Source organism: Triticum urartu, chromosome 3A (genome assembly GCF_056163025.1).
Source record: "Triticum urartu cultivar PI428250 chromosome 3A, HENAU_Tu73, whole genome shotgun sequence".
In the NCBI taxonomy this organism is placed as follows: Eukaryota; Viridiplantae; Streptophyta; class Magnoliopsida; order Poales; family Poaceae; genus Triticum; species Triticum urartu.
The window spans coordinates 668,333,954-668,406,042 of NC_141875.1; the positions used below are offsets into that span (position 1 = coordinate 668,333,954).

Here is a 72,089-nt window from a genome sequence, read left to right on the forward strand (position 1 = left end):
CGTCGCCATTGCTCCCGTACCGGAAGCCATCCGGGACGATCTGGTGCGATGGGTTGAAGACAATGTGGATGCGCTGGTCAGGGCCTTCGCTTCTGACGAAGATTGGGTAGTGGTCGTGGCAGATGAACGTGGAGGCGACGCCAACGATGGCGACAACGACGCCAGCGGTGCATCAGAAGATGATATGGGAGACGCGGCGAGCGACATATCTGGCTGATTCCTCGTTCCCTGTCGTTTACCCTGTAAAAACTTGGGCGTGGCCCCGGAAGATTGTAAGAGCATTTTGAGAGGGGGATCCCCTCATGTAAACAATCGTAGCTTTTATCCTTCCGTGCCAAATTGAGTACGTGTCTTCAAGAGCTTATGCATGTCGGGGCAAGGTTGTTGTTGCGGTTTACCTTAGCTTGGACGAGCCCAAAACCGGCCCGAGAGATTGCGGGTTTGTGAGGAGCTCCTGAGGAGTTCGTCGACACGCCCGAGGGGGCCGTGTGATAAGCAAGCGCCAGCCATGGCTTGGCGCGTGCGTGGCTCGTGTGCTTCATGCCCAGCCCGGCTCGCGAGGGGGAGCGACTGGTGCGAACTCCGAAATAAGGCAAGAACGAGACTGCGAGAAATAGATCGAATGAGAAAAGGCACCCCCCCGCGCGCATCAAATAAAATTCAACTTCAACTTAAATCCAAATCCAGAAGGCAGGGTTACAGAAAAGAGATCCAAAACAAATGGACGCATCCGGCTCCTAGTCTAGTCTTCAACGTCTTCTCACCAGCGCGGAGCTAAGTGCTGCCACTGGGCGTGGGAGGGAGCCCCCGAGGCCCGAGGGCGGCTCTCCTGAGGCTCTGGGGCGTGTAAAGCCCCACTCATTATTATGTGAGAGTGTCACGGGCGGCGATCTTCACAGGCGTGAGCCTTACTTCCTATCGCCTGACGAGGGCCCCGCCTTGCACCACCCCCTACCATCGCTGGGACGACCGGAAACCAGGATGGCCCAACGAGGGCAGAGGGGACGCCAGCGGCGCCCTCAGCGACCACGGGTCCTCTGCCGGGGGAAAGGTCGCCGTCACCACCCTGGCAGAGGGCCTACCTCCGGGCGTTGCCTTGCTCCGTGCGACACGGGGAGGGGCCTTGCTCCTGGCCCAGTCCATGCAGCCCCCAGCGGGTCTCTCCTGTCGGGGCGGGCATTGCCTTGCCGGAACCATCGTTTTGCGCCGTGACCTGGTTTATTTGTGACTCATGGTTAGCGTAAGCTTTCCCCTGAGGGATTAATGGTACCATGTATCTGTCGTCGACGGCGCGGCCGGCGGGGCTCTCTGGCGGCTCCTGGAAGGCTTCAGCTCCTAACGCCTCCTCCTCCCATCCTGGCCCGAGGAATGAGCCGTGGTCGTCCTCCGGTGTGCACTCCTGATCCATCATGCGGGGCATGTAGGCCTCCGAGGCCGCTGCCCCGAAGACCTCGCCGAAGTGCCCCACGCTCCATGTCGCTCGGCCCATCACGCTGTCCTGAAGATGGCGGGGCGGGGCTCCGATGAGGCCGTGTGGGAGGACGCACGTGCCCGCGCCCGTCCGAGGTGGCTCGGATGAGAGGGGGCGCCCTCCGCCGTGGACTGTGCTATTGTCGAGGAAGCCCCCGGGCGCACTTGGGGGTATGCGGGTGCAGCGAGGCCCGTTGTGGGATCCTGCCGCTGCCTGGGGCGTGAGCTGGTAGTAGAAGGGCGGTGCTCTCGTAGCCGCCATGTCCTGGAGCTCGGCGACGCGTTCTAGCAGTGCATCCCGGCCGCTCTCCATCAGCCGGCACCGTAGCAACTCCCGAGCCACTGTGAGCACGGCCCACATGTTCGCCTGCTCCCTCTTGGTGTGCGGTGCCGTTGCTGCGGCATGGCTTGTGGCCCTTGCAGCAGCTCGCGTCTGTCAGGGGGTAAGAGCAGAGGGTGAGTGGCCACGCCGCCCACGCCCCGTGGTGCTTGGGGCGCGCGTCGCTTGAGACGCGGGGCTGAGGTCTTCCTGGGCGGGCAGCGCCGCCCGGGTGGGCCAGGCTGCCCATCGGTCCTCGTCAGCCCTCGGGTCACCGGACATCGGAACCGTGGAGCATCGGCGGGTCGCCTGGTGGGGAAGAAGCTCCGGCGCACCCCTACCTGGCGCGCCAAATGTCGGATCACCGGTTCCGGCAAAACCCTTAAGGTTCGAACTCTAGGGTGCGCGCGAAGACCTTCCCCCTATTGATTCGCGTCCCAACTTAGGATAGATCTCACAAACTAACTCGACGAACTCGCAACACAAAGGACACAATATTTATACTGGTTCGGGCCACCGTTGTGGTGTAATACCCTACTCCAGTGTTGTGGTGGTGGCTTGCCTCTTGGGCTGAGGATGAACAGCACAAGGGGAAGAACAACCTCCTCAGGTTGAGGTGTTCTTGTGCATGGCGCACTTGTGCGGCTGAGGATGACCTTCGATCCCCTGGTCCTCTCCCCAAATATTGAGCGGGAAGGGAGCCAACAACGGCCAATTTGAAAGGGGACAGCTTGTACAAGCTATCCTGACAAAAGGTGGTCTTTGCCTGCCAAAGGTTCTGGCGGTGACGCCATCCTGGGCTCCATGGTGAGCTCCGTCTTGCCGTCCTTCTGGTCTTGGTCTCCTTGCACCAATATGGAAACCTTTGCTCGATGCCTCGGTACTCCGTGCCTGCGCTTGCCCCCTTAGCACCAAAGGGGAAACAAGGACGCTGCGCGCGCTGGTGCCTGCCTGGTCTCGATCGTCATGGCTTACGTCACGAGAACCTCACGAGGTTTGCCCGACCTTGAACTCTCCACCCCTCATGAGCCGGCCTGATGAGGCTGCTTGATAACCCACAAGTATAGGGGATTGCAACAGTTTTCAAGAGTAGAGTATTCAACCCAAATTTATTGATTCGACACAAGGGGAGCCAAAGAATATTCTCAAGTATTAGCAGCTGAGTTGTCAATTCAACCACACCTAGAAACTTAGTATCTGCAGCAAAGTGTTTAGTAGCAAAGTAATATGATAGTAGTGGTAACGATAGCAAAAGTAACGGTAGCAAAAGTGATATTTTTGGTATTTTGTAGTGATGATAACAATAGCAACGGAAAAGTAAATAAGCGAAGAACAATATATGGAAAGCTTGTAGGTAATGGGTCGGTGATAGAGAATTATGCCGGATGCGGTTCATCATGTAACAGTCATAACCTAGGGTGACACAGAACTAGCTCCAATTCATCAATGTAATATAGGCATGTATTCCGAATATAGTCATACGTGCTTATGGAAAAAAACTTGCATGGCATCTTTTGTCCTACCCTCCCGTGGCAGCGGGGTCCTAGTGGAAACTAAGGGATATTAAGGCCTCCTTTTAATAGAGTATAGGACCAAAGCATTAACACATAGTGAATACATGAACTCCTCAAACTACGATCATCACCGGGAGTGGTCCCGATTATTGTCAGGGTTGCCGGATTATAACACATTGTAGGTGACTATAGACTTGCAAGATAGGATCAAGAACTCACATATATTCATGAAAACATAATAGGTTCAGATCTGAAATCATGGCACTCGGGCCCTAGTGACAAGCATTAAGCATAGCAAAGTCATAGCAACATCAATCTGAGAACATAGTGGATACTAGGGATCAAACCCTAACAAAACTAACTCAATTACATGATAAATCTCATCCAACCCATCACCGTCCAGCAAGCCTACGATGGAATTACTCACGCACGGTGGTGAGCATCATGAAATTGGTGATGGGGGATGGTTGATGATGACGATGGCGACGGATCCCCCTCTCCGGAGCCCCGAACGGACTCCAGATCAGCCCTCTCGAGAGAGTTTAGGGCTTGGCGGCGGCTCCGTATCGTAAAACACGATGAATCCTTCTCCTCTATTTTTTTCTCCCCGAACACGAATATATGGAGTTGGAGTTGAGGTCGGTGGAGCTCCAGGGGGACCACGAGGCAGGGGGCGCGCCCAGGGGGGTAGGCGCGCCCCCACCCTCGTGGCTAGGGTGTCGGCCCCTGGCCTTGATTCTTTGCCAGTATTTTTTATTATTTTCAAAAGTAAACTCCGTGGAGTTTCAGGTCATTCCGAGAACTTTTGTTTCTGCACACAAATAACACCATGGCAATTCTGCTAAAAACAGCGTCAGTCCGGGTTAGTTCCATTCAAATCATGCAAGTTAGAGTCCAAAACAAGGGGAAAAGTGTTTGGAAAATTAGATACGACGGAGACGTATCAACTCCCCCAAGCTTAAACCTTTTCTTGTCCTCAAGCAATTCAGTTGACAAACTGAAAGTGATAAAGAAAAACTTTTACAAACTCTATTTGCTCTTGTTGTTGTAAATATGTAAAGCCAGCATTCAAATTTTCAGCAAAGATTACGAACTAACCATATTCACAATAACTCTTAGGTCTCATGTTTACTCATATCAATGGCATAATCAACTAGCGAGCAATAATAATAAATCTCGGATGACAACACTTTCTCAAAACAATCATAATATGATATAACAAGATGGTATCTCGCTAGCCCTTTCTGAGCCCGCAAAACATAAATGCAGAGCACCTTTAAAGATCAAGGATTGACTAGAGATTGTAATTCATGGTAAAAGAGATCCAATCAAGTCATACTCAATGTAAACTAATAGTAATGAATGCAAATGACAGCGGTGCTCTCCAACTGGTGCTTTCTAATAAGAGGATGATGACTCAACATAAAAGTAAATAGATAGGCCCTTCGCAGAGGGAAGCCGGGATTTGTAGAGGTGCCAGAGCTCGATTTTGAAATAGAGGTGAATAATATTTTGAGTGGTATACTTTCATTGTCAACATAACAACCAAGAGATGGCGATATCTTCCATGCTACACACATTATAGGCGGTTCCCAAATAGAATGGTAAAGTTTATACTCCCCCTCCACCAACAAGCATCAATCCATGGCTTGCTTGAAACAACGAGTGCCTCCAACTAACAACAGTCCCGGGGGAGTTTTGTTTGCAATTATTTTGATTTAATTTGCATAAAGCATGGGACTGGGCATCCCGATGACCAGCCATTTTCTCGTGAGTGAGGAGCGGAGTCCACTCCTCTTGAGAATAACCCGCCTAACATGAAAGATACGGACATCCCTAGTTGATACATGAGCTATTCAAGCATACAAAAAAAAATGTTTATTTGAAGGTTTAGAGTTTGGCACATACAAATTTACTTGGAATGGCAGGTAGATACCGTATATAGGTAGGTATGGTGGACTCATATGGAAGAACTTTGGGGTTTATGGGATTGGATGCACAAGCAATATTCCCGCTTAGTACAGGTGAAGGCTAGAAAAAGACTGGGGAGCGACCAGCTAGAGAGCGACAACAGTCATGATGCATTAAAATTAATCCACACCGAATGCAAGCATGAGTAGGATATAATGCACCATGAACATAAATATAGTAGAGGCTATGTTGATTTTGTTTAAACTACATGCGTGAACATGTGCCAAGTCAAGCCTCTCAAATCGTTAGAGGATACCAACCTATCATACCACATCACAACCATTTTAATAGCATGTTGGCACGCAAGGTAAACCATTATAAGCTCCTAGCTAATTAAGCATGGCATAAGAAACTATAATTCTAATTGTCATTGCAAACATGTTTATTCATAATAGGCTAAATCGGGAACGATGAACTAATCATGTTTACAAAAACAAGAGAGGTCGAGTTCATACCAGCTTCTCCCATCTCAATCAGTCCATATATCATCATAATTGCCTTTCACTTGCACGACCGAATGATGTGAATAATAATAACAGTGCACGTGCATTGGACTAAGCTGGAATCTGCAAGCATACAATAAACAGGAGAAGACAAGGCAATATGGACTCTTTTGTCAGATCAACAACAATGCATATAAGAGCCACTTTAACAATTTAATTATGGTCTTCTCCTATCGACCCCAGAGAAAAGAAAAGAAATAAAACTATTTACACGGGAAAGCTCCCAACAAGCAAGAGATGAATAGGAAATCTTTTTGGTTTTCTTTTTAATTACTACTACAAGCATAGAAATTGAAACTAGCTAAAAGCTACAACTAATTTTTTGGTTTTCCTTAAGGTTTATCAAACACACAAGAAGAAAGCATAAAAAGGAAATAAACTAGCATGGATATTACAATGAAAAAGTACGAGCACCGACAACTAGCAATGAGTGTGTGAACATGAATGTAATGTTGGTGAGAAATACATACTCCCCCAAGCTCAGTCATTGCATCGTGGGCTACAGCTTGGAGGCGAGCTATCTCAGCCCTCCTCTTATACTCTTTCGCCTCCTCTCTGGTTATAAAATATCTCCCTTTTGCCTGAAAGTCAAAGAAAGTAGAAGCAGGGAGAGCGACGTGATAGGTGCGTCGTCTGTCAAAGATTAGTCCGTACTAGAGGAACTGATCGTTCCTCTCAACAAAATGATGATGAACCATAGCCTCATAATCCAAATAAGCAGGACGCAACTCAATATCATCCTCACGTATGGTTATACCAAGAAAATTAGCTATACGGGTTGCATAAATTCCATCGAAGAAATCTCCATTAAATCTATTATGATGCAAGCTACGTGCAACAATGGCTCCCAAATTATAAGATTTATCTGCGAACACAGCACTCCTAAGAATACTGAGGTCAGGGACACACATATGACATGCTTCATCTTTACCATTTATGCACCTATCTATGAAAAGAGCAAAATAATGTATAGCAGGAAAATGAATGCTCTCTATGGTAGCTTGTGCTATATCTCTAGATTCCCCCACAGTTATACTAGCAAGAAAATCTCTAAATTCAGATTTGCGAGGTTCACTAGCACTACCCCATTGTGGAAGTTTGCAAGCAGTGGTAAAGTCCTCTAAGTCCATAGTATAAGAATTTTCATAAAGATCAAACAGGACAGTTTGAGTATTGTGTGAAGATGAAAATTCAAAGCTCCTCACAAAGTGTCGGGTGGTAGGTGCGACATATGCCAACGGGTGGCTTATCATTGTGGGAGCCAGTAAGACATCGCCGGTGCCTGGAAACGGGATGAGGCGAAGACATGCACGCCGGCGGATCTTACCCAGCTTCGGGGCTCTCCGTGGAGATAACACCCCTACTGCTGCTCTGCGGGGTCTCCGCATGATCACTAGAAGGACAAGTAACTACACAATGCTCCTTAAGCTGTTTGGTGGGAGGAGGAAGAAGGGCGCGGTCGGCTTGCTCTTCCTCCTTGTGTGGTATCTAGAACTAGCTGTGGGTCGAACCCTTTGCATGGGCGCCCCCAGGGGTTTATATAGGCCTACCCCCCGGGGTACAATGGTAATCCGACTGGGCGCGGGGCCCAGCCGTCTGTGACTGTACTTGTCGGCTTCTGCGCCGGCCGCTGGGGCCCGCCGACTGGTGGGTCCCACCGGCTGCCGGCCCCTTGGTCGACAGGCAGGCCCCACTGTCCAGGACCTGGTCGGCGGCTCGTTACTGTTGCTCTATCTTGGTGACGTGGGCTTCGTCGTGGTAGGCGTGGCTACAGTACCGCCGCCCGGCGGGCGATTGCTGTAGCCTCACCGCGTCTTGTCTCCTTAATGGGGTGTCTCCTTCGAGAAAGGCGGCAAGCCGGCTGCGGGGAGCCGGCTCTGTCTTGGGCCGACTGGGCGAGGCATGGCCGCCTTCGGGTGTCTCTCTGCCCGAAGGGGCCCACCGCCCGTGGGCCGTACTGGCCGCCCATCGTGGATGGCGTCAGGGTCAACATGGAAACAGTGTTGAGCTGGACGGGTCATGGTCACCCGTACGGCGCACTGTGCCGATCGTGCTCCGGGATTTGGGGGTGGCAGGCTTCACTGTAGCCACGCCCCGTCACATCGCCGCTAGGTGGATGCAAAATTTGAGGGTACCGTCTCGACCGCTTTATGGGAGCCGGCTTCTTGGAGTCGGCCATCTCACGGCCGACTTCTTGAAGCCGACCCTCCCGTGGCTTCCTTCGCGAGGGCCAAAGTCAGGCCGCCTTCCGAAAGCCGGCCTGGGTGACAGCCAGCAAGGGGAAGGCGGCCCCACGTCTTGGATTCTTGAGAGCCGGACGGGCTCGTAATTTTTTCAGAAGGGCCAGGGGAAGCCGGCTAGGCTACCCATGGCTATTTACTCCGACAGTAGTCCCAGAAGCTGATCGAGCTTCGAGGCGGACAGAGGGACGAGAAGCTTGGTCAGCTTCCTACCCTGTGGAGCCGGCTTTGCTGGTGTATGCCGATTTCGGGGAGCCCTGTGTCTTGCAGGTGGGAAAGTGGTTGACCCGCGTGCTGACCGCGGGCCCTTCCGCGGGCCACGTGGCAGCGAGACCCTGCCAGTGCACGCGCGCGACGGGACGCCGCCGCAGGCCCGGGCCCGCCACTCCTAGGCCTCGGCCCGAGCGCTGATCTTCTGCGGCCCAGGTGGACCGCTCGCCTTCCCGTGGCGATTTTGTTTCGCCGTTAGTGCGCAATAAACGCGGGACATGGGGGAGTGGGCACGATCGATCCCCATGTTTCCCCACGCCGCGCCTCCTCGGCTCCGCCACGCGAGCCTATAAGTAGGGGGGAGGCGGAGAGACAGAGGTTCGCACGCTCTCTCTCACTCCGCCCCTCCTCGTCCTCCTTTCTTCCTCTCGTTGTCGCCGCAGCTTCACGTCTCAGCGCCGCCGCGCCGCCACATCGTCTTGCTCCCATGGCGCTGTCGAGCTCGTGGGACGGCTCCAACGTCCATGAGGACCATGTTCAGTTCCTCCGCCAGACTCGGCGTCTGCCCGGCGCCAACCTCGTGCGGGTCCGCCTGGCGCCGGAGACGGAGATCTCGCCGGCACCGGAGGAGGGCGAGCGGGTCGTCTTCCGCTCGCACTTCCTGCGCGGCTTCGGCCTTCCGGCGAGCGGGTTCCTGCGCTCCTTCCTCGAGTTCTACAATCTCCAGCCACATCACCTCACGCCCAACGCGGTGATGCTGCTGTCGGCCTTCGTCTCTCTCTGCGAAGGTTTCTTGGGGGTGCTCCCACGCTGGAGCTCTGGGGGGAATTCTTCCAGAGCAAACTCGGCACCGTCGTCGCGGGCGTGCCCGCCCCCTGCGGGGCCTACATCACCATGAGGAGGTCGGGCGAGAACAACCCGTTCCCGTCCATCCCCCTGATCCAGTCGGTGAAGCTCTGGCAGAAGTCGTACTTCTACGTGAAGAACGCCGCCCAGCAAGGAGACCACTTCAACTTGCCGGCTTACGTAGCCGGCCCGCCGGCTGGGAGGCAACCCTCATGGAGTTTCCGGTCCAGGTCACTGTCTCAGGCCGGGAACGCAGCCGTCTCTCGGCTTCGGGTGATGATCCAGTCGGAAGGCCTGACCAGGGACGACTTGGTGGCCGCCTTCGTGGAGCGCCGGCTACTTCCTCTCCAAAGCCGGCCCCACATGATGTGTCAGATGAGCGGCCGCTTCGACCCAAGTCGGTTGAGCACCAGGGAGATGCCTCATGCGGAGGTGTCGTACATGGTGAATTATATCTCTAATTGCAAGCTTGTCGAGGACTGGCGATATGGCAAGGCGCCGTATTCTCGCGCCAACCCTCCGCCCGTGGTAAGCTTTCCTCTCTTTCTTCTTTTTGTTGGTAGCCGGCTTCATGATGGCCGGCTTCTGATCAGTCGGTTCTTCTTAGCAGAACACCCTTCTTCCGCCGACGACCGGGGCGGCAGGGATAGAACACCAGTACGTCCCCGATCGCACGGTGGACGACATCGACGACCCGGATTTGGGAGCGGCCACCATGGAAGACGCCGTCGTGGGGGACAACGCCGAGCTTGGAGGCACAGGGCTTACTGCCGGCTTCGAGGACTGGCTGGATGATGCCGAAGTCGAAGTCGCCCCGCGTCGCCAGCCGGCGCCCGACCATCAAGGTGCGGGCTCATCCACCGCTCCGGCTGGCAGCGGCGGTGCACAGAAGCGCCGGGCCGCGTCAATCCTCTTCGGCAGCCGGCCGAAGAAGTCCAAAGCCTCCACCGTGGCGACCAAACAAGATGAGGCGGCCGCGAAAGCGGCCCGCTTCCGCAAGGCGGTGAAGCAGCCTCAGGCGGTCTCAGCGTAAGTCGCCGATTGTTTGGACACATGCTTTTCATTGTTCTCTTCTGTTGAACATTCTTCCTAACCTTTCCCCGCTCGCTGGACAGGGTGCCGCTTTCCCTTGAGCGGGGTCCGGGCGGCTCCGTAGTTGGGCCGACTGGAGGGTCTTCAGGCTCCCGCCGCGTGGACCCCCGCGCCGACCTCCGGGAGGCCACGGAGCGGAACGCCCATGAGGCGCGGGAGGAGCGGGAAGCAGCGGAACAAGCGGCCGTCCAGGCGGCGAAGGAGCAGGCCGACGTGGCAGCCAAGGCCCAAGCGGAGGCGGCGACCGTGGAGACGGAGGCGGAGGGTTCGCGTGACCAGCCTCCGCTGCTCGCCGTTCCCCTCCGAGCCGTCGCCCCTGACACCCCATTGCCCCTGGCGGAGGAAATCGTCCAAGACCCGCCGCTGATGGGGAGGAGGGAGAACCTCGTGGTCTTCGCGGAGAGAGCGCCGCCGGCAGCGCCAACCGGAGCGGGCGAAGGCGGCCAATCGTCAACGGCGCCAGAAGAGCCGGTCGGGGGTGAGCCGGAGGTCGGAGCCGGCCTCGAGGTGCAGCCGGCAATGCGTCGGCGCGCAGGGGGAGGCGCTGCTGCGCCGGAGTCGCGCCGAGTTGCGGGCGCTGGCCAATCGGCGGAGGCCCTGGAGGCGGCCAGCACCGCCACGTCCGAGTGGACTCCCAGCGGGGGGACTGGCGAGCTGAACGTGGCGGCCCAAGAGGTCCGGAGCCGGCTTCAAGCTTAGGCCGCCTTGCTGCATCAGTACACCCAGGAGTTCCTTTCGACGCGGGCCACCATCCGGGTGAGTCTTTCATCCTTGGCTGCTTTGGTCTCTTGATTTCTTCCGTGGGGGCGCGTCAGCGCACCCACTGGGTGTAGTCCCCGAGATTTGGGCCCACTGCTGAGCAGTCGGGTCGATCTTCCTTGACGACTACCTTATTCTTGCTTCCTGTCTGATCTTCCAGGAATATCATAACTCCCGTGATGCCACCTTCAACTCCCAGGCTCAGGAGTTGGGTTGGAAGACCGACGACCTGGCCAACAGCCGAAGTAAGTGCTTGATCTTGTTTGTCTCCTGTGGGGGCGCGTCAGCGCACCCACTGGGTGTAGTCCCTGAGATTCGGGCCGACTGCTGAGCAGTCGGGTCGGATCTTCCATGACGACTTTTTCCTTATTGGTTTTTTCTTTTGTCTTTCGTGCTTTCAGGGGCCAACGCCGACTTGAGGAGGGAGCTCGGCGAAGCGCAGGCCGCCCTTCGCACCAAGGATGCTGAGTACGCTGCCTTGGTCCAGGAGCGTGACCACCTGGCCAAGAAGCTAGCTGACCAGGAGGAGAGCCACAAGGCGGCCCTGAAGAAAGCGCAGGATAGCGAAGCCTCCCTAAAGGCAGAGTTTGAGACCGAGGCGGCGGGCTGGGCTGAGACCCGGCAAGCGCTGGATGAAGGCTTCGGCCGCATCGAGGACTTGATCGACGGTAAGCCGCCTTCCTCGCTCCTCTCCTACCCCCGGCCGCCTGGTTTTTTCTCTGACTTGTGCTGCTTCCTGTTTTCTATGCAGACTACTTTCCCGGCTACTCCGCCTTCGCCGCCCAAACCATCGAGGCCCATCGCGAGGCGCGCCGTCAGGCGGGGGTTAACATCGCGCCGGACGCGAATCGGATGCTTGAGGAGCAGCTCTTGGCGGTCCAAGCGCGGCTGCAGCCGGCTCACCGGATGCTTCGCCGGCTCCAACGTGCCGGAGCGCAGGTGTTGGCCGCCCTCTGGCCCGGCGAGACGATCCCCCGCACCCCGAGCCGGACTGCCGACTGGCTGGAGGTTGCAGTCGGTCGCTTTGAAGCTTGGAAGGCGTCGGCGGCCCGGCTTGGAGCCGGGCGGGCGTTGGAGTTCGTCCGAGCCTGGTACCCAGGGCTGAACCTGGACCAGCTGCGCACTTGGCGACTAGAGGCCGACGCGGAGCTGGAGGAGGTGCGGCCGGCTATCACCCAGCGTGCTTTGACGATCGCCGAGTGCACCGACATCAGTGTTTTTGCGCCTGAAATCAAGGATGATGGCGTTGCCCAGCCGGAGGAGTGGTTTGGGCTGAACCCGGCGGTGGGCGAGGACTCAGCAGAGGAGATCGCCTCCAGCAACGAAGGCGAAGACGACGAAGAAGAGGACGGTGAAGACGTCGAGCCGGCCAGTGGAACAACCGGCCGGCCTCAGGCTGACCGTGCCTCCAGCAACGAGGCGCGCGGAAGCGCGCCCTCTGTGGGAGGCGGTGATCAAGCCGAGGTTCGCCAGCCGGCCACTCCTTCAGTTGGCACAACCGTCTCCACCGACCAGCCCGGCTCGTCGGTCGCTCCGCCGGCTTAACCTGCCGTCCTTGTTTTTCCTTGTTGCCTTTTGAACAATCTTTATTAAGCTTTTGCAGTTCCACCCACTGGGGGTGTATCCAAACTATGCTGAATGCTGGCCTCTTGGAGGTCTTTTATGTAAATATTATTATGTGCATGTTTGGTTTCCATTCGCGTATGCTTTTTATCCTTAGGCTTTTTCCTTTGCCGCCTTCCCTCTTTGGGGAGGCAAGTACTCGAGCTTTCTTGGATTGAAGTGAGGTGAATGGAAACTGTCCGGCCGGCTACTCTGGTAGTCGGTCGGTGGTAGGCGGCAAACCGGCTTTTGTTATATTAGTCCGTTGGTCCCTAGCCATTTTTCGTGTGGGCATCCTTTCCTGCTTTTGAATCTTGCCAGCCGGACAGCCGGTTCTTCGAACTGCGACTTTGGCAAGAGCTAAGCTTGGGTGTCGGCACACTACTGGTCTGACCGCGGGTAGGACTTCTAATATAACTCCAGTCGGCCAGTCCCCGGGCTGACTAGTCGAACCCGGTGCCGGACGGAACAAGTAAATGAAATGACAAGGTCATAAGCATGATACTTTTCATTCATAGAAAAAAGATGGCAGTCCCCGAGCCCTCCTCGGGGGGCCTATTGTCTCGTACTTAGTACAAAAGTTAGCATGATACATATTGCATTTCAACTGTAAAATCTTCGAAGGAGGTTGGCGTTCCATGGTCGTTCCGACTCCTTGCCGGAGTCGTCTCTCTTGCGAGCCTTGGGCTTCTGTGCGTCGATTAGGTAGTAGGAATCATTGCCTAAAGCTCTGCTGATGACGAAGGGGCCCTCCCAAGGGGCCGATAGCTTGTGCTGGCCGGCTGTTCGCTGGATCAGCCGGAGCACAAGGTCGCCCTCTTGGAAGGATCTTGGTCTAACCTTCCGACTATGGTAGCGGCGCAAACCCTGCTGGTAGATGGCAGACCGGCTGAGGGCTAACAGCCGGCCTTCTTCCAGCAGGTCGACGCCGTCTTCTCGTGCTTCCTTGGCCTCTGCCTCCGTATACATGGTTACCCGGGGCGAGTCGAACTCGATGTCGGTTAGGATGATCGCCTCGGCACCGTACACGAGGAAGAAAGGAGTGAAGCCGGTTGACTTGTTTGGGGTAGTGCGCAGACTCCAGAGGACAGCCGGCATCTCATCGAGCCAACAGTCGACTGAACGCTCCAGTGGTACAACCAGTCGGGGCTTGATGCCGGAGAGGATGAGGCCGTTGGCTCGCTCGACCTGGCCGTTTGACTGCGGGTGGGCGACGGACGCTAAGTCCAGCCGGATACCTTGCGTTGCGCAGAAACGTGCCAAGGCTCCTTTGGCAAAATTCGTGCCATTGTCGGTGATGATGCTGTGTGGCACGCCGTACCGAGTTGTTATATCTGCGATGAATGTCACGGCAGTCGGCCCATTCAGCTTCTTGATCGGCTTTGCCTCAATCCACTTGGTGAATTTGTCCACGGTGATGAGCAAATGCGTCATGCCGCCGCGCGCCGTCTTGAATGGGCCCACCATGTCCAGTCCCCAAACGGCGAAGGGCCAGGTGAGGGGAATGGTCTTGAGTGCCGAAGCCGGCATGTGTTGCTTGGAGCTGAAGAGTTGGCACCCTTTGCAATATTTAACTAATTCTTTGGCGTCGTCCAAAGCAGTCGGCCAGAAGAAACCATGGCGGAAAGCTTTGGCGACGAGTGATCTTGAAGCCGCATGGTGGCCGCATTCTCCTTGGTGGATGTCTCTGAGGATTGCAATGCCCTTCTCTTGCTCGACGCACCGTTGGAGGACTCCAGTGACACTGCGCTTGACGAGCTCTCTGTTGACGATTGTGTATGCTCCGGCTCGACGTTGGACTTGTCTTGCCTCTGTTTCGTCAGCCGGCAGATCTTGGTTTACTAGGAAGTTGAGGATGGACTGAGCCCATGACGGAGCCGCGACTTCTCCTATTGCCAATGTGGCTACTGCCACCAGGGTGGGCGGGCTGGGTGGTGAAATGCTGGAGTCAGCCGCCGGCTGTTGTGTTGGTGCAGTCCCCGGGCCGACTACTGCAGTCCCCGAGCCAGGTGTGGCAGTCCCCAAGCCGGCTACCGAAGTCCCCGGGCCGACTACTGAAGTCCCTGGGTCGCCTGCTTGGTTCTTCGAGCGGGACCCGGGCGCGTCGGGGTCAGGCAGTACGAAGATGGAATCGGACTCTGGAGACGGCTTGATGGACGGCTTGAGGAGGCGTTGTAGAGCGACGCCGGTTGGTATTGCTTGCCGAGTGGAGCCTATTCGAGCCAGGGCATCGGCTGGCTCATTGTCGGCTCGCGGTACGTGGAGGAACTCGCATCTTTCAAAGTATCCACTGAGTTGCTGAACCAGGAAGCGGTAGCTTGCCATATTTGCGTCCTTGGCGTCCCAGTCGCCGAATGATTGCTGAACCACCAAATCCGAGTCGCCATAACATAGGATCCGGCAGATGCCGAGTTCCTTGGCAAGCCGGAGCCCGTGTATGAGCGCCTCGTACTCGGCTACATTGTTGGAGGCGGCAAAGTGAATCTGCAGCGTGTATCTGAACTTGTCGCCTTTGGGAGAGGTAAGGATGACGCTGGCTCCCAAGCCGGTGCGCATCTTGGACCCGTCGAAGTGCATGCGCCAATGGGTGGAGTCGGGAGCCGGCGGCAGGTACTGGGTCTCGGCCCAGTCGACGAGGAAGTCGGCCAGTGCTTGGGACTTGATGGCGGTGCGGGGCTGGTAGAAGATCGTGTAAGGGGCCAGCTCGATGGCCCATTTTGCCACCCGGCCGGATGCATCCCGGCTGCCTATGATCTCGGCCAGCGGGGCGGTGCATACGACCGTGACGGGATGCTCTTGAAAGTAGGGCTTCAGCTTCTTGGCGGTGAAGTACACGCCGTAACACATCTTCTGGTAGTGCGGGTAGTTCTGCTTTGAGGCGGACAGCACCTCGCTCAAATAATACACCGGCCTCTGGACCGGCTGGGCTCGGCCCTCTTCTGGGCGTTGGACTACGATGACGGTGCTGACCACCCGGCTGGTTGCGGGAATGTAAAGGAGCATGGGCTCCTTCTCAGTTGGCGCCGCTAGGACAAGCGGCGTGGCTAGCATCTTCTTTAGCTCGTGAAAAGCTTGGTCGGCCTGGTCGTTCCACTCGAAGTGAGTGCTCTTCTTCATGAGGCGGTAAAGGGGGAGAGCTTTCTCTCCGAGCCGGCTGATGAAGCGGTTCAAGGAGGCCAAGCATCCGGTGAACTTCTGGATGTCTCGAAGCTTGGTGGGGATCGCCATTCTCTCGATGGCCTTGATCTTCACCGGGTTGCATTCGATGCCGCGTTCAGAGACCAGGAAGCCTAGGAGCTGGCCGACTGGCACTCCGAACACGCATTTCTCGGGGTTGAGCTTGATTTGAAACCGGCGTAGATTCTCAAATGTTTCTTTGAGGTCTTCCAGCAAGGTGCCGCGCTTCTCCGTCTTCACCACAATGTCGTCTACGTAGACGTGAGCGTTTCTGCCGAGTTGCTTGAGGAGGCACTTCTGCATGCAACGCTGAAAAGTGGCACCGGCATTTCTCAAGCCGAATGTCATAGTCAGGTAGCAGAAGGCCCCAAATGGTGTGATGAAGGCGGTCTTCAGGCGGTCAGCCGGATCTAGCTTTATCTGGTGATATCCTGAGTAAGCATCCAAGAAACTCAACAGCTCGCATCCGGCCGTGGAGTCTATCACTTGGTCAATCCTCGGCAGGGCAAAGGGATCTTTAGGGCAGGCCTTGTTGAGGCTTGTGTAGTCTATACACATGCGCCACTTGTTGTTCTTCTTTAGCACGACGACCGGGTTGGCAAGCCACTCTGGAAAGAAGACTTCCATAATGAAGCCGGCTGCCAGAAGCCGGGCTATCTCCTCCCCTACAATCCTTCTCTTTTCCTCTGATAGTCGGTGGAGGGGCTGCTTGACTGGTTTTGCGTCTTCTCGGATATGTAGTTTGTGCTCGGCGAACTCCTTCGGAACACCCGGCATGTCCTTGGGGGACCATGCAAAGATGTCCCGATTCTCACGGAGGAAATTGGCGAGCTCGCCTTCCTATTTGCTGTTCAAGCTTGCCCCAATGACGGCAAACCTCTCGGGGTGCTCGGGGTTAAGGGGTATCTTCTTGGTTTCTTTGGCCGGCTGGAAGGATCCTTGGGCATTATACTCCTTGGGGTCGGGGGACAGGTTCGGCTGCTTGCCGGCCATGGCCACGACCCGGTCCAACATCTTCTTCTCTTTGGCAATCACAAGGGACTCGGCCAGCCGGCTGATGGCGGCGGCGCACTCGGAGGACTTCTTGTAAGCGCCGGCTACGGTGATGACGCCCTTGGAACTCGGTATCTTCATCTTGAGGTATGCACAGTGGGGAACTGCCATGAACCTGGCCAAGGCGGGTCGGCCAAGCAACGCATGGTAGGGGCTCTCTAGGTCCACCACTTCAAACCAGATTGCTTCCCGGCGGAAATGCTCCTTGTCCCCAAAGAGCACATCAATCTTGATCTTGCCGATGGGGGCGCAGGAGAAGCCGGGTACGATGCCATGGAACACTGTCCGAGTAGGCATGAGTTGCTTCATTTTGACATTTAGCTTCTCTAGGGTGTCACGGTACAGGATGTTGATGCTGCTCCCGCCGTCTATCAGCACGCGGGAGAAACGGGCGGCGCATCTGTCCGTCGCGAGGGTGGCTTCCAGGACCAACGCATAAGAGCCGAGAGACGGCATCACCTCTGGGTGGTCGGCCCGGCTCCAGCTGATGGGTTTTTCTGACCAATGCATGTGTCCGGCTGGGTCGGCAGCGACCACGCTGACTTCCTGGTGCTCTCGGCGTTTGCCGCGCCGGTCTTCGAGCTGGCTTGTAAAGACGATGTAGGTCACATGCTCGTCGGGGAATTCGTCGTGCACGGCTCCTACTGCAGGCCGAGCGGCCGGAGGCGGCGGAGCCGGAGGCGGCGGGCTGGCAGGCGGAGGCGGCGCGAGCCCTTCACCTTTAGAGATTCAGGTGAGCCAATGGCACTTCCGGGTTGTGTGGTTGGACGGCTTCGCGCCACTGTGGAATTTGCACAGGGCGTCGAGAGTTTGCTCGTAGGAGAAAGCCGGCTGCCAAGCCGGCCGGCCGCCCTTGGGCTTCTTGGGCGCGGGCCGCCCTTCAGGCGGCGCGTCTTCGACCCTGGCCACTTGCCGACTGGCGGGAGGCGGCGCAGGGCCCTTGCGCTTGTGGTCGTTCGGGTGTGGGCGTCGACCGGAATCCCCTGCCGGCGTCTTGGGCACCGGGTTGAGTACTTTCCCGGACGCGTCTACCCGGAGCTCGGTCTTCATCGAAGAGTCGATGGTGGCGTATTTGTCCGCTATGTCCAGAAGCTCGTCGAGGGTAGTCGGCTCGTCGCAGAGGAGCTTGTGCTTGAGGAGGGTGCCTTCTCGGCACCCGGCAGTGAAGTATTCGATGGCTTGCACCTCGTGCACCCCCTCGCAAGAATTGCGGAGCTCGGCCCAACGCGTGAGGTAGTCGCGAGTGGACTCGGCTGGGCCCTGCACGCACAAGGAGAGCTGCCTGGGCTTGGGAGCCCGCTTGTAGGTGCTGGTGAAGTTGCAGATGAAAGCTTCGGTGAAACCTAGCCAGCTGTTGATGCTGAAAGGCTTGAGGCTGTTGAGCCAAGTCCGCGCCGTGCCTTGCAGCATGAGGGGCACGTACTTCACGGCAACGCGCCGGTTGCCGTTGGCTATGCTGACCGCTGTGGAGTAGTCGATCAACCAATCCTCCGGCTTCACGGAGCCGTTGTACTTGGGCGTGTCTCTTGGGAGCGAGAACCCTTTGGGGAAAGGCTCGTCGCGGATGCGGGGGCCGAAACAAGGCGGGCCGACATCGTCTTCTTCTTCCAGCGCCAGGGATCGCGCCAGGCAGTCGATCCGATGGCGGGCGTCGTTCTCGCCGACTCCTTCGCGGCGCCCTAGTCGGCCGCTGAGAGTCGGGTGCGCCATAGGCGGCGGAGTGGGATATCTCTCTCCACGGGGTTGAGGCAGAGGCGGGTTGCCCCGCCATTCCACGGCTCGGGGATGGCCTTCCGCGTCTCGCTCGATGGAGATTCGGGTCCGGCTTCGGCTGGCCACCGGCTCTTTCTCGCGCCGCGCGCGGGTGTTGCTCGTAGTCGATGTCCGGGACGTCGCGCCGTGATCTCGGCGCCGGGGAGGGCTTCCCGCGCGGGCGTCGGCTTCGTGCCGCCGCGCGACCGCGTCAATCAGCTGCTGGATGCGCCGGGTCATGTGGGGGAGTTCTTCGGCCTCCAAGCCGTCCAACTCGCCCACGGCCGCCTAGGCAGCACGCAAGTTCTCGAGTGGAGTGGCATAGACCGGGCGGTCGACTCCCAGCGTGTCGGCGATGACAGCGCCGCGTTGCTTGACAACGTCGGCCTGGCTTGGCCCGCCCAGGGCCGGCGTGCCGAAGGCGGCGCGGTCAGCTTCGCGCTGGTAGGCCTTAGTGAGGCGTCTCACGGAAGCCAGCCTCCGGCCCTCTCCGAGGAGGGCGAGGCGGCGTGCCTCCAGTGCTTCGTCGTCGGCATCAGCCGGGAGGGGGATGGACAAGTCGTGGGCCGCCGCGTGCGGGGCGTCGTGGGCGCTCTCGTCAGCCGTGCCACCGTGGCCGATGACCATCACCTTGGTGGTTACAGTATCGCAGCCATCGGTCCGAGGAAGCGGGTCATTGTAGATCACGACGTTGGTGGGGAAGGTGTCGAATGAGGCCGTGTCGGAGTCGACGGGCATCGGGTCAGTGGAGCCGACCGACTCCAAATCCACAGCAGGCTCGCTGGAGACACGGAGCTGGCCGAGGAGGTTGGCGAGGTGGTCGGTGCCCGCATCGGAGGCGAGCTCGTCGGAGATGAGGGTTTCGTCGAGGAGATCGGCGAGGCTGCTCGCCGCGCAGATGCTGGTGACGCCTTGCAGCGCGTCGTGGCAAGCGCCATCGGGCGTGCCGGGCTGGCTACGGTCGCTGGGGAGGAAGAGGGTTCCCGTCCAGAACAGGTCTCCGGACGACGGTGCACCTGGCCCCACGGTGGGCGCCAAATGTCGGGTGGTAGGTGCGACATATGCCAACGGGTGGCTTATCATTGTGGGAGCCAATAAGACATCGCCGGTGCCTGGAAACGGGATGAGGCGAAGACATGCACGCCGGCGGATCTTACCCAGCTTCGGGGCTCTCCGTGGAGATAACACCCCTACTGCTGCTCTGCGGGGTCTCCGCATGATCACTAGAAAGACAAGTAACTACACAATGCTCCTTGAGCTGTTTGGTGGGAGGAGGAAGAAGGGCGTGGTCGGCTTGCTCTTCCTCCTTGTGTGGTATCTAGAACTAGCTGGGGGTCGAACCCTTTGCATGGGCGCCCCAGGGGGTTTATATAGGCCTACCCCCCGGGGGTACAATGGTAATCCGACTGGGCGCGGGGCCCAGCCATCTGTGACTGTGCTCGCCGGCTTCTGCGCCGGCCGCTGGGGCCCGCCGACTGGTGGGTCCTGCCGGCTGCCGGCCCCTTGGTCGACAGGCAGGCCCCACTGTCCAGGACCTGGTCGGCGGCTGGTTACTGTTGCTCTATCTTGGTGATGTGGGCTTCGTCGTGGTAGGCGTGGCTACAGTACCGCCGCCCGGCGGGCGATTGCTGTAGCCTCACCGCGTCTTGTCTCCTTAATGGGGTGTCTCCTTCGAGAAAGGCGGCAAGCCGGCTGTGGGGAGCCGGCTCTGTCTTGGGCCGACTGGGGGAGGCATGGCCGCCTTCGGGTGTCTCTCTGCCCGAAGGGGCCCACTTCCCGTGGGCCGTACTGGCCGCCCATCGTGGATGGCGTCAGGGTCAACATGGCAACAGTGTTGCGCCGAATGGGTCATGGTCACCCGTACAGCGCACTGTGCCGATCGTGCTCCGGGATTTGGGGGTGGCAGGCTTCACTGTAGCCACGCCCCGTCACATCGCCGCTAGGTGGATGCAAACTTTGAGGGTACGGTCTCGACCGCTTTATGGGAGCCAGCTTCTTGGAGTCAGCCTTCTCACGGCCGGCTTCTCGAAGCCGGCCCTCCCGTGGCTTCCTTCGCGAGGACCAAAGTCGGGCCGCCTTCCGAAAGCCGGCCTGGGTGACAGCCAGCAAGGGGAAGGCGGCCCCACGTCTTGGATTCTTGAGAGCCGGACGGGCTCGTAATTTTTTCAGAAGGGCCAGGGGAAGCCGGCTAGGCTACCCATGGCTATTTACTCCGACACAAAGGAACTAGTGAGATAGTGGTACTGGCGGCACTTTTCTGCCTCGAAGCTCACAAGATCAGCGTTACGCAAATATCCGTTAAATTCTTCCTTAATTCCTGCTCGATCCATGAAGTCCTCTAAAAGCCATTCACAAGGCCGCACTGGGGCGTCCCTTGGTGGCTCATCATCAGCATCACGCATTGCAATCCTGGGTCCTTGTTTCCTTGAAGAACCACCTTGGTAAATTTTCCTAAACATACTTCTTCCTCTGAAAAATTTCTGAAATTTTTAGTAACTTCAAATAAAAGTAAACCAAACTCAACAAAATTGATAGCAACTACTCCTACAAGTGCCTAAAGCCTATATCATGCATTAGAACTACTTGGAACCATATAAATTTGACATGCAAGCTCAAGAACACGGTCACCTAGGCAGCACAAATTTGCAATGAATAAAGCACTAGAACAAAAACTAATTGGACCAATGGAGGAGTCACATACCAAGGAACAATCCCCCAAAGCAGTTTTGTGAGAGGTGCTTTGAGCAAGGAGATCGAAAATGGCAGCAAAATGAGCTAGAACTCGTGCTTGAGCTGGATGGTGATTTTTTTGGGAGGAAGAAGAAGTGTGTGGGTGCAGGAATAAGTGGAGTGGAGCCACCATGGGCCCACGAGGCAGGGGGCGCGCCCAGGGGGTGGGCGCACCGTGGACCCTCGTGGCCAGGTGCTTGCTCCCCTTGCTGTGTTCTCAGTGCCAGATATTCTCAAATATTCCAGAAAAAATCATATTTAAATTTCAGGGAATTTGGAGAACTTTCATTTTCAGGGTATTTTTATATTGCACGGAAAATTCAGAAAACAGACAGAAATTACTATTTTTGCTTTATTTCATATGAATAACAGAAAGTAAAAAGAGGGTACAGAGAGTTGTGCTTTCTAACTTCATCCATCTCATGCTCATCAAAAGGAATCCACTAACAAGGTTGATCAGGTCTTGTTAACGAACTCATTCCGAATAACATGGAACCGGAGAATTTTTGAATAACACTAGGTTACCTCAACAGGGATATGCACCTCCCCAACAATAAGAATATCATATTTCTTCTTGACAGTAGGAAGAGGAAATGCACAACCTCCAAAAATAATCGATGGAATTTTTCCAATAGAGTTTATACTATGAACTTGAGGTTGTTTCCTCGGAAAGTGTACCGTATGCTCATTACCATTAACATGAAAAGTTACATTGTCTTTGGTGCAATCAATAACAGCCCCTGCAGTATTCAAAAAGGGTCTTCCAAGAATAATAGACATACTATCGTCCTCGAGAATAGCAAGAATAACAAAGTCCGTTAAAATAGTAACATTTGCAACCACAACAGGCACATCCTCACAAATACCGACAGGTATAACAGTTGATTTATCAGCCATTTGCAAAGATATTTCATTAGGTGTTAACTTATTCAAATCAAGTCTACGATATAAAGAGAGAGGCCTAACACTAACACCGGCTCCAAGATCACATAAAGGAGTTTTAACATAGTTTCTTTTAATGGAGCATGGTATATTTGGTACTCTGGGATCTCCTAGTTTCTTAGGTATTCCACCTTTAAAAGTATAATTAGCAAGCATGGTGAAAATTTTAGCTTCCGGTATCTTTCTTTTATTAGTAACAATACCTTTCATGTACTTAGCATAAGGATTCATTTTAATCATATCAGTCAAACGCATACGCAAAAATATAGGTCTAATCATTTCAGCAAAGCGCTCAAAATCCTCATCATCTTTTTTCTTGGATGGCTTAGGAGGAAAAGGCATGGGTTTTCGAACCCAAGGCTCTCTTTCCATACCGTGTTTCCTAGCAACAAAGTCTCTTTTATCATAACGTTGATTCTTTGATTGTGGGTTATCAAGATCAACAACAGGTTCAGCTTCTGTATCATTATCATTGCTAGGTTGAGCATCAACATGAACATTATCATTAACATTATCACTAGTTTCATGTTCATTACCAGATTGAGATATCATTGGGATTCTCAGGTGTGTCAATAACAGATTCACTAGAAGCATGCAAAGTCCTATAATTTTTCTTTTTCTTCCTTTTAGAAGGACTAGGTGCATCTATATTATTTCTCTGAGAATCTTGCTCAATTCTCTTAGGGTGGCCTTCAGGATACAAAGGTTCCTGAGTCATTTTACCAGTTCTAGTAGCCACTCTAACAGCATAGTCATTACTCTTACTATTAAATTCATTGAGCAAATCATTTTGAGCTTTAAGTACTTGTTCTACTTGAGTGGTAACCATAGAAGCATGTTTACTAATGAGTTTAAGTTCACCTTTAAATCTAGACATATAATCACCCAAGTGTTCAATCATATAAGCATTTTGTTTGAATTGTCTACCAAAATAAGCACTGAAGTCTTCTTGCTTAACCATAAAGTTATCAAACTCATACAAACATTGGCTAGCAAACTTAGTAGGAGGGATTTCAGCTTTATCATATCTATAGAGAGAATTTACCTTTACTACCTATGTCAGGTTATCAAGACCATGTGTTTGTTCAATAGGTGATGGATTAAAACCATATATTTCTTCAACAGGCGGTAAATTAAGACCATGTATTTCTTCAACAGGAGGTAAATTCTTAACATCTTCAGCTTTAATACCTTTTTCCTTCATAGATTTCTTTGCCTCTTGCATATCTTCAGGACTGAGAAATAGAACACCCCTTTTCTTCGGAGTTGGTTTAGGAATAGGCTCAGGAGTTGGCTCAAGAAGTGTCCAATTATTTTCATTTGTCAACATATTATTCACTAGAATTTCAGCTTCATCCGGTGTTCTTTCCCTGAAAACAGAACCAGCACAACTATCCAGGTAATCTCTGGAAGCATCGGTTAGTCCATTATAAAAGATATCAAGTATTTAATTTTTCTTAAGAGGGTGATCAGGCAAAGCATTAAGTAATTGGATAAGTCTCCCCCAAGCTTGTGGGAGACTCTCTTCTTCAATTTGCACAAAATTATATATATCCCTTAAGGCAGCTAGTTTCTTATGAGCAGGGAAATATTTAGCAGAGAAGTAATAAATCATATCCTGGGGACTATGCACACAACCAGCATCAAGAGAATTAAACCATATCTTAGCGTCACCCTTTAATGAGAACGGAAATATTTTAAGGATATAAAAGTAGCGAGTTCTCTCATCATTAGTGAATAGGGTGGCTATATCATTTAATTTAGTAAGATGTGCCACAACAGTTTCAGATTCATAGCCATAAAAAGGATCAGATTCAACCAAAGTAATTATATCAGGATCAATAGAGAATTAATAATCCTTATCAGTAACAAAGATAGGTGAAGTAGCATAAGCAGGATCATATTTCATTCTAGCATTCAGAGTTTTTTGTTTAAGCTTAGCTAATAATTTCTTAAGGTCACTTCTATCGTTGCATGCAAGAAAGTCTCTTTTAGTTTCTTCATCCATAACATAGCCCTCAAGCACAACAGGCAATTCATATTTATTAGGAGAGCCTTCATCATTACTTTCATCCATATTATTAGTTTCAATAATTTCATTCTCTCTAGCCCTAGCAAGTTGTTCATCAAGAAATTCACCAAGTGGCACAGTAGTATCGAGCATAGAAGTAGTTTCATCATAAGTATCATGCATAGCAGAAGTGGCATCATCAATAACATGCAACATATCAGAACGAATAGCAGAAGCAGGTTTAAGTGTCGCAAGCTTACTCATAACAGAAGGTGAATCAAGTGCAGAGCTAGATGGCAGTTCCTTACCTCCCCTCATAGTTGAGGGATAGATCTTGGTTTTTGGATCTCTCAAGTTCTTCATAATGATAAGCAGATATAAATCCCAAGTGACTCAAAGAATAGAGCTATGCTCCCCGGCAACGGCGCCAGAAAATAGTGTTGATAACCCACAAGTATGGGGGATCGCAACAGTTTTCGAGGGTAGAGTATTCAACCCAAATTTATTGATTCGACACAAGGGGAGCCAAAGAATATTCTCAAGTATTGGCAGCTAAGGAAACTGAATATCTGCAGCAAAGTGTTTAGTAGCAAAGTAATATGATAGTAGTGGTAATGATAGCAAAAGTAACGGTAGCAAAAGTAATATTTTTGGTATTTTGTAGTGATGATAACAATAGCAAGGGAAAAGTAAATAAGAGAAGAACAATATATGGAAAGCTCGTAGGCAATGGATCGGTGATAGAGAATTATGCCGGATGCGGTTCATCATGTAACAGTCATAACCTAGGGTGACACAGAACTAGCTCCAATTCATCAATGTAATGTAGGCATGTATTCCGAATATAGTCATACGTGCTTATGGAAAAGAACTTGCATGACATCTTTTGTCCTACCCTCCCGTGGCAGCAGGGTCCTTGTGGAAACAAAGGATATTAAGGCCTCCTTTTAATAGAGTACCGGACCAAAGCATTAACACATAGTGAATACATGAACTCCTCAAACTACGGTCATCACCGGGAGTGGTCCCAATTATTGTCACTTCGGGGTTGCCGGATCATAACACATAGTAGGTGACTATAGACTTGCAAGATAGGATCAAGAACTCACATATATTCATGAAAACATAATAGGTTCAGATCTGAAATCATGGCACCCGGGCCCTAGTGACAAGCATTAAGCATAGCAAAGTCATAGCAACATCAATCTCAGAACATAGTGGATACCAGGGATCAAACCCTAACAAAACTAACTCGATTACATGATAAATCTCATCCGACCCATCACCGTCCAGCAAGCCTACGTTGGAATTACTCACGCACGGCGGTGAGCATCATGAAATTGGTGATGGAGGATGGTTGATGATGACGATGGCGACGGATTCCCCCCTCCGGAGCCCCGAACGGACTCCAGATCAGCCCTCCCGAGAGAGTTTAGGGCTTGCGGCGGCTCCATATCATAAAACGCGATGAATCCTTATCCTCTATTTTTTCTCCCCGAACACGAATATATGGAGTTGGAGTTGAGGTCGGTGGAGCTCCAAGGGGCCCACGAGGCAGGGGGCGTGCCCCCACCCTCGTGTCTAGGGTGTGGGCCCCTGGCCTTGATCCTTTGCCAGTATTTTTTTATTATTTCCAGAAATAATCTCCGTGGAGTTTCAGGTCATTCCGAGAACTTTTGTTTCAGCACATAAATAACACCATGGCAATTCTGCTGAAAACAGCGTCAGTCCGAGTTAGTTCCATTCAAATCATGCAAGTTAGAGTCCAAAAGAAGGGCAAAAGTGTTTGGAAAAGTATATACGACGGAGACGTATCACTGCTCACATAAATAACACCATGGCAATTCTGCTGAAAACAGCGTCAGTCCGAGTTAGTTCCATTCAAATCATGCAAGTTAGAGTCCAAAAGAAGGGCAAAAGTGTTTGGAAAAGTATATACGACGGAGACGTATCACTGCTCCTGAGGAGGTCTTGTGTCGTCCGCCTCGCGAGGCTTGGCCCCTCGCAACGGTCTTGATTCCTTGTTGATGAAGATGGGCCGTACAGGCTTGCCAGTAAAGCCACGCTGTGGGCCGCAGGCAGGCAAGTCTGGGGACCCCCGTTCCCAGAACGCCAATAGAAACAATGCGGAATAGTTTCGCAACTCACGCCACCTGGAACACCACAGCGTAATGGTGTGTCCGAATGTCGTAACCGCACTTTATTAGATATGGTGCGATCTATGATGTGTCTTACTGATTTATCACTATCGTTTTCGGGTTATGCTTTAGAGATGGCTGCATTCACATTAAATAGGGCACCATCGAAATCAGTTGAGACGACACCGTATGAACTATGGTTTGGCAAGAAACCCAAGTTGTCGTTTCCTAAAGTTTGGGGCTGCGATGCTTATGTGAAAAAGCTTCAACCTGATAAGCTCGAACCCAAATGGGAGAAATGTGTTCATAGGATACCCAAAGGAGACTGTTGGGTACACCTTCTATCTCAGATCCGAAGGCAAGATATTCGTTGATAAGAATAGATCCTTTCTAGAGAAGGAGTTTCTCTCGAAAGAAGTGAGTGGGAGAAAAGTAGAACTTGATGAGGTAATTGTACCTGCTCCCTTATTGGAAAGTAGTTCATCAAAGAAATCAATTCCAGTGATTCCTACAACAATTAGTGAGGAAGCTAATGATGATGATCATGAAACTTATGATCAAGTTACTACAGAACTTCGTAGGCCAACCAGAGCACGATCCGCACCAGAGTGGTACGGTAATCCTATACTGGAAGTCATGTTACTAGACCATGATGAACTTACGAACTATGAGGAAGCGATGATGAGCCTAGATTCCGCAAAATGGCTTGAGGCCATGAAATCTGAGATGGGATCCATGTATGAGAAAAAAGTATGGACTTTGGTGGACTTGCCCAATGATCGGCAAGTCGTAGAGAATAAATGGATCATCAAGAGGAAGACGGAGGCTGATAGTAGTGTTACTATCTACAAAGCTCGAATTGTCGAAAAATAGTTTTTGACAAGTTCAAGGTGTTGACTACGATGAGATTTTCTCATTCTTAGTGATGCTTAAGTCTGTCCGAATCATGTTAGCAAATTGCCACATTTTATGAAATCTAGCAAATGGATATCAAAACTACATTCCTTAATGGATTTCTTAAAGAAGAGTTGTATATGATGCAACCAGAAGGTTTTGTCAATCCTAAAGGTGCTAACAAAATGTGCAAGCTCCAGCGATCCATCTATGGACTGGTGCAAGCATCTCAGAGTTGGAATATATGCTTTCATAAGTTGATCAAAGCATATAGTTTTATACAGACTTGCGGTGAAGCCTGTATTTACAAGAAAGTGAGTGGGAGCACTACAGTCTTTCTGATAAGTATATGTGAATGACATATTGTTGATCGGAAATGATGTAGAATTTTCTAGAAAGCATAAAGGAGTGTTTGAAAGGAGTTTTTCAAAGAAAGACCTTGGTGAAGCTGCTTACATATTGGGCATCAAGATCTATAGAGATAGATCAAGACGCTTGATAAGATTTTTCAATGATTACATACCTTGACAAGATTTTGAAATAATTCAAAATCGAACAATCAAAGAAGGAGTTCTTGCCTGTGATGCAAGGTGTGAAGTTGAGTAAAGACTCAAAACCCGACCACGACAGAAAATAGAAAGATAATAAAAAGTCATTCCCTATGCCTTAGTCATAGGTTCTATAAAGTATGCTATGCTGTGTACCAGACCTATTGTGTACCTCACCATGAGTTTGGCAAGAGGGTACAATAGTGATCCAGGAGTTGATCACTGAACAGCGGTCAAAATTATCCTTAGTGGAATAAGGAAATATTTCTCGATTATGGAGGTGACAAAGAGTTCATCGTAAAGATTTACGTCGATGCAAGCTTTGACACCGATCTAGATGACTCTAAGTCTCGATGTCGATACATATTGAAAGTCGGAGCGATTAGCTAGAGTAGCTCCGTGTAGAGCATTGTAGACATAGAAAATTTGCAAAATACATACGGCTCTGAATATGGCAGACCCGTTGATAAACTTCTCTCACAAGCAAAACATGATTACTCTTTGGGTGTTAATCACATAGCAATATGAACTAGATTATTGACTCTAGTAAACCCTTTGGGTATTAGTCACATGGAGATGTGAACTAATCACATAAAGATGTGAACTATTGGTGTGAAATCACATGACGATGTGAACTAGATTATTGACTCTAGTGCAAGTGGGAGATGGAAGGAAATATGCCCTAGAGGCAATAATAAAGTTGTTATTTGTATTTCCTTAGATCATGATAAATGTTTATTATTCATGCTAGAATTGTATTAACCGGAAACTTAGTACATGTGTGAATACATAGACAAACAAAGTGTCACTAGTATACCTCTACTTGACTAGCTCGTTAATCAAAGATGGTTAAGTTTCCTAGCCATAGACATGAGTTGTCATTTGATGAACGGGATCACATCATTAGAGAATGATGTGATTGACTTGACCCATCCGTTAGCTTACCACTATGATCGTTTAGTTTATTGCTATTGCTTTCTTCATAACTTATACATTTTCCTATGACTATGAGACTATGCAACTCCCGAATACCGGAGGAACACTTAGTGTGCTATCAAACGTCACAATGTAACTGGGTGATTATAAAGATGCTCTATGCTACCTCTTGAGCATGCATTGGTTTTCCCTTGAAGAGGAAAGGGTGATGCAACAAAGCAGCGTAAGTATTTCCCACAGTTTTTGAGAACCAAGGTATCAATCCAGTAGGAGACCACGCGCGAGTCACCTCATACCTACACAAACAAATAAGAACCTCGCAACCAACGTGATAAAGGGGTTATCAATCCCTTCACGGCCACTTGCAAGAGTGAGATCTGATAGAGATAATAATAATAAGATAAATATTTTTGGTATTTTATGATATAATTGAGCATAGTTATGAGAATATCTAGGTATGATCATGTATATAGGCATCACGTCCATGACAAGTAGACCGACTCCTGCCTGCATCTACTACTATTACTCCACACATCGACCGCTATCCAGCATGCATCTAGAGTATTAAGTTCATAAGAACGGAGTAACGCTTTAAGCAAGATGACATGATGTAGAGGGATAAACTCATGCAATATGATATAAACCCCATCTTTTTATCCTCGATGGAAACAATACAATACATGCCGTTTCCCCTACTGTCACTAGGATCGAGCACCGCAAATTGAACCCAAAGCTAAGCACCTTTCCCATTGCAAGAAAGATCAATCTAGTAGGCCAAACCAAACTGATAATTCGAAGAGACTTGCAAAGATAAGTAATCATACATAAAAGAATTCAGAGAAGATTCAAATATTGTTCATAGATAATCTTGATCATAAACCCACAATTCATCGGATCTCGACAAACACACCACAAAAGAAGATTACATCGAATAGATCTCCAAGAGAATCGTGGAGACCTTTCTATTGAGATCCAAAGAGAGAGAAGAAGCCATCTAGCTAATAACTATGGACCCGAAGGTCTGAGGTAAACTACTCACACATCATCGGAGAGGCTATGGTGTTGATGTAGAAGCCCTCCATGATTAATGCCCCCTCCGGCGGAGCGCCGGAAAAGGCCCCAAGATGGGATCTCACAGGTACAGAAGGTTGCGGCGGTGGAATTAGGTTTTCGTGGTGCTCTTTGATGTTTTCAGGGTACGTAAGTATATATAGGAGGAAGAAGTAGGTAGGTGGAGCCACGAGGGGCCTGATGACCCACAAGTATAGGGGATCTATCGTAGTCCTTTCGATAAGTAAGAGTGTCGAACCCAACGAGGAGCAGAAGGAAATGATAAGCGGTTTCCAGCAAGGTATTCTCTGCAAGTACTGAAACAAGTGGTAACAGATAGTTTTGTGATAGGATAATTTGTAACGAGAAACAAGTAAAAAACTTAAATAAAGTGCAGCATGGTGGCCCAATCCTTTTTGTAGCAAAGGACAAGCCTGGGCAAACTCTTATATAGAGAAAAGCGCTCCCGAGGACACATGGGAATATTGTCAAGCTAGTTTTCATCACGTTCGTATGATTCGCGTTCGGTACTTTGATAATTTGGTATGTGGGTGGACCGGTGCTTGGGTGCTGCCCTTATTTGGACAAGCATCCCACTTATGATTAACCTCTATTGCAAGCATCCACAACTACAACAAAAGTATTAAGGTAAACCTAACCATAGCATGAAACATATGGATCCAAATCAGCCCCTTACGAAGCAACGCATAAACTAGGGTTTAAGCTTCTGTCACTCTAGCAACCCATCATCTACTTATTACTTCCCAATGCCTTCCTCTAGGCCCAAATCATGGTGAAGTGTTATGTAGTCGACGTTCACATAACACCACTAGAGGAGATACAACATACATCTCATCAAAATATCGAACGAATACCAAATTCACATGACTACTAATAGCAAGACTTCTCCCATGTCCTCAGGAACAAACGTAACTACTCACAAAGCATATTCATGTTCATAATCAGAGGGGTATTAATATGCATATAGGATCTGAACATATGATCTTCCACCAAATAAACCAACTAGCATCAACTATGAGGAGTAATTAACACTACTAGCAACCTACTAGCACCAATCCCGGACTTGAAGACAAGAATTGGATATAAGAGATAAACTAGGGTTTTGAGAGGAGATGGTGCTGATGTAGATGTTGATGGAGATTTCCCTCTCCCGATGAGAGAAGTGTTGGTGATGAAGATGGCGATGATTTCCCCCTCCCGGAGGGAAGTTTCCCCGGCAGAACAGCTCTGCCAGAGCCCTAGATTGGATCCGCCAAGGTTCCTCCTCGTGGCGGCGGAGTTTCATCCGAGAAGATGGCTTATGATTTTTTCCCATCAAAAGACTTCATATAGCAGAAGATGGCCACCGGAGGGCCACCAGGGGGCCCACGAGGTAGGGGGGCATGCCCAGGGGGTAGGGCGCGCCCCCCACCCTCGTGGGCAGGGTGTGGCCCCCCTAGTGAACTTCTTGCGCTCAGTATTTTTTATATATTCTGAAAACGTCTTCCGTGAAGTTTTAGGACTTTTGGAGCTATGCAGAATAGGTCTCTAATATTTGCTCCTTTTCCAGCCTAGAATCCCAGCTGCCGTCATTCTCCCTCTTTATGTAAACCTTGTAAAATAAGAGAGAATAGGCATAAGTATTGTGACTTAATGTGTAATAACAGCCCATAATGCTATAAATATTGATATAAAAGCATGATGCAAAATGGACGTATCAACTCCCCCAAGCTTAGACCTCGCTTGTCCTCAAGCGAAATCCAAAATCAAAAAATATGTCCACATGTTTAGAGATAGAGGTGTCGATAAAAATAAAATACGGACATGAGGGCATCGTGATCATTCTTAGAACAACAACTTATATAATTCTTGTCATATGATTTCTTATGCTAGAGTAATAATTCAATCACAATTTCAAGTATGAATCGTAAACTTCATTGAAAACTAAAAAACTATAATCTCAGTCATTGGAGCAATTGCAACTTATCATAACATAGGAAAGAGTCAATGTATAAGAGCTTTTTAGCAAGTCCACATACTCAACTATCATATAGTCTTTCACAATTGCTGACACTCACGCAATACTTATGGGTATGGAGTTTTAATCGGACACAGAGAAAGATAGGGGCTTATAGTTTTGCCTCCCAACGTTTTACCTCAAGAGTAATATCAACAATAATAGTTCATGAAAACTCACATCCAATTAGCCATATATACCAGGATCTTTCCAACATACTGTGCTTGCCAAAGGATAAAATGTAAAAAGGAAGGGTGAAGATCACCATGACTCTTATGCAAGGTGGGAGATAAAAGTAAAAGATAGGCCCTTCGCAGAGGGAAGCAGAGGTTATCATGCGCTTTTATGGTTGGATGCACAAAATCTTAATGTGAAATAACGTCACTTTATATTGCCACTTGTGATATGGACATTTATTATGCAGTATGTCGCTTTTATTTCTTCCATATCACACGATCGTATAAAGCTTATTTTCTCCCACACTAATAAGTCATACATATTTAGAGAGCAATTTTTATTGCTTGCACCGATGACAACTTACTTGGAGGATCTTACTAAATCCATAGGTAGGTATGGTGGACTCTCATGCAAAACTGGTTTAAGGGTATTTGGAAGCACAAGTAGTATCTCTACTTGGTGCGATGAATTTGGCTAGCATGAGGGGGAAAGGCAAGCTCAACCATCTTGGATGATCCATGACAATATAATTTATCTCAGATGTAAGAAAACATAACCCATTACGTTGTCTTCCTTCTCCAACGTCAACTCTTTAGCATGTCATATTTTAATGAGGGCTCACAATCATAAAAGATGTCCAAGATAGTATATTTATATGTGAAGACCTCTCTTTCTTTATTACTTCCTATTAATTGCAATGATGACCAAAACTATGTTTGTCAACTCTCAACAACTTTTATTCATCATTCTTTTTCTATGTGAGCTCATTACTCTCCATAAGATCCATATGATCTCTTTGTTTCCCCTTTTTTATTCTTTCTCTTTCCTTTTATTCACTTAGGATCATGGCAAAATAATCAAGCCCTTGACTCAACACTAATCTTTATTATATATAGCTCACGGACTCGATTACATAGAGGGATCATAAAGCAAAACTCACAACTAGATCATACTAAAACTTTATTCTACTAGATCAAGATATTATCAAAAGGATCGAACTAAGAAAATGGTAAAGATAAAAGTGATGGTGATACGATACCGGGGCACTCCCCCAAGCTTGGCAGTTGCCAAGGGGAGTGCCCATACCAGATACTCAATTCTTCTTTATTGGTGGAGAAGGTGATGGTTTTCTTGATGGCGTAGGCTTGTCGTCCTTCTTCCAAGGCATAGGCTCACCATCATAGAAGGATGATCGAGTCTCCTGAAACTTCAAATCTGCAGTCAAACTCATCCTCTTGAATCTATATTCATACTCACAGTTTTGATTTTGCAGGTCATAGATCTGGGCTTGGAGGTGCTCGTTTTTCTCATGAAGCTTGAAGATGGCCTCCCCAATGTCCTTGACGTCCAGCTTGTGGTTGTTGGTGAACTCCGTGATCATAATGTGATTGGAATCGAGTCCACGCTCCACCATCTCCTGACACTTGAAAACTTCTTGCTCCAATGCCTCGAGCCTTGCCTCCGTGCTTCCGATCTTCCTTGGTCCCTCAGCATCACAGATGTGCAACAACCCCTCACGCATCTCAATGGTTTGAGGGTGTTGCAGCACTTCTGCGAGGTAGGGGTTGATGACCTTCTCAAAGAACTCATCCTTGGGGGCGCTTGAAGACGACATGACAACCTGGATCTATCAGAAAAAAGCTCGAAACAAAAACAGGAGATTTTTACGTGATACGGGAGTCAAAACCCCCGGGAGATTATATAATGAATTTTTATCGACCAAAATATGTGTCGTGTACGAAAACGGAGTCCGGAGAGCACATGAGGTGCCCACGAGGTAGGGGCACACCCATGAGGGTAGGGCGCGCCCTCCACCCTCGTGGAGCCCTCGTGTCCTTCCCGGACTGCTTCTTATTTTTCTATTTTTCTAAATATTCCAAAACGGAGAAATACTGCCTTAAATACTGTTTTGGAGTCGGTTTACTTACCGTACCACATACCTATTCCTTTTCGGAGTCTGAAACGTTCCGGAAAGTGTCCCTTATGTATTCCTCCGGGGTTATGGTTTCAATAACATTGGTTTCAACATTTATGGGATTACCTGAGATATAATGTTTGATTCTTTGACCGTTCACCACCTTCGGATTTGTGCCTTCGAAGTTGTTGATTTTTATGGCACCGGAACGATAGACCTCCTCGATAACGTAAGGAACTTCCCATTTAGAGAGAAGTTTTCCTGCAAAAAAATCTTAAACGAGAGTTGTATAGCAATACATAATCACCTACATTAAACTCACGCTTTTGTATCCTTTTATCATGCCATCTTTTAACTTTTTCTTTAAACAACTTGGTATTTTTGTAGGCTTGGGTTCTCCATTCATCGAGTGAGCTAATATCAAATAACCTCTTCTCATCGGCAAGTTGAAAATCATAATTGATCTCTTTAATAGCCCAATATGCCTTGTTTTCTAGTTCGAGATGTAAGTGACATGCTTTTCCATAAACCATTTTATACGGAGACATACCCATTGGATTTTTATATGCAGTTCTATAGGCCCATAATGCATCATCAAGTTTCTTGGACCAATTCTTCCTAGACCTATTGACAGTCTTTTGCAAAATTAATTTGAGCTCTCTATTACTCAATTCTACTTGACCACTAGACTAAGGGTGATAAGGGGATACAATTCTATGATTAACATAATACTTAGCAAGCATTTTACGGAAAGCACCATGAATAAAATGTGAACCACTATCAGTCATTAAATATCTAGGGACTCTAAATCTTGGAAAAATAATTTCTTTAAGCATTTTAATAGAAGTGTTATGATCAGCACTACTAGTTGGAATAGCTTCTACCCACTTAGTAACGTAATCAACAATAACTAAAATATGTGTATATCCATTAGAGGAAGGAAAAGGTCCCATATAGTCAAAGCCCCAAACATCAAATGGTTCAATAACGAGTGAATAGTTCATAGGCATTTCTTGACGTCTACTAATATTACCAATTCTTTGACATTCATCACAAGATAAGACAAACTTACGGGCATCCTTGAAGAGAGTAGGCCAATAAAAACCAGATTGCAATATACCTTGTGTGTAGTTCTATCTCCAGCATGGTGTCCTCCATAAGCTTCGGAGTGACACTTGCGTAGGATCTGTTCTTGTTCATGCTCAGGTACACAACGTCTAATAACACCATCTACTCCTTCTTTATAAAGATGTGGGTCATCCCAAAAGTAATGCCTCAAATCATAGAAGAACTTTTTCTTTTGCTGGTATGTGAAACTAGGTGGTATAAACTTAGCAACAATGTAATTAGCATAATCAACATACCATGGAGCAGTATGAGAAGCATTTATGACACTTAATTGCTCATCAGGAAAGCTATCAACAATAGGTAGTGGGTCATCAAGCACATTTTCTAACCTAGACAAGTTGTCTGCAATGGGGTTCTCAGCTCCCTTTCTATCAACAATATGTAAGTCAAATTCTTGTAGCAAGAGAACCCATCTAATAAGTCTAGGTTTAGCATCTTTCTTTTCCATAAGATATTTAATAGCAGTATGATCAGTGTGAATAGTTACTTTAGAATCAACAATATAAGGTCTGAACTTATCACAAGCAAATACAACTGCTAAGAATTCTTTTTCAGTAGTAGCATAATTTCTTTGAGCATTGTCTAGGGTTTTACTAGCATATTGAATAACGTTTAATTTCTTATCAACTCTTTTCCCTAGAATAACACCTACAGCATAATCACTAGCATCACACATAATTTCAAAGGGTAAATTCCAATCAGGTGGCTGAATAATAGGTGCAGAGATCAATGCTTTCTTAAGAATTTCAAATGCTTCTACACAATCATCATCCAAGACAAATGGTATATCTTTTTGTAATAAATTAGTCAGAGGCCGAGAAATTTTTGAGAAGTCCTTAATGAACCTCCTACAAAATCTGGCGTGACCAAGGAACCTTCTTATACCTTTGATGTCCTTGGGGCATGGCATATTTTCAATAGCATCAACCTTGGCTTTATCAACTTCAATACCTCTTTCAGAAACTTTATGCCCCAAGACAATACCTTCATTAACCATAAAGTGGCACTTTTCCCAATTCAAGACAAGATTAGTTTCTTCACATCTCTGCAAAACTCGATCAAGGTTGCTCAAGAAATCATCAAAAGAAGATCCATAGACGGAGAAATCGTCCATGAAAACCTCACAAATCTTTTCACAAAAGTCAGAGAATATAGCCATCATGCATCTTTGTAAGGTAGCAGGTGCATTACATAAACCAAAAGGCATACGTCTATAAGCAAAAGTACCAAAAGGGCAAATAAAAGTAGTCTTTGATTGATCCTTGGTTGACACAGGTATTTGAGAGAAACCATAATAACCATCTAGAAAGCAAAAATGTGTTTGTTTGGATAATCTTTCTAGCATTTGATCGATAAAAGGTAAGGGGTAATGATCATTTTTAGTGGCCTTATTTAATTTGCGGAAATCAATTACCATCCTATAACCTGTAATAATTCTTTGAGGAATCAATTCATCTTTATCATTAGGAACGACAGTAATACCTCCCTTCTTAGGGACACAATGGACAGGACTTACCGACTGACTATCAGCAACGGGATAGATTATACCTGCCTCAAGGAGTTTTAGTATTTCCTTTCTTACCACTTCTTTCATTTTAGGATTCAGCCGTCGTTGATGATCACGAACTGGTTTAGCATCTTCTTCCAAATTTATTTTATGTTGACATAGAGTGGGACTGATGCCCTTAAGATCATCAAGAGTATACCCAATAGCAGCACAATGCTTCTTCAGAGTTTTCAATAATCTCTCTTCCTCATGCTCTGAAAGGTTAACACTAATAATAACAGGATATATCTTTTTCTCATCAAGATAAGCATATTTAAGAGTATCAGGCAACGGTTTAAGCTCAAACACGGGATCACCCTTGGGTGGAGGAGGATCCCCTAGGATTTCAACAGGCAAATTGTGTTTCAGAATAGGTTCATGTTTAAAGAATACTTCATCTATTTCCCTTCTTTCATTCATAAACATATCATTTTTGTGGTCTAACAAATATTGTTCTAAAGGATAACTAGGAGGTACGGCAATAGAAGCAAGACCAATAATTTCATCCTTACTAGGTAATTCTTCTTCATGGTGTTGTCTACTAAATTTAGAGAAATTAAATTCATGAGACATATCATCTAAAACGATAGTAACAACATCCTTTTTGCAATCTATCTTAGCATTAACAGTGTTCAAGAAGGGTCTACCAAATATAATGGGACAAAAGCTATCTTGTGGGGAACCAAGAACAAGAAAATCAGCAGGATATTTAGTTTTCCCACACAAGACTTCAACATCTCTAACAATTCCCATTGGTGAAATAGTATCTCTATTGGCAAGTTTTATTGTGACATCAATATCTTCTAACTCAACAGGTGCAATATCATGCATAATTTCTCTATATAGGCTAATAGGTATTGCACTAGCACTGGTACCCATATCACATAAACCATGATAACAATGATCTCCTATTTTAACAGAAATAACAGGCATGCCTACCACAGGTCTAGGTTTATCTTTAGCACAAGGTTTAGCAATTCTAGCAGTTTCATCACAGAAATAAATAACATGCCCATCAATATTATCAGCCAAGATATCTTTAACAATAGCAATATCAGGTTCAACTTTAATTTGCTCGGAAGGTGTATAAGTTTTAATATTGCTTTTATGAACCATAGTTGAAGCTTTAGCATGATCCTTTATCCTAACAGGTAAAGGTGGCTTCTCAACATAAGAAGTAGGAACAATAGGATCATTATAAGTGATAGTCGTTTCTTCAACTTTAATAGGTGCAGCTACTTTTACTTCTATGGGAGGATGATATTTAAACCACTTCTCCTTGGGGAGATCAACATAAGTAGCAAAAGATTCACAGAAAGAAGCTACTATCTCAGAGTCAAGTCCATATTTAGTGCTAAATTTACGGAAAACATTGGTATCCGTAAAAGATTTAACACAATCAAACCTAGGTGTCATACCTAACATCTTACCTTTGTCGAGGTACCAATCGTCAGAGTTTCGTTTAATTGTTTCCAATAAATCCCATTTGAATTCAATAGTCTTCATCATAAAAGAGCCAGCACAAGAAGTATCAAGCATAGTGCGATTGCTATCTGAAAGCCGAGCATAAATTTTTTGAATAATCATTTCTCTTGAGAGCTCATGATTGGGGCATGAATATAACATTGATTTAAGCCTCCCCCAAGCTTGAGCGATGCTTTCTCCTTCGCGAGGCCAAAAATTATATATATAATTGCGATCACGATGAACAAGATGCATAGGATAAAACTTCTGATGAAATTCCAATTTCAATTGTTTGTAGTTCCATGACCCCGTATCATCACATAGCCTATACCATGTCGATGCATCTCCCTTCAAAGATAAAGGGAAGACCTTCTTCTTAACAACATCTCCAGGTACACCTGCAAGCTTAAATAATCCACAAACTTCATCCACATATATTAGATGCTCATCAGGATGCTTTGTTCCATCTCCTACAAAAGGATTAGCTAGCAATTTTTCTATCATACCCGAAGGAATTTCAAAGCAGACATTTTCATTTTCATTTGGTTCAGTAGGTTGAGGAGCAACTCTTTGCTCTACTGGTCGGGGTGAAGATACCCCAAACAAGCCCCTCAGAGGATTACTTTCCATAGTAACAAGTGACAGTAAATTTCAGCACACTATATAAATTTTTCCTTACCAAATTCCACCTACCAAAGGCGCTTCACTCCCCGGCAACGGCGCCAGAAAAGAGTCTTGATGACCCACAAGTATAGGGGACCTATCGTAGTCCTTTCGATAACTAAGAGTGTCAAACCCAACGAGGAGCAGAAGGAAATGATAAGTGGTTTCCAGCAAGGTATTCTCTGCAAGTACTGAAACAAGTGGTAACAGATAGTTTTGTGATAGGATAATTTGTAACGAGCAACAAGTAACAAAAGTAAATAAAGTGCAGCAAGGTGGCCCAATCATTTTTTAGCAAAGGACAAGCCTGGACAAACTCTTATATAGAGAAAAGCGCTCCCGAGGACACATGGGAATATCGTCAAGCTAGTTTTCATCACGTTCGTATGATTCGCGCTCGGTACTTTGATAATTTGGTATGTGGGTGGACCGGTGCTTGGGTGCTGCCCTTACTTGGGCAAGCATCCCACTTATGATTAACCTCTATTGCAAGCATCCACAACTACAACAAAAGTATTAAGGTAAACCTAACCATAGCATGAAACATATGGATCCAAATCAGCCCCTTACGAAGCAACGCATAAACTAGGGTTTAAGCTTCTGTCACTCTAGCAACCCATCATCTACTTATTACTTCCCAATGCCTTCCTCTAGGCCCAAATCATGGTGAAGTGTTATGTAGTCGACGTTCACATAACACCACTAGAGGAGAGACAACATACATCTCATCAAAATATCGAACGAATACCAAATTCACGTGACTACTAATAGCAAGACTTCTCCCATGTCCTCAGGAACAAACGTAACTACTCACAAAGCATATTCATGTTCATAATCAGAGGGGTATTAATATGCATATAGGATCTAAACATATGATCTTTCACCAAATAAACCAACTAGCATCAACTACGAGGAGTAATTAACAATACTAGCAACCTACTAGCACCAATCCCGGACTTGAAGACAAGAATTGGATACAAGAGATGAACTAGGGTTTTGAGAGGAGATGGTGCTGATGAAGATGTTGATGGAGATTGCCCTCTCCCGATGAGAGGAGCGTTGGTGATGACGATGGCGATGATTTCCCCCTCCCGGAGGGAAGTTTCCCTGGCAGAACAGCTCTGCCGGAGCCCTAGATTGGATCCGCCAAGGTTCCGCCTCGTGGCGGTGGAGTTTCGTCCAAGAAGATGGCTTATGATTTTTTTCCCATCGAAAGACTTCATATAGAAGAAGATGGCCACCGGAGGGCCACCAGGGAGCCCACGAGGTAGGGGGCGCGCCCAGGGGGGTAGGGCGCGCCCCCCACCCACGTGGGCAGGGTGTGGCCCCCCTGGTGAACTTCTTGTGCTCAGTATTTTTTATATATTCTGAAAACGTCTTCCGTGAAGTTTCAGGACTTTTGGATCTATGCGGAATAGGTCTCTAATATTTGCTCCTTTTCTAGCCCAGAATCCCAGCTGCCGACATTCTCCCTCTTTATGTAAACCATGTAAAATAAGAGAGAATAGGCATAAGTATTGTGACATAATGTGTAATAACAGCCCATAATGCAATAAATATCGATATAAAAGCATGATGCAAAATGGACGTATCAGGGCCCACGAGGGTGGAGGGTGCGCCTAGGGGGGTAGGCGCGCCCCCTGCCTCGTGGCTTCCTCGTTGGTTGCTTGACGTCCACTCCAAATCCTCTGGATCACGTTTGTTCCAAAAATCACGCTCCCGAACGTTTCATTCCGTTTGGACTCCATTTGATATTCTTTTTCTACGAAACACTGAAATAGGCAAAAAAACAACAATTTGGGCTGGGCCTCCGGTTAATAGGTTAGTCCCAAAAATAATATAATAGTGTATAAATAAGCCCATTAAACATCCAAAACAGAATATATATAATAGCATGGAACAATCAAAAATTATAGATACGTTGAAGACATATCAAGTATCCCCAAGCTTAATTCCTGCTCGTCCTCGAGTAGGTAAATGATAAATATAGAATTTTTGATGTGGAATACTTCCTAACATATTTCTCAATGTAATTTTCTTTATTGTGGCATGCATGTTCAGATCTGAAAGATTCAAGATAAAAGTTTAATATTGACATAGAAATAATAATACTTCAAGCATACTAACTAAGCAATCATGTCTTCTCAAAATAACATGGCCAAAGAAAGTTATCCCTACAAAATCATATAGTCTGGCTATGCTCTATCTTCATCACACAAAATATTAAATCATGCACAACCCCGATGAAAAGCCAAGCAATTGTTTCATACTTTTGATGTTCTCAAACTTTTTCAACTTTCACGCAATACATGAGCATGAGCCATGGACATAACACTATAGGTGGAATAGAATGGTGATTGTGGAGAAGACAAAAAAGGAGAAGATAGTCTCACATCAACTAGGCGTATCAACGGGCTATGGAGATGCCCATCAATAGATATCAATGTGAGTAAGTAGGGATTACCATGCAACGGTGCACTAGAGCTATAAGTGTATGAAAGCTCAACAAAAGAAACTAAGTGGGTGTGCATCCAACTTGCTTGCTCATGAAGACCTAGGGCAATTTGAGGAAGCCCATCATTGGAATATGCAAGCCAAGTTATATAATGCAAAACTCCCACTAGTTTATGAAAGTGACAACATAGGAGACTCTCTATCATGAAGATCATGGTGCTACTTTGAAGCACAAGTGTGGAAAAAGGATAGTAACATTGTCCCTTCTCTCTTTTTCTCTCATTTTTTTATTTGGGCCTTCTTTCTTTTTTTTGGCCTCTTTTTTTATTATTTTTCGTCCGGAGTCTCATCCCAACTTGTGGGGGAATCATAGTCTCCATCATCCTTTCCTCACCGGGACAATGCTCTAATAATGATGATCATCACACTTCTTTTTTTACTTATAACTCAAGAATTACAACTCAATACTTAGAACAAAATATGACCCTATGTGAATGCCTCCGATGGTGTACCGGGATATGCAATGAATCAAGAGTGACATGTATGAAAAAATAATGAACGGTAGCTTTGCCACAAATACGATGTCAACTACATGATCATGCATGGCAATATGACAATGATGAAGCATGTCATAACAAACGGAACGGTGGAAAGTTGCATGGAAATATATCTCGGAATGGCTATGGAAATGTCATAATAGGTAGGTATGGTGGCTGTTTTGAGGAAGGTATATGGTGGGTGTATGATACCGGCGAAAAGTGCGCGGTAATAGAGAGGCTAGCAAATGTGGAAGGGTGAGAGTGCGTATAATCCATGGACTCAACATTAGTCATAAAGAACTCACATACTTATTGCAAAAATCTATTAGTTATCGAAACAAAGTACTACGCGCATGCTCCTAGGGGGATAGATTGGTAGGAAAAGACCATCGCTCGTCCCCGACTGCCACTCATAAGGAAGACAATCAATAAATAAATCATGCTCCGACTTCATCACATAACGGTTCACCATACATGCATGCTACGGGAATCACAAACTTCAACACAAGTATTTCTCAAATTCACAACTACTCAACTAGCATGACTCTAATATCACCATCTCCATATCTCAAAACAATTATCAAGCATCAAACTTCTCATAGCATTCAATGCACTTATATGAAAGTTTTTATTGTGCCTAGAAGAAAATTACCATGATGTTCTAAAGGACTCTCAAAATAATATAAGTGAAGCATGAGAGATCAATTATTTCTATAAAATAAAACCACCACCGTGCTCTAAAAGATATAAGTGAAGCACTAGAGCAAAAACTATATAGCTCAAAAGATATAAGTGAAGCACATAGAGTATTCTAATAAATTCCGATTCATGTGTGTCTCTATCAAAAGGTGTGTACAGCAAGGATGATTTTGGTAAACTAAAAAGCAAAGACTCAAATCATACAAGACGCTCCAAGAAAAACACATATCATGTGGTGAATAAAAATATAGCTCCAAGTAAAGTTACCGATGAACGAAGACAAAAGAGGGGATGCCTTCCGGGGCATGCCCAAGCTTAGGCTTTTTGGTGTCCTTGGATTTTACCTTGAGGTGCCTTGGGCATCCTCAAGCTTAGGCTCTTGTCACTCCTTGTTCCATAATCCATCAAATCTTTACCCAAAACTTGGAAACTTCACAACACAAAACTTAACAGGAAATCTCGTGAGCTCCGTTAGCGAAAGAAAACAAAACACCACTTCAAGTTACTGTAATTAACTCATTATTTATTTATATTGGTGTTAAAACTACTGTATTACAACTTTTCTATGGTTTATAAACTCCATTACTAGCCATAGATTCATCAAAATAAGCAAACAACACACGAAAAACAGAATCTGTCAAAAACAGAATAGTCTGTAGTAATCTGTATCAAACGCATACTTCTGGGACCCCAAAAATTCTAAAATAAATTTATGGACGTGAGAAATTTATCTATTAATCATCTGCAAAAAGAATTAACTAAATAGCACTCCGCAATAAAAATGGCAGTAATTCTCGCGAGCGCTAAAGTTTCTGTTTTTTACAGCAAGATCAAAAAGACTTTCCCCAAGTCTTCCCAGCGGTTCTATTTGGCACAAACACTAATTAAACATAAAAAACACAACAAAAACAGAGGCTAGATAAATTATTTATTACTAAACAGGAACAAAAAGAAAGGAATAAAAATAAAATTGAGTTGCCTCCCAACAAGCGCTATCATTTAACGCCCCTAGCTAGGCATAAAAGCGAGGATAGATCTAGGTATTGCCATCTTTGGTAGGCAATTCTTCAATAAGACACATATAACTCCTAGAAGTTTCTTTATTTTTATTAATTATCAAACTCCTAGGCACGAAATCGATAAAATCATTTGTAGCAAAAAGTTCCTTAAGGATAGTGAGAAAGTTGGGGTGCACACTTATGGATTTGAGGTCCGCATTTCCCTTACTAGAAGTTTCTCCCTTTTTTTTAGGAACATACATAAATTTGGCAATCTTAGCATTATAAGGAGTGTTTTTCACGGAAGAAAAGTCAGACCCTAGGTTGGTAATAATATCCTCAATTTTATCAATTCTAGTGGAATCTTGATCTATCTTTTCATTAACCATAGGTCCCTTTTCTTTAAAAAAAATAAGAGCAAGTCCTACCTTAGATCCGTATTGGGTAATTTGGTATGGATCTTTATATCCAAATTTTCAATTAACTCTACGGTGGCAATTTTATTTTCAATAACTTCAAGCCGTTGCATCACATGTTCCAAAGTTAAAATAGTTCCATTAACCAAAAGAGGTGATGGGCCAAACAAATCTATCATGTCATTATAAGAATCAAATTATGGCTACCCAAGAAATTTCCTCCGGTAATGGTATCAAGAATATATCTATTCCAAGGAGTGATGCCTACATAAAAATTGCGAAGAAGAAAGGAAGTAGATTGCTTCCTAGTAGATCTATTTTGTGCATTGCAAATTCTGTACCAAGCATCTTTTAGATTTTCTCCCTCCCTTTGTTTAAAATTAAGAACTTCATTTTCGGGAGACAAAGGAGCGGATAAAGGAATAGCCATAATGACGAAGCAAGCGAAAAAGAGGGGGAATAAAACGGCAAGGGTGAAGCGGGGGAGAGGAAAACGAGAGGCAAATGGCAAATAATGTAATGCGAAGGATAAGAGTTGTGATGGGTACTTGGTATGTCTTGACTTGGCGTAGATCTCCCCGGCAACGGCGCCAGAAATCCTTCTTGCTACCTCTTGAGCATGCATTGGTTTTCCCTTGAAGAGGAAAGGGTGGTGCAGCAAAGCAGCGTAAGTATTTCCCTTAGTTTATGAGAACCAAGGTATCAATCCAGTAGGAGACCACGTGCGAGTCACCTCATACCTACACAAACAAATAAGAACCTCGCAACCAACGCGATAAAGGGGTTGTCAATCCCTTCACGGCCACTTGCAAGAGTGAGATCTGATAGAGATAATAATAATAAGATAAATATTTTTGGTATTTTATGATATAAATTGAAAGTAAAGATTGCAAAATAAAATAGATTGGAAACTTGTATGATGGAAAATAGATTGGGGGGCCATAGGTTTCACTAGTGGCTTCTCTCAAGATAGCATAAGTATTACGGTGGGTGAACAAATTACTGTCGAGCAATTGATATAATTGAGCATAGTTATGAGAATATCTAGGTATGATCATGTATATAGGCATCACGTCCGTGACAAGTAGACCGACTCCTGCCTGCATCTACTACTATTACTCCACACATCGACTACTATCCAGCATGCATCTAGAGTATTAAGTTCATAAGAACGGAGTAATGATTTAAGCAAGATAACATGATGTAGAGGGATAAACTCATGCAATATGATACAAACCCCATATTTTTATCCTCGATGGCAATAATACAATACGTGTCGTTTCCACTACTGTCACTGGGATCAAGCACTGCAAGATTGAACCCAAAGCTAAGCACTTCTCCCATTGCAAGAAAGATCAATCTAGTAGGCCAAACCAAACTGATAATTCGAAGAGACTTGCAAAGAAAACCAATCATACATAAAAGAATTCAGAGAAGATGCAAATATTGTTCATAGATAATCTTGATCATAAACCCACAATTCATCGGATCTCGACAAACACACCGCAAAAGAAGATTACATCGAATAGATCTCCAAGAGAATCAAGGAGAACTTTTTGTTGAGATCCAAAGAGAGAGAAGAAAGCCATCTAGCTAATAACTATGGACCCGAAGGTCTGAGGTAAACTACTCACACATCATCGAAGAGGCTATGGTGTTGATGTAGAAGCCCTCCGTGATCAATGCCCCCTCCGGCGGAGCGCCGGAATAAGCCCCAAGATGGGATCTCACTGGTACAGAAGGTTGCGGCGGTGGAATTAGGTTTTTGTGGTGCTATCTGATGTTTTCAGGGTACGCAGGTATATATAGGAGGAAGAAGTAGGTCGGTGGAGCCACGAGGGTGGAGGGCGCGCCCCCCTGCCTCGTGGCTTCCTCGTTGGTTGCTTGACATCCACTCCAAGTCCTCTGGATCACGTTTGTTCCAAAAATCACGCTCCCGAAGGTTTCATTCCGTTTGGACTCTGTTTGATTTTCTCTTTTTGTGAAACACTGAAATAGGCAAAAAAACAGCAATTTGGGCTAGGCCTTCGGTTAATAGGTTAGTCCCAAAAATAATATAAAAGTGTACAAATAAGCCCATTAAACATCCAAAACAGAATATATAATAGCATGGAACAATAAAAAATTATAGATACGTTGGAGACGTATCACTCTACAGGTGTCTCCGATGGTGTTTGTTGAGTTGGCATAGATCGAGATTAGGATTTGTCACTCCGATTGTCCGAGAGGTATCTTTGGGCCCTCTCGGTAATGCACATCACTATAAGGCTTGCAAGCAATGTAACTAATGAGTTAGTTGCGGGATGATGCATTACAGAATGAGTAAAGAGACTTGCCGGTAACAAGATTGAACTAGGTATGATGATACCAACGATCGAATCTCGGGCAAGTAACATACCGATGACAAAGGGAACAACGTATGTTGTTATGCGGTTTGACCAATAAAGATCTTCGTAGAATATGTAGGAACCAATATGATTATCTAGGTTTCGCTATTGGTTATTGACCGGAGACGAGTCTCGGTCATGTCTACATAGTTCTCGAACCCGTAGGATCCGCACGCTTAACGTTCGATGACGATCGGTATTATGAGTTTATGTGTTTTGATGTACCGAAGGTAGTTCAGAGTCCTGGATGTGATCACGGACATGACGAGGAGTCTCGAAATGGTCGAGACATGAAGATTGATATATTGGAAGGTTATGTTCGGACACCGGAATGGTTTCGGATGAGTTCGGGCATATACCGGAGTACCGGGGGGTTACCGGAACCCCCCGGGGGCTAAATGGGCCTACATGGGATTTAGTGGGAGAGAGAGGAGGCGGCCAAGAGGTGGGAGCGCACCCCCCAAGCCCTATCCGAATTGGGAAGGGGGCCGGGCCCCCTTTCCTTCCTCTCCTCTTCCCCTTCCTTTCCCCTTCTATTAGGACTAGGAAAGCGGGGAAACCTACTCCTAGTAGGAGTAGGAATCCCCCTTGGGGCGCACCATGAAGGGTCGGCCGACCCCCTCCTCCCCTCCTTTATATACGTGGAGGGGGCACCCCATAGACACACAAGTTGACAATTGTTTTAGCCGTGTGCGGTGCCCCCCTCCATAGATACACACCTCAGTCATATCGTCGTAGTGCTTAGGCGAAGCCCTGCGCCGGTAACTTCATCATCATTGTCAACATGCCGTCCTGCTGACGAAACTCTCCCTCGGCCTCAACTGGATCAAGAGTACGAGGGACGTCACCGAGCTGAACGTGTGCATATCGCGGAGGTGCCATCCGTTCGGTACTTGATTGGTTGGATCGCGGAGACGTTCGACTACATCAACCGCGTTTCTTAACGCTTCTGCTTTCGGTCTACGAGGGTACGTAGACATACTCTCCCCTCTCGTTGCTTTGCATCCCTAGATGGATCTTGCGTGATCATAGGAAATTTTTGAAATACTGCATTCCCCAACACATTGGAGGTGGTTTCGATACATGGGCCGACGGCAGTTCCACATTCCGCCTCAAAGCCGGCGGCGCTAATATTCACGACCTGCACTGCTCGCGCAGAGCAATTGGTTCCTTCATGGAGAAACTGCCTCGACTACTTTTGTAAATGCAAGCGGTTTGTCCTTGATAACCGCATGCGATGATTTATTGCCGGAGGCGGTTACTAACCGCATGCAGTATTCTACGATGTGGATGAGGATTGTCTAGAAAAATTGCCTGAATATAATAAGATCATTTATATAATTTCCTGCTTTAGCCACCCCAAATTCTTTGATCTAGCAGACAATAGTCAAGCATAGACCATCACATATACCTCAAGCATCATATCTCATCACATCATATGACATAAAACTCATTGAAAAAACACATAAAGCTCGTTGACAAAGAGCAAGTACCATGTCTATAATAACACAAGTATATGACATGAGACCTGAAGATCAAAACTATCGACATTTTACAATGTACATACAATAATTTTAATGCAGTAAGAATGAAAGAATCTAGGATGAGTGATTACAATTCACCTGTAACGAAAATTCATCACGATTCAGGCTGCATTGTGGCAAAACTCTCCTTCTTCTTTCTAGACATGTTCAAGTAAGAATTCAGCTACCATGGAACGTATTGCCTCTAGCTCTTTTTTCTGCAAATTGTTTCCGCACATGTTTTGAAAATTATGTAATGATTGATATGATACTGCTAGCATCAACTGCGGGAATATCATCAACTAAGAAAATACTAAAAGTAAGTTCAAATTTACTGCCTCACTCCATATAGGCTTTCCAACTGAATTTTCTGCAGATTGATTTGTGGATGTTTGGAAAATTTTATAATGATTGATATGATATTGTTAGCATCAAACTGCGGGAATATCATCGACTAAACAAATACTAAAAGTAAGTTCAAATTTAATGCCTTGCTCCATACACTGGTAGAAAAAGGGCATGTTGTCCCGGTTCATAAGGGCCTTTTGTCCCGGTTCCTGAACCGGGACTAAAGGGTCGGTACTAATGCCCTGTCCCTTTAGTCCCGGTTCAATCCAGAACCGGGACTGATGGGCCTCCACGTGGCCTGTGCGCAGAGCCCAGGCAGGAGACCCTTTGGTCCCGGTTGGTGGCACCAACTGGGACCAATAGGCATCCACGCGTCAGCATTTCTGTGGCTGGGGTTTTTGTTTTTTTTTGAAGGGGGGGTTTGGGGGTTTTGGGGGGTTAATTTAGGTGTTTCATATATTGTCTTAGCTAGCTATAATTAATAGAGAGAAGTGTCCTCTCTTATGTCCGTGCTTGGTCGACGCTACGTACTATACATACGTATAGAGAGGACTAGACACGCTATCTAGCTAGTAAGCAAACGAAGGAAACAGAAGATCGTCATGAACATATATGCATACAGAGAGAAGTGATATCGACCACCTCTCATTCTCCCAAAGATTGGTCGAACAACAAGTTCTCGTATATCTATCCGACACTACCGGGTACATATATACAATAATTATCTCTTACAAATATAATCATACGGACTCATGGTCCACATAGTATTCTCCGTCTTCAGCGATCCCGTGGTCAAGAAAGAATGCCGCCAATTCCTCTTGAATTGCTCGCATGCGAGCTGGTGCTAGGAGTTCATCCCGCTTTCGAAACATCTAATTTGAAGAAGGGGGTCAATACATATATATATGAATGAATGAAACTCAACACAAATGATGGTAATAAAATAAAATTGTGAATGTTGTTATTTATGTACTTCATATTGTTCGTCAGTGTAGCCCCGCTCACAGGTCGTGTGGCGGATGGACTCGCAAACGTAGTATCCACAGAAATCATTCCCTTGTTCCTGCCACAACCACTTTACAAGAAATAGAGGTAATTCAAACTAATAAGCAAGAATGCCAAATCAATAGGAGATGCGCGGAACATGCTACTATAGTACTTACTTTCGGGTGTCTAAATTGCAGCTTCTTCGGGAGTCCTGGAGCTTTTTTGGAGAATTTTTTCCAAACCTTGCCAGACAAAGAAAACAATTACTTGATATATCAGGAAATGAACAAAGTTACTGATATGGTGGATAATGATCGATTTAACTTACTTCTCGAGCATTTGAGTCATGTCCGCATAGTCCCGGGCATCTTTTCGTCTTGAGTCTAAGACGGTTACTAGTCCCTGCTCAAGCTTAATCTCTAGGAGAATATAGTGGTAACTGCACACGCATGCATAACTCATCAATTACATTACTATAACCTTGACTAATATATAAGGGAAACCAAATACGCACAAGACAGTAACACTCACTTGAAGTTGTAAGGAAAGAGTATTATATCTTTGTTTTCATTTATTACCAACGATCGTAGCAAGTTGGCCTCGGTAGTTGCGGCATGAAATTTAACCTGAGTTGCATCTATGAGATATGTGTTAATGAACCCAATATCACCGACTTGTCTTTTCTTCAATTCGGCGATCTTCAATCTGCATAATATAGTGAGGATGATTATAAATACATGCAATGAAAGAGCTGAGCTATATAGAGAGACTTAATGACAGAAGTAGTACTACTTACAGACAGTAGCAGGTGACCATTGTTTTATCGAGGGCCAATTGATTGAAAAACTGAAAGAACTCCTCAAATGGAACAGGCAACAGTTCAATTCCAACGAGGTCATGCTCCTTTTTAACTTTCACATACAAAGTACTCCTCCCCCCAGAGTCTCTGCAGATTTTCAAGTACCAATCATGCAATCTTCGCATCATCGTTGATAGAGATCTTTCATCTTTGACGAGAGGCTTCTCGTACTCGTACCTTTGTATCTGCACCTCCATGAAATCATAATGTACATCGTCGGGCAGGTAATCGCTAAGATTGCTATAACCGGGCACCATCCTCGGATCATTAGCGACGTTGTCGCTTGGCACCTTGAGCGGGGGGCATGATTGCTTCGCTTGTTCGCCGAGCTGGGCAATTTGTTTCCCAGCTCGTCGTTCTTTCAGCCTTTGATCACTGACAGTACTTCCCGACCGCTCCGCTTCGGCAAATTCCTTTCCAATAATACGCTCATAGTTTCCTTTCGGCGGAGACTTGGTGGTTTTGTCAGGGCAGCCAGAGTGCGCTTCGCTTTCACCAGATCTACCTTCTCCTCCGGAGGTGGATGTTTCTTTGCTTTCACCCCTTCAAAGTAGTTACTCACTTCTTCTCGTGCGATCTCGGCGTTCTCCTCCGGGGTCCTTGTTGGGGAACGTAGTAATTTCAAAATTTTCCTACGCACACGCAAGATCATGGTGATGCATAGCAATGAGAGGGGAGAGTGTTGTCTACATACCCTCGTAGACCGAAGCGGAAGCGTTGACGCAACGTATAGGAAGTAGTCGTACGTCTTCCCGGTCCAACCGATCCAAGCACCGTTACTCCGGCACCTCCGAGTTCTTGGCACACGTTCAGCTCGATGACGCTCCCCGGGCTCCGATCCAGCAAAGCTTCGGGGAGGAGTTCCGTCAGCACGACAGCGTGGTGACGATCTTGATGTTCAACCGTCGCAGGGCTTCGCCTAAGCACCGCTACAATATGACCGAGGTGGAATATGGTGGAGGGGGGCACCGCACACGGCTAAGGAACGATCACGAAGATCAACTTGTGTGTCCTAGGGTGCCCCCCTGCCCCCGTATATAAAGGAGCCAAGGGGAGGGGGCGGCCGGCCAAGGAGGGCGCGCCAAGGGGGAGTCCTACTCCCACCGGGAGTAGGACTCCCTTCTTTCCTAGATGGAGAAGGAGAAGCGGGAAATAGGAGGAAGAGGGAAAGGAAAGGGGGGGTGTCGCCCCCTTCTCCTTGTCCTATTTGGACTAGGGAGGGGAGGGGCGTGCGGCCACCTCTTGCCTCCTTTCCTCTTCTCCCTTAGGGCCCATGTAGGCCCAATAACCCCCGGGGGGGTTCCGGTAACCCCCCGGTACTCCGGTAAAATCCTGATTTCACCCGGAACGATTCCGATATCCAAATATAGGCTTCCAATATATCGATCTTTATGTCTCGACCATTTCGAGACTCCTCGTCATGTCCATGATCACATCCGGGACTCCGAACAACCTTCGGTACATCAAAATACATAAACTCATAATGAAACTGTCATCGTAACATTAAGCGTGCGGACCCTACGGTTCGAGAACAATGTATACATGACCGAGACACGTCTCCGGTCAATAACCAATAGCGGAACCTGGATGCTCATATTGGTTCCTACATATTCTACGAAGATCTTTATCGGTCAGACCGCATAACAACATACGTTGTTCCCTTTGTCATCGGTATGTTACTTGCTCGAGATTCGATCGTCGGTATCTCAATACCTAGTTCAATCTCGTTACTGGCAAGTCTCTTTACTCGTTCCTTAATACATCATCTCACAACTAACTCATTAGTTGCAATGCTTGCAAGGCTTATGTGATGTGCATTACCGAGAGGGCCCAGAGATACCTCTCCGACAATCGGAGTGACAAATCCTAATCTCGAAATACGCCAACCCAACATGTACCTTTGGAGACACCTGTAGAGCACCTTTATAATCACCCAGTTACGTTGTGATGTTTGGTAGCACACAAAGTGTTCCTCTGGCAAACGGGAGTTGCATAATCTCATAGTCATAGGAACATGTATAAGTCATGAAGAAAGCAATAGCAAGATACTAAACGATCGGGTGCTAAGCTAATGGAATGGGTCATGTCAATCAGATCATTCACCTAATGATGTGATCCCGTTAATCAAATAACAACTCTTCGTCCATGGTTTGGAAACATAACCATCTTTGATTAATGAGTTAGTCAAGTAGAGGCATACTAGTGACACTCTGTTTGTCTATGTATTCACACATGTATTATGTTTCCGGTTAATACAATTCTAGCATTAATAATAAATATTTATCATGATATAAGGAAATAAATAATAACTTTATTATTGCCTCTAGGGCATATTTCCTTCAGTCTCCCACTTGCACTAGAGTCAATAATCTAGATTACACAGTAATGATTCTAACACCCATGGAGCCTTGGTGCTGATCATGTTTTGCTCGTGGAAGAGGCTTAGTCAACGGGTCTGCTACATTCAGATCCGTATGTATCTTGCAAATCTCAATGTCTCCCACCTGGACTAGATCCCGGATGGAATTGAAGCGTCTCTTTATGTGCTTCGTTCTCTTGTGAAATCTGGATTCCTTTGCCAAGGCAATTGCACCAATATTGTCACAAAAGATTTTCATTGGACCCAATGCACTAGGTATGACACCTAGATCGGATATGAACTCCTTCATCCAGACTCCTTCATTTGCTGCTTCCGAAGCAGCTATGTATTCCGCTTCACACGTAGATCCCGCCACGACGCTTTGTTTAGAACTGCACCAACTGACAGCTCCACCATTTAATGTAAACACGTATCCGGTTTGCGATTTAGAATCATCCGGATCAGTGTCAAAGCTTGCATCAACGTAACCATTTACGATCTCTTTGTCACCTCCATAAATGAGAAACATATCCTTAGTCCTTTTCAGGTATTTCAGGATGTTCTTGACCGCTATCCAGTGATCCACTCCTGGATTAGTTTGGTACCTCCCTGCTAGACTTATAGCAAGGCACACATCAGGTCTGGTACACAGCATTGCATACATGATAGAGCCTATGGCTGAAGCTTAGGGAACATCTTTCATTTTCTCTCTATCTTCTGCAGTGGTCGGGCATTGAGTCTTACTCAACTTCACACCTTGTAACACAGGCAAGAACCCTTTCTTTGCTTGATCCATTTTGAACTTCTTCAAAACTTTGTCAAGGTATGTGCTTTGTGAAAGTCCAATTAAGCATCTTGATCTATCTCTATAGATCTTAATGCCTAATATGTAAGCAGCTTCACCGAGGACTTTCATTGAAAAACTCTTATTCAAGTATCCCTTTATGCTATCCAGAAATTCTATATCATTTCCAATTAGTAATATGTCATCCACATATAATATCAGAAATGCTACAGAGCTCCCACTCACTTTCTTGTAAATACAGGCTTCTCCAAAAGTCTGTATAAAACCAAATGCTTTGATCACACTATCAAAGCGTTTATTCCAACTCCGAGAGGCTTGCACCAGTCCATAAATGGATCGCTGGAGCTTGCACACTTTGTTAGCTCCCTTTGGATCGACAAAACCTTCTGGTTGCATCATATACAACTCTTCTTCCAGAAATCCATTCAGGAATGTAGTTTTGACATCCATTTGCCAAATTTCATAATCATAAAATGCGGCAATTGCTAACATGATTCGGACAAACTTAAGCATCGCTACGGGTGAGAAGGTCTCATCGTAGTCAATCCCTTGAACTTGTCGAAAACCTTTTGCAACAAGTCGAGCTTTGTAGACAGTAACATTACCGTCAGCGTCAGTCTTCTTCTTGAAGATCTATTTATTCTCAATTGCTTGCCGATCATCGGGCAAGTCAACCAAAGTCCACACTTTGTTCTCATACATGGATCCCATCTCAAATTTCATGGCTTCAAGCCATTTCGCGGAATCTGGGCTCACCATCGCTTCTTCATAGTGCGTAGGTTCATCATGATCTAGTAGCATGACTTCCAGAATAGGATTACCGTACCACTCTGGTGCGGATCTTACTCTATTTGATCTACGAGGTTCAGTAGCAACTTGATCTGAAGTTCTATGATCATCATCATTAACTTCCTCACTAATTGGTTTAGGTGTCACAGAAACCGGTTTCTGTGATGTACTACTTTCCAATAAGGGAGCAGGTACAGTTACCTCATCAAGTTCTACTTTCCTCCCACTCACTTCTTTCGAGAGAAACTCCTTCTCTAGAAAGGATCCATTTTTAGCAACGAATGTCTTGCCTTCAGATCTGTGATAGAAGGTGTACCCAATAGTCTCCTTTGGGTATCCTATGAAGACACATTTCTCCAATTTGGGTTCGAGCTTATCAGGTTGAAGTTTTTCACATAAGCATCGTAGCCCCAAACTTTAAGAAACGACAACTTTGGTTTCTTGCCAAACCATAGTTCATAAGGCGTCGTCTCAACGGATTTTGATGGTGCCCTATTTAACGTGAATGCGGCCATCTCTAAAGCATAACCCCAAAACGATAGCGGTAAATCTGTAAGAGACATCATAGATCGCACCATATCAAGTAAAGTACGATTACGACGTTCAGACACACCATTACGTTGTGGTGTTCCGGGTGGCGTGAGCTGCGAAACTATTCCGCATTGTTTCAAATGTAGACCAAACTCGTAACTCAAATATTCTCCTCCACGATCAGATCGTAGAAACTCTATTTTCTTGTTATGATGATTTTCAACTTCACTCTGAAATTCTTTGAACTTTTCAAATGTTTCAGACTTATGCTTCATTAAGTAGATATACCCATATCTGCTTAAATCATCTGTAAAGGTGAGAAAATAACGATATCCGCCACGAGCCTCAACATTCATCGGACCACATACATCTGTATGTATGATTTCCAACAAATCTGTTGCTCTCTCCATAGTACCGGAGAACGGCATTTTAGTCATCTTGCCCATGAGGCACGGTTCGCAAGTACCAAGTGATTCATAATCAAGTGGTTCCAAAAGTCCATCAGTATGGAGTTTCTTCATGCGCTTTACACCGATATGACCTAAACGGCAGTGCCACAAATAAGTTGCACTATCATTATCAACTCTGCATCTTTTGGCTTCAACATTATGAATATGTGTATCACTACTATCGAGATTCATCAAAAATAGACCACTCTTCAAGGGTGCATGACCATAAAAGATATTAATCATATAAATAGATCAACCATTATTCTCTGATTTAAATGAATAACCATCTCGCATCAAACAAGATCCAGATATAATGTTCATGCTCAACGCTGGCACCAAATAACAATTATTTAGGTCTAATATTAATCCCGAAGGTAGATGTAGAGGTAGCGCGCCGACCGCGATCACATCGACTTTGGAACCATTTCCCACGCGCATCGTCACCTCGTCCTTTGCCAGTGTTCGCTTAATCCGTAGTCCCTGTTTCGAGTTGCAAATATTAGCAACAGAACCAGTATCAAATACCCAGGTGCTACTGCGAGCTCTAGTAAGGTACACATCAATAACATGTATATCACATATACCTTTGTTCACCTTGCCATCCTTCTTATCCGCCAAATACTTGGGGCAGTTCCGCTTCCAGTGACCAGTCTGCTTGCAGTAGAAGCACTCAGTTTCAGGCTTAGGTTCAGACTTGGGTTTCTTCTCCTGAGCAGCAACTTGCTTGATGTTCTTCTTGAAGTTCCCCTTCTTCTTCCCTTTGCCCTTTTTCTTGAAACTAGTGGTCTTGTTGACCATCAACACTTGATTCTCCTTCTTGATTTCTACCTCTGCAGCCTTTAGCATTGCGAAGAGCTTGGGAATTGTCTTATCCATCCCTTGCATATTATAGTTCATCACGAAGCTCTTGTAGCTCGGTGGAAGTGATTTGGAGAATTCTGTCAATGACGCTATCATCCGGAAGATTAACTCTCAGTTGAATCAAGTGATTACAATACCCAGACATCTTGAGTATATGCTCACTGACAGAACTATTCTCCTCCATCTTGCAGCTATAGAATTTATTGGAGACTTCATATCTCTCAATCCGGGCATTCTGCTGGAATATTAACTTCAACTCCTAGAACATCTCATATGCCCCATGACGTTCAAAACGTCGTTGAAGTCCCGGTTCTAAGCCGTAAAGCATGGCACATTGAACTATCGAGTAGTCATCATCTTTGCTCTGCCAGACTTTCTTAACATCGTCAGTTGCATCAGCAGCAGGCTTGGCACCCAGTGGTGCTTCCAGGACGTAACTCTTCTGTGCAGCAATGAGGATAATCCTCAAGTTACGGACCCAGTCTGTGTAATTGCTACCATCATGTTTCAACTTTGCTTTCTCAAGGAACGCATTAAAATTCAACGGAACAATAGCACGGGCCATCTCTCTACAATCAACATAGACAAGCAAGATACTATCAGGGACTAAGTTCATGATAAATTTAAGTTCAATTAATCATATTACTTAAGAACTCCCACTTAGATAGACATCCCTCTAATCATCTAAGTGATCACGTGATCCAAATCAACTAAACCATAACCGATCATCACGTGAAATGGAGTAGTTTTCAATGGTGAACATCGCTATGTTGATCATATCTACTATATGATTCATGCTCGACCTTTCGGTCTCAGTGTTCCGAGGCCATATCTGCATATGCTAGGCTCGTCAAGTTTAACCTGAGTATTCTGCGTGTGCAAAACTGGCTTGCACCCGTTGTAGATGGACGTAGAGCTTATCACACCCGATCATCATGTGGTGTCTGGGTACGACAAACTTTGGCAACGATGCATACTCAGGGAGAACACTTTTTATCTTGAAATTTAGTGAGAGATCATCTTATAATGCTACCGTCAATCAAAGCAAGATAAGATGCATAAAAGATAAACATCACATGCAATCAATATAAGTGATATGATATGGCCATCATCATCTTGTGCTTGTGATCTCCATCTCCGAAGCACCGTCATGATCACCATCGTCACCGGCACGACACCTTGATCTCCATCGTAGCATCGTTGTCGTCTCGCCAATCTTATGCTTCTACGACTATCGCTACCGCTTAGTGATAAAGTAAAGCATGACAGGGCGATTGCATTGCATATAATAAAGCGACAACCATATGGCTCCTGCCAGTTGCCGATAACTTGGTTACAAAACATGATCATCTCATACAATAAAATTTAGCATCATGCCTTGACCATATCACATCACAACATGCCCTGCAAAAACAAGTTGGACGTCCTCTACTTTGTTTGTTGCAAGTTTTACGTGGCTGCTACGGGCTTAAGCAAGAACCGATCTTACCTACGCATCAAAACCACAACGATAGTTTGTCAAGTTGGTGCTGTTTTAACCTTCGCAAGGACCGGGCGTAGCCACACTCGGTTCAACTAAAGTTGGAGAAACTGACACCCGCCAGCCACCTGTGTGCAAAGCACGGCGGTAGAACCAGTCTCGCGTAAGCGTACGCGTAATGTCGGTCCGGGCCGCTTCATCCAACAATACCGCCGAACCAAAGTATGGCATGCTGGTAAGCAGTATGACTTATATCGCCCACAACTCACTTGTGTTCTACTCGTGCATATAACATCAAACCATAAAACCTAGGCTCGGATGCCACTGTTGGGGAACGTAGTAATTTCAAAATTTTCTTACGCACACGCAAGATCATGGTGATGCATAGCAACGAGAGGGGAGAGTGTTGTCTACATACCCTCGTAGACTGAAGCGGAAGCGTTGACGCAACGTAGAGGAAGTAGTCGTACGTCTTCCCGGTCCAACCGATCCAAGCACCGTTACTCCGGCACCTCGGAGTTCTTGGCACATGTTCATCTCGATGACGCTCCCCGGGCTCCGATCCAGCAAAGCTTCGGGGAGGAGTTCCGTCAGCACGACGGCGTGGTGACGATCTTGATGTTCAACCCTCGCAGGGCTTCGCCTAAGCACCGCTACAATATGACCGAGGTGGAATATGGTGGAGGGGGGCACCGCACACGGCTAAGGAACGATCACGAAGATCAACTTGTGTGTCCTAGGGTGCCCCCTGCCCCCGTATATAAAGGAGCCAAGGGGAGGGGGCGGCCGGCCAAGGAGGGCGCGCCAAGGGGGAGTCCTACTCCCACCGGGGGTAGGACTCCCTTCTTTCCAAGTTGGAGAAGGAGAAGTGGGAAAGAGGAGGAAGAGGGAAAGGAAGGGGGGCGCCGCCCCCTTCTCCTTGTCCTATTCGGACTAGGGAGGGGAGGGGCGCGCGGCCACCTCTTGCCTCCTTTCCTCTTCTCCCTTAGGGCCCATGTAGGCCCAATAACCCCCGGGAGGGGTTCCGGTAACCCCCCAGTACTCCGGTAAAATCCCGATTTCACCCGGAACGATTCCGATATCCAAATATAGGCTTCCAATATATCGATCTTTATGTCTCGACCATTTCGAGACTACTCGTCATGTCCATGATCACATCTGGGACTCCGAACAACCTTCAGTACATCAAAATACATAAACTCATAATGAAACTGTCATCGTAACGTTAAGCGTGCGGACCCTACGGTTCGAGAACAATGTAGACATGACCGAGACACGTCTCCGGTCAATAACCAATAGCGGAACCTGGATGCTCATATTGGTTCCTACATATTCTACGAAGATCTTTATCGGTTAGACCGCATAACAACATACGTTGTTCCCTTTGTCATCGGTATGTTACTTGCCCGAGATTCGATCGTCGGTATCTCAATACCTAGTTCAATCTCGTTACCGACAAGTCTCTTTACTCGTTCCGTAATACATCATCTCACAACTAACTCATTAGTTGCAATGCTTGCAAGGCTTATGTGATGTGCATTACCGAGAGGGCCCAGAGATACCTCTCCGACAATCGGAGTGACAAATCCTAATCTCGAAATACGCCAACCCAACATGTACCTTTGGAGACACCTGTAGAGCACCTTTATAATCACCCAGTTACGTTGTGATGTTTGGTAGCACACATAGTGTTCCTCCGGCAAACGGGAGTTGCATAATCTCATAGTCATAGGAACATGTATAAGTCATGAAGAAAGCAATAGCAACATACTAAACGATCAGGTGCTAAGCTAATGGAATGGGTCATGTCAATCAGATCATTCACCTAATGATGTGATCCCGTTAATCAAATAACAACTCTTTGTCCATGGTTAGGAAACATAACCATCTTTGATTAACGAGCTAGTCAAGTAGAGGCATACTAGTGACACTCTGTTTGTCTATGTATTCACACATGTATTATGTTTCCGGTTAATACAATTCTAGCATGAATAATAAACATTTATCATGATATAAGGAAATAAATAATAACTTTATTATTGCCTCTAGGGCATATTTCCTTTAGTCCTCTCGTATGGTAACTTCTCTGGAGTCTTCAGAGAAGGACCGAATCTGTATTTCCTCCCGCCTCTGGCTGTACTGCTGGACGCCGGCAGAGCAGACGGAGCGGTTGTCTTCTTTACTTGCTTACGAGGCGGAGGAGAAGGACTACGACGTGCCGGAGCAGCCGGAGCGACAGCAGGTCTCTTCCGCCCTTGCTGACGAGGCGGAGAAGGAGGAGGCTGGCTGCTCGGGAGCGTCGGTGCAGACGGAGAAGGAGGCGGAGTGCCGCCACGCGCCGGAGAAGGAGCCGGTCAAGTGCCCTGATCGTCACTCGCTGGAGGAGGAGGCGGGGTGCCCTGACTCGCCGGAGGAGGAGGCGGTGGAGGAGGCAGAGTGCCCTGACTTGCCGGAGGAGGAGGAGGAGGCGGAGGCGTCCAGTTCGGAAGGTTGATGAGATCCTTCCGCCATAGGCATGGAGTCTTCAGAGCAGACCCCAGCCTAGTCTCCCCTTCACCGGTAGGGTGGTCAAGCTAGAGGTCCTCAAATCCCTATGTTATTTCATCCACCATCACCCTAGCATATCCTTCTGGAATCGGCCGGCAGTGAAAAGTTGCACCGGGTTCAGTAGGATAAACAGAGCCAATAGCCACCTTGACCTTCAAATTCATCCATTGCGTCATAAGGTGGCAATTTTGAGACTCCGTGATAGCATCCACGGGATAGCAGGCAGGAGCCGTCAAGGCATGCTCCGGCTGAAGCAGCTCGGTGGAAGCCACGCTGCTTCTCCGCTGAGATGGCGGGGTAGCTTGGGGGGAAGCTTCGGCAGTACATTTGCTGCGATTTGCTTCTCGTTCCTCTATCGCTTGTACCCTTGCTTGCAGCGCCTGCATTTGGGTCTGCTGCAATTTTTTCCGCCTCTCCTGGGATTTGTAACCGCCTGCGTCCGGAAACCCAACCTTCCACAGAATGGAGCCTGGCGTGCCTCGTGTCCGTCCAGGGTGCTCAGGATTCCCGAGGGCCACTGTGAGCTCGTCGTTCTCTCTATCTGGAAAGAACGTCCCTTGCTGCGCTGCTTCGATATACTGCTGAAGCTTCCTGACTGGAATGTCCATTTGATCATTCGTCCAAATGCACTTCCCTGTTACAGGGTCCAAGGTTCCGCCAGCCCCGAAGAACCAAGTCCAGCAACGGTCTGGCCAGTTAATTGTCTCTGGTTCGATCCCTTTATAAACCAGATCATTCTCTGTCTTGGCCCACTTAGGCCGGGCTATGAGGTAGCCACCTGACCCCGTGCGATGGTGATGCTTATTCTTCGCAGCATTTTGCTTGTTTGTCGCCGACATCTTCTTACTCTTTTCCGATGTCTTGTGGGCCACAAATGCGGGCCAGTGATCTCTGATCTTCTCATATCTGCCCTTGAATTCTGGTGTCTCTTTATTTTCGACAAACTTATTCAGCTCTTTCTTCCACCTCCTAAATAGTTCTGCCATCCTCTTAAGAGCAAAAGACTTGATTAATTGCTCTTTAACTGGCTTCTCTGGATCATCCTCTGGCGGTAGGGTGAAATTTGACTTCAGCTCAGTCCAAAGATCATTTTTCTGCATATCATTGACATAAGACACCTCAGGGTCTTCTGTAGACGGCTTTAACCATTGCTGGATGCTGATCGGGATCTTGTCCCTAACCAAAACCCCGCACTGAGCAACAAATGCGCTCTTTGTCCGGAGGGGTTCAATCGGTTGGCCGTCGGGCGCGATTCCTATGATCTCAAACTTTTCATCTGAGCTCAACTTTTTCTTCGGGCCTCGTCTCTTTACCGAAGTTGTGCTCGATCCGGAGGGCTAGAAAAAAGAACAAAGACTTAATTAATATGTGTACATACCAAAACAATGAATGCATCAATTAGCTAGTCAGCAGAAGCTTAACTAATATATATACCTGGCCGGACTCGGTTCGGTCACCGGAGACGTCATCACGGTCTCCTTCTTGCACCGGCATTGGGTCACCGGAGCCGTCCTCACGGTCTCCTTCTTGCACCGGCATTAGGTCACCGGAGCCATCATAATCATAGCCAGCTGCTTCCAGACCATCGGTGTCGTTGAGAAACAACGAGACGACGGTATCACTTCCTCGTGCGATTATGTCCCCCAACAACTCTTCTTGTACTTCGTCTCGGGCGGTGTACATATACAAATATTGACAACATGGAAATTATTATTCAAACATGACAGATGGATATATTAGTGGAAAACGTAGAACTAATATTAATTAATGGCCTCGACGCTGCTTCTCTAGGGTTTGGGGTGGCCTCGACAACGCTTCAAGGATAAAAAAAGAAGAGGAAGAAGAAAAAAAAAGAGGAGAAGAAAGAATAGAGGAGTTCGAACTCCTCTATTCTTTCTTCTCCTCTTTTTTTCTTCTTCTTCCTCAACTCCTCTATTCTTTCTTCTCCTCTTTTTTTCTTCTTCTTCCTCTTTTTTTTATCGGGAACGAGGGTCGTCGAGGGTCACCGAGCGATAGAGGAAACCCTAAATAGCAAGTATCTTGGGTGTGAGATACATGTGGCCGTCGGTGTCGGACACTACATCCACGTCCCACAAGTGACGTGGGCGTCGAAGCCCGCGCCACTTGTGGGACATGGATGTAGTGTCCGACACCGACGGCCACATGTATCTCACACCGACGATACTTTCTATTTAGGGTTTCCACTACCGCTCGGCGACCCTGACCCTCGACGACCCTTGTTCCCGATAAAATAAAGAGGAAGAAGAAGAAAAAAAAGAGAAGAAGAGAAGAAGAAAGAAAAAAAAGAGGAGAAGAAAAAAAGAGGAGAAGAACTCCTCTATTATTTCTTCTCCTCTTTATTTTTCTTCTTCCTCTTCTTTTTTTATCCTCTTCTTCCTCTCATGTTCGACGACCCTCGACCCCTCGGCGACCCTAGACCCCCTCTCGACCCCCTCATGTCGAAGTTATCGGGTAGGGGGTATATCGACAACGACATACCCGATACATACATACATACATACATACATACATACATATCACATGCATCCATACATATATGAACAAAATTAATATCTACTAATTAACAACCTAAATAAAAAACTAATACATATAGGAAGAAGAAGAAAAAAGAAGAGAAGAAAGAATAGAGGAGAATACTTCCTCTTCTTCCTCTCCTCTTCTTCTCCCTCTTCTTCTCCCTCTTCTTCTCCCTCTTCTTCCCTCGACCCCCTAAACTAGTTCTCAACCCTCGACCCCCTAAACTAGTTCTCAACCCTCGACCCCCTAAACTAGTTCTCGACCCCCCCCTCATGTCGAAGTTATCAGGGAGGGGGTATATCGACCCCCCCTCATGTCGAAGTTATCGGGGAGGGTTATATCGACCCCCCTCCTGTCGAAGTTAACGGGGAGGGGGTATATCGACAATGACATGCATACATGGAAAAAAATGCTATCCATCTATACGTACATAGCCACATACATATATACATGGAAATAATGCTATGAAAAAAAATATGAACAAAAAAATTCTATGAACAAAAAAAATAATACACATAAACAAAAAAATACATATATGAACAAAAAATGCTCTGAACAAAAAAAATAATACACGTATATGAACATCTATACATACATATAGCCACATACATATATACATTATATATACAAACAAAAAAATGAAAAATTTGATAAACAGGTGGCGGTGGCTCACAGCAGCGAGGTTGACCGGCGAGGGCGACGGCGGGGGCGGCGAGGGCGTCGGCGAGGGCGGCGGCGAGGGCGTCGGCGAGGGTGGCGGATGGCTCGGGGAGGAGGGCGGCACGGGCTCGGGGAGGAGGGCTCGGGGACGACAGCGAGATCGGGGGCGGCGCGGGCTTGGGGACGACGGCGAGCTCGAGGGGCGGCGTGAGCTCGGGGAGGAGGGATCGGGGACGACGGCGAGCTCCAGGGCGGCGCGGGCTCGAGGAGCGGGCGGCGGCGACGACGAGGAGCGGGCGGTGACGGCGACGGCGACCTCGGGGCGGCGACGGCGAGCACGGGCAGCCTGGCGGCGTCGTCGGGGCGGGATCGAAGAAACTGAAGCAAAATTTTCACAAGTATGGCTTATATAGACGGAGCATTGATCACAGTTCGTGGCACAAACCGTGACCAATGCCCCCCTTTAGTCCCGGTTGGTGCCACCAACCGAGACCAAAGGCCTCTTTTCAGCAGCCCAAAGGGCGGGAAGCGGCGGCCTTTGGTCTCGGTTGGTGGCACCAACCGGGACTAAAGGGAGGCATTGGTCACGGTTTGTGCCACGAACCGTGACCAATGCCCCCCTTTAGTCCCGATTGGTGCCACCAACTGAGACCAAAGGCCTTGTGCGGCTGCTGCGTCGAAAGTTTAGTCCCACCTCGCTAGTTGAGAGGGGTGCGCAGTGGTTTATAAGCCCCACTGCCGCACCCCTCTCGAGCTCCTCTCCATTGCAGGCTTACGGGCCTAATTGTCACTGCTATGCCTGTGGGCCTACTGGGCCTCCTGCGGGCCTGAATCCTGGCCCTTGGATGGGTTTCTAGTCGTATTCAGGCCGTGGGGGCCCAGTAGGTGGCATTTGTTTTTTGTTTTTTTGTTGCTTTATTTATTTTCTTTTGTTTTTTGCTTTATGTTTTAATTCTTTATGCTTTTAGTTTTAGAAAAATTATAAACTTTTTGTTAATGCCATTAGTTTTCAAATTTGAAAACACTTTTTTTGTTTTTTGTTTTCTTTGTTGCTTTATTTATTTTATTTTGTTTCTACTTACAACAAAATACTTATTGTTGCTATTTTTTTCCAGTTTTTTTGTTTTGTTTTCTGCATTATTTATTTTCTTTTGTTTTTTGCTTTATTTTTTTATTCTTTTTGCTTTTAGTTTTAGAAAAATTATAAACTTTCTGTTAGTGCCATTAGTTTTCAAATTTGAAAATACTTTTTTAGGTTTTTTGTTTTCTTTGTTGCTTTATTTATTTTATTTTGTGATTAACTTTACTATAAAAATAGGTTTTTTTTCCTGTTTTTTTGATTTGTTTTTTGCATTATTTATTTTCTTTTGTTTTTTGCTTTAATTTTTAATTCTGTTTGCTTTTAGGTTAGCAAAATTATAAACTTTCTGTTAGTGCCATTAGTTTTAGAAAAATTATAAACTTTCTGTTAGTGCCATTAGTTTTCAAATTTGAATAGTTAAAATTTGAATTGTTTGAAATTTGTGTGAATAACAAGTTTGTGATTAACTTACTAAAAAATGAGAATAGATGCGCTTATAGAGAAAATTCAACCTAAATTCATAGTAAATTTCTATGAATTTCAGAGAAATTCACTATGAATTTAAGTTAAACTTTTCTCTATTAGGGCATCTATTTTCACTTTGAGAGGAGCTCAACAAGGCAGAGAGGGAAGGGCTTATAAACCGGTGTGAGCCCCCTTCGATTGGCGAGGTGGGACTAAACTCTGCCCGCAACGAGGACCAACCCTTTAGTCCCGGTTTGTGGCACAAACCGGGACTAATGGTCATGGGCCAGGGGCGAGGAGCAAAATTATAAACTTTCTGTTAGTGTGATTAGTTTTAGAAAGTTGAAAGTTGGCATGGGCCAGGGACTAATGGTCATGGTATTACAAGGGCCGAACCATAAGACATTAAAGCATTTCAAATGAACTCTGAAAAAGTTGAAAGTTGGCATGGTATCATAATTTCACCCACATAGCATGTGCATGTACAAAATGGACAATGGTAGCATGTTCGTGTGTTACAAAGTTGGCATGGTATCATCATAATAGTTGCGGGAGAAAGTCTTCACTTTTTCTTCGCTTGTGTCATTTGCTTATTGCGCCGTAACCATGGATAATCTTCATTGTTTATCAGGATGCTTGGGTCAGCCTTGACATTGAAGGGAGGAATTTCATGAAACTTTTCATAATCTTCAGACATGTATGTCTTGCCGTCCACTCCCAGGATGTCCCTTTTTCCTGAAAGAACTATGTGGCGCTTTGGCTCATCGTATGATGTATTCGCTTCCTTATCTTTTCTTTTTCTCGGTTTGGTAGACATGTCCTTCACATAGATAACCTGTGCCACATCATTGGCTAGGATGAACGGTTCGTCAGTGTACCCAAGATTTTTCAGATCCACTGTTGTCATTCCGTACTGTGGGTCTACCTGTACCCCGCCGCCTGACAGATTGACCCATTTGCACTTAAACAAAGGGACCTTAAAATCAGGTCCGTAGTCAAGTTCCCATATGTCCACTATGTAACCATAATATGTGTCCTTTCCGCTCTCGGTTGCTGCATCAAAGCGGACACCGCTGTTTTGGTTGGTGCTCTTTTGATCTTGGGCGATCGTGTAAAATGTATTCCCATTTATCTCGTATCCTTTGTAAGTCAATACAGTCAAAGATGGTCCCCTGGACAACAAGTACAACTCATCACAAACAGTGTTGTCACCTCTGAGACGTGTTTCCAACCAACTGCTGAAAGTCCTGATGTGTTCACATGTAATCCAGTCGTCGCACTGCTCCGGGTGTTTGGAGCGCAGACTGTTCTTGTGTTCATCGACATACGGGGTCACCAAGGTAGAGTTCTGTAGAACTGTGTAGTGTGCTTGAGACCAAGAATATCCGTCCCTGCATATTATTGAGTCTCTTCCAAGAGTGCCTTTTCCAGTCAGTCTCCCCTCATACCGCGATTTAGGGAGACCTATCTTCTTAAGGCCAGGAATGAAGTCAACACAAAACCCGATAACATCCTCTGTTTGATGGCCCATGGAGATGCTTCCTTCTGGCGTAGCGCGGTTACGAACATATTTCTTTAGGACTCCCATGAACCTCTCAAAGAGGAACATATTGTGTAGAAATACGGGCCCCAGGATGACAATCTCGTCGACTAGATGAACTAGGACGTGCATCATGATATTGAAGAAGGATGGTGGGAACACCAGCTCGAAACTGACAAGACATTGCGCTACATCACTCCTTAGCCTTGGTACGATTTCTGGATCGATCACCTTCTGAGAGATTGCACTGAGGAATGCACATAGCTTCACAATGGCTAATCGGACGTTTTCCGGTAGAAGCCCCCTCAATGCAACCGGAAGCAGTTGCGTCATAATCACGTGGCAGTCATGAGACTTTAGGTTCTGAAACTTTTTCTCTGGCATATTTATTATTCCCTTTATATTCGACGAGAAGCCAGTCGTGACCTTCATACTGAGCAGGCATTCAAAGAAGATTTCTTTCTCTTCTTTCGTAAGAGCGTAGCTGGCAGGACCTTTATACTGCTTCGGAGGCATGCCGTCTTTTTCGTGCAAACGTTGCAGGTCCTCCCGTGCCTCAGGTGTATCTTTTGTCTTCCCATACACGCCCAAGAAGCCTAGCAGGTTCACGCAAAGGTTCTTCATCATGTGCATCACGTCGATTGAAGAGCGGACCTCTAGGTCTTTCCAGTAGGGTAGGTCCCAAAATATAGATTTCTTCTTCCACATGGGTGCATGTCCCTCAACGTCATTCGGAACAGCTAGTCCACCGGGACCCTTTCCAAAGATTACGTAGTGTAAATCATTGACCATAGCAAGTACGTGATCACCGGTACGCATGGCGGGCTTCTTCCGGTGATCTGCCTCGCCTTTGAAATGCTTGCCTTTCTTTCGACATTGATGGTTGGTCGGAAGAAATCGACGATGGCCCAGGTACACATTCTTCCTGCATTTGTCCAGGTATATACTTTCAGTGTCATCTAAACAGTGCATGCATGCGTGGTATCCTTTGTTTGTCTGTCCTGAAAGGTTCCTGAGAGCGGGCCAATCATTGATGGTCACGAGCAGCAACGCCTTAAGGTTAAATTCCTCCTGTCTGTGCTCATCCCACGTATGTACACCGTTTCCATTCCACAGCTGTAAAAGTTCTTCAACTAATGGCCTTACGTACACATCAATGTCATTGCCGGGTTGCTTAGGGCCTTGGATCAGAACTGGCATCATAATGAACTTCCGCTTCATGCACATCCAAGGAGGAAGGTTATACATACATAGAGTCACGGGCCAGGTGCTGTGATTGCTGCTCTGCTCCCCGAAAGGATTAATGCCATCCGCGCTTAAAGCAAACCATACATTCCTTGGGTCCTTTGCAAACTCATCCCAGTACTTTCTCTCAATTTTTCTCCACTGCGACCCGTCAGTGGGTGCTCTCAACTTCCCATCTTTCTTTCAGTTCTCACTGTGCCATCGCATCAACTTGGCATGCTCTTCGTTTCTGAACAGACGTTTCAACCGTGGTATTATGGGAGCATACCACATCACCTTCGCAGGAACCCTCTTCCTGGGGGGCTCGCCATCAACATCACCAGGGTCATCTCGTCTGATCTTATACCGCAATGCACCGCATACCGGGCATGAGTTCAGATCCTTGTATGCACCGCGGTAGAGGATGCAGTCATTAGGGCATGCATGTATCTTCTCCACCTCCAATCCTAAAGGGCGTACGACCTTCTTTGCTGCGTATATACTGTCGGGCAATTCGTTATCCTTTGGAAGTTTCTTCTTCAATATTTTCAGTAGCTTCTCAAATCCTTTGTCAGCCACAGCATTCTCTGCCTTCCACTGCAGCAATTCTAGTACGGTACCGAGCTTTGTGTTGCCATCTTCGCAATTGGGGTATAATCCTTTTTTGTGATCCTCTAACATGCGATCGAACTTCAGCTTCTCCTTTTGACTTTCGCATTGCGTCCTTGCATCGACAATGACCCGGCGGAGATCATCATCATTGGGCACATCGTCTGGTTCCTCTTGATCTTCAGTAGCTTCACCCGTTGCAGCATCATTGGGCACATCGTCTGGTTCCTCTTGATCTTCACCAGCTCCCCCCGTTGCAGCATCACCGTATTCAGGGGGCACATAGTTGTCATCGTACTCTTCTTCTTCGCCGTCTTCCATCATAACCCCTATTTCTCCGTGCCTCGTCCAAACATTATAGTGTGGCATGAAACCCTTGTAAAGCAGGTGGGAGTGAAGGATTTTCCGGTTAGAGTAAGACCTCGTATTCCCACATTCAGTGCATGGACAACACATAAAACCATTCTGCTTGTTTGCCTCAGCCGCATCGAGAAACTCATGCACGCCCTTAATGTACTCGCAGGTGTGTCTGTCACCGTACATCCATTGCCGGTTCATCTGCGTGCATTATATATAATTAAGTGTCCAAATAAATAGAAGTTCATCATCACATTAAAACCAAAGTGCATACATAGTTCTCATCTAACAACATATAGCTCTCTAGAGCATCTAATTAATTAAACCATACATTGAAACTATGTAAAACATTTCAATGCGAAAACAAATGCGATCATAATCGCAACCAAGGTAACAATTGATCCAACGGCATAATGATACCAAGCCTCGGTATGAATGGCATATTTTCTAATCTTTCTAATCTTCAAGCGCATTGCATCTATCTTGATCTTGTGATCATCGACGACATCCGCAACATGCAACTCCAATATCATCTTCTCCTCCTCAATTTTTTTTATTTTTTCCTTCAACAAATTGTTTTCTTCTTCAACTAAATTTAACCTCTCGACAATAGGGTCGGTTGGCATTTCCGATTCACATACATCCTACATAAATAAAATCTATGTCACGTTGGTCGGCATAATTTTCATAAACAATAAATGAACCAATAGTATAAAGATAATATATATACCACATCCGAATCATAGACAGGACGAGGGCCGACGGGGGCGGATACCAAAACCATCGCACTATATAAGATGCAATAATAAAAGTAAGAAAATAATACAAGTATCTATGTAAACATACAAGTAAGAATATTTTTCCTTTCAGAAAGAAGATAAGAACAAGAGGCTCACCACGGTGGTGCCGGCGATGAGCTCGGCACGGGTGAACGACGGCGGTGAAGACGGGGACGGGGCGTGACGGACCGCTAAACCTAGACAAATATTATGGAAAATGAAGCTTGGAGGTCGAGCTTGGAGAGAAGAAAGCTTAAGTAGTGTGGCTCGGGCATTTCATCGAACACCTTGTGTGCATAGGAGGTGAGCTAGAGCACCACCAAGCCCTCTCCCCCTCGGCCAGAGAAAAACAGAGCACTGGGGTGCTCTGCTCGCGAGTGAGGGGTATATATAGGCACCTCATTGGTCCCGGTTGGTGACATGAACCGGGACTAATGGGGAGCCTTTGGTCCCGGTTCAAGCCACCAACCGGGACCAATGATGGTGGGCCAGGAGCGAGGCCCATTGGTCCCGGTTCATCCCACCAACCGGGACCAATGGCCCACGTGGCCCGGCCGGCCCCCTGGGCTCACGAACCGGGACCAATGCCCCCATTGGTCCCGGTTCTGGACTGAACCGGGACTAATGGGCTGACCCGGCCTGGACCAAAGCCCTGTTTTCTACTAGTGATATAGGCTTTTCTGCTGAAGCCTTACTCATCACGAGGTTCATGTTGTACACACCATGGAACCCACACAGAAGTGACCCATCTGGTTGTTGGTGGCACTGATAAATACTGTAGCGATGTGTGATGATATTATCGAATAAATAAAGTACAATGTTGCAAATTGCTTTGGTGCTGCAAGAGGATACTCACTTGAACATCATGGATGTGTATCAAATCATTTAAGGTTAACTTTGTTTTCGCTCCTTCATGAATATATAGCTGGAATGCTTTGAAAATGCGTAGAAGAAATGTGGTCTAATATCAATTTATTATTTAATTTAGATAGTACTGATGTGTACTCAAATATACTCCCTCCGTCCCATAATATAAGAATGTTTTTCAAGTTAACATAGCTTGAAAAATGTTCTTATATTATGGGACGGAGGGAGTACATGTCAAGTTGCGCTTTTCGTGGTCCTAAACATCCGTATTTGACTGTGTATAAGACTCCATATACCATACTTTCCCTTCATCTGCAAATATAGCAATTAGAACCCAGTGAAACCTACAAAATATATACAACATATAGTTAATTGTGGTTTATCAAGATTCAAAAGAAAGAAATTATATAAAGGAGAAGTAGACTTACCGTTTGTTGAAGGACTGTGTGATAGTGTGTTTTAACTATGTGCGTGCGATAGGGGCTTTTAACTCTACATGATGGACCTAACCACACTAGTCGATGTTGTTGGTATCGCTCCATGTGAAGTTTCACCATCCATGTTAGGGTTGTTGTCGTTGGGGCGGCTGCCGCCATTGTCCTCGACCCAACCTTCTGCAAATGCTGGTGGACACGGAACCATGAGGGAGACATCTTGGTGCCCAAATAATAGAAAAAGCATCATCAGACAAATTACAAAGAATAGAAGATGTGGATTGTGGAGAGAGATGGAGCTACTCCCTATTACTCGTCGCTGATTTAGTACAACTTTGTACTCAATCAGCGACAAGTAATATGGAACGGAGGGAGTAGGAGGTAAAATGACACCTGGGGGTGGGCTGTGTGAACTACTTGGGTCCTTTTTGGGTTGAGCCCCTAATTGGGGAATAATATATTTAGTGACACCAGATGCAAAAAATAATAATCAAGCACCCTTCTGACACTCCATTTTTTCGACGATTTCCCCCAAGGTTCTCAACAAAGAGGCTCATCTCATATTTATTATGTATTCATCATATAAAGTTGTAAGTTACAACACACAGGGTCCACACTATACAACACCAGAAAGGACAACCATCACGACACAACAGAAAAACACACCCATAGAAAATAAAAATTATAAACATGTTGCTAGGGCGGTCAATTGCTGAACCAAATCGTCGTCCACCATCCACCATCAGCATTACCGAAGTAGCTGCCGGCCGGAGGAGTACAAGAACACCGCATGCCAAACAGCCATCGGAGCACCATACTCTGAGGATACCATCGTTGCCAGACGAAGCAGCAGTCAACGATAACCATATGTATAAGAATTAAGATGATTTCCACACGCTCCTCAGAGCCTTTCATAGAAGAGGCTCCTATCTAAATATAAGACGTTTTTGCGGTTCAAACACAGAGGAAGTATATTACAAAATTGCTCCAGTAAGCATATCCATCAGAGCTGTTCCATGAATCACTCCCGTTCTTCCTCTCATGCATGCACCAAGCTCAGCTCGTTTTATTCTAGTACTAGCTTGGAACTTTGAGCAATACTGCTAATACATCGGTTGCTACTACTAAAATCTCGGCTCTAACACATGGAGAGGTCCTCACTTAAAAAACTTTGAATTAACTAGCTAAGCCTGCCGAATGGATCCCCTTCACATCACGCTGCAAGAATTGGCATTCTCGTCGTTGAACATGTCGCCGTAAGCCTCCCGCGGCGGCGAGAAGGCGCTCCTCTGCGGAGGCGGCGGCGGCGCTCCGTAGTAGTAGTCCTCGGCCGCAGAACGCTGATGCTGCCCGTATGGTGATGGCTGGGGATCGGGGTAGTAGTAGGGCTCGTACGCCGATGGCGCCGGCCGGCTGTAGTAGTTCGGAGGCGCGTACTCGTCTATGTAGCCGCCGTGCGACGGCCCTGGCCTCGCCATGGGCGTGGGCATCGGCATCGCCGCCGGCGTTGGCGCGGCGGCGTAGTAGGACGAGCTCGCCATCGGCCGCGCCACGTTGTAGCTCATGACGTGCACCGGCGGCTGCCGTGTCGCTGGCATGTACTGGTGGGGGCTCCCGTAGCCGTAGACGCCTCTGCTGCGGGCGTCGTCGTACTCCATCGTCACCCTGGCGTCCATCGGCGTATCATGATGATCATGCTGCTCCTGCTGCTGCTGCTGCTGCTGGGCTTTCCCGTTCGCCTCGCTGGGTTGTTGTTGCGGCCCTGTCTCCGCCTTGGCCTCGTCGGGCCCTTTGCTTTCTTCGGCCGGCGGTGGGGTCTCTTCGGCGGTCTTCTCGG

General features: G+C 46.8%; 2 protein-coding genes across 2 annotated transcripts in view; both read right to left on the reverse strand.

Moving 5' to 3' along the window:
* Positions 1-1,078: 1,078 nt before the first annotated feature.
* Positions 1,079-38,634, reverse strand: LOC147981289 (uncharacterized). The gene is made up of 2 exons (XM_087515923.1): positions 36,577-38,634; positions 1,079-1,903 (listed from the first exon to the last, which is right to left on the reverse strand). The coding sequence occupies exons 1-2, from the start codon at positions 38,632-38,634 to the stop codon at positions 1,079-1,081; spliced, it is 2,883 nt and encodes a 960-aa protein (XP_087372049.1).
* A 32,502-nt stretch (positions 38,635-71,136) lies between these two features.
* Positions 71,137-72,089, reverse strand: part of LOC147981290 (uncharacterized) — a 1,877-nt gene continuing 924 nt past the window's right edge. The window contains exon 3 of the mRNA XM_087513921.1: positions 71,137-72,089. This exon is cut by the window's right edge and continues 276 nt beyond it. Within this exon, the coding sequence (XP_087370047.1) occupies positions 71,461-72,089 (629 nt within the window). The 3' untranslated portion in view covers positions 71,137-71,460.

What these genes read in the sequence shown, in the direction of transcription:
- LOC147981289 (XM_087515923.1), bottom strand. Translation starts at nt 38,634, where the DNA reads ATGGAAAGTAATCCTCTGAGGGGCTTGTTTGGGGTATCTTCACCCCGA. An exon ending in ATCCTAAAATGAAAGAAGTG is followed by an intron (nt 1,904 to 36,576) that starts GTAAGAAAGGAA and finishes ACCCCCTGACAG; the next exon opens with ACGCGAGCTGCTGCAAGGGC.